Raw genomic sequence first — 72,089 nt, forward strand, 5'->3', positions numbered from 1 at the left:
GATCTACAACATACTATGCTCCTCAAATTGCCTTGCAGCATGCTTTGTGAACTTGCAGATCAGTTATATTCGGACTGTATTTACTATTTACTGTCAAGGTAATAGATTGTCAGTGACTCCACCCACACAGTGTTGAAGGTGAAGTCACTCATGGTCAGTGGGTCAACCATAATATAAACAGCAACAAGCTGCTATACTCATACTGCACTGTAATGCCCCTATCTATCATAGTAGTTACTACATTACTGTACTTACTGTCAAATTGGACAACGTCCTCCTCCTCCTCCTCTTCGCTTGTCAAACTGAACACACTGGCCTCGTGTCTTCTGGTCGTTCTAAAGCTGTGGTGAATCAAGAGGTCTTTACTAATACTAGTACCACTACTAGAACATTCCTCTGACCTGAACTCTTCAGCTGTTGATGTTGTGGTGGAGCGGAACATTGCTTTACGTTGTGTGGTTAAGCCGCCAGTCGAAGGAGTTATTTTTTAAACAAACGAACGACACCGCAAGAGCTACGTACATTATCTAAGTCCACCGGACGCTTTGTCCAGGATTGGTCATCATGCCTCTTGCGTTTCTATATTTTGATATTCTGTGATATAAATAACAGTAAAAGTTAACAGCTTGCCCAATGCCCAGACATGTACTGCGAGTCAAGTGTCCGCCGCCATGTTTCACAGGCACAGACGCAGAGGCACCGTCTGACAATGTTGTTCACATTATGAACATGTACATTAGGATATCAACGAATATATTCTTTAATTTACTTGCACTAAAATCTATAATTTACACAATGTGGTGCGGCGTCCATTATATATACGATTTCCATTTTAGCCATGATAGAAAAAGGAATATATCAACACGTAATTTCTTAGTGTGGTTGGTTATAGATAATCCCTAACTCTCTACTCCGCATTGGCCCAGCGTAGGTCAGGGGGACGGATGATGAAATCATTGAAATGTTTTACAAAATAGAGCATAAACAGCTAGTCTAATTTATTCTTTCAAGAAAAGGTATTTTTATTCATAGTTTCTGAAGTTAGGTCTGCTTTTCTTTAAACAAAGTTGAACCATAGATACATTCAATAAAAAAAACATAATTATAAAAACATAAAAATGTATAATAAACGGTATTAGACTTTTTTTTTTATTAGTTTAGTATATTCCGTTATACTTTATATACGTGCAAAATTGTGCACACAAAAATATTCTTTTTAAAACGGTTAGGTGTCGGACTGTCGGTACAGTTATATAGTAGCCTGGGCTGGCTTCCAATTTCGGGCTTTTGATCCGGTCGGGAGCGGAAGAGCTCCTACGTTTTTCTGTAGTCCAAAACGGACTACACTTTGGCCGGAAACAATGACCGGAAACAGTTTTAACCCGTACTTGCGCATGCGCTAACTACTTGCGCATGCGCTAAACTGGGTTGAAACTGTTTCCGGTCGTTGTTTCCGGCCAAAGTGTAGTCCGTTTTGGACTACAGAAAAACGTAGGAGCTCTTCCGCTCCCGACCGGATCAAACGGCCCGTTTAGTAAACGAAGACCAGGCTTTCTCTCAGGGGAAAGCCTGGTGAGGCGAGGTTAGTTATATAGGCTATGTCCCTTTAAGAGTTTACCCGGCATGCTTTGCGGCCGGTTTTTGTCCCGCAGCCAACTGTCAAGTCGAAGTCAACAAAACACACGTTAAAATGTCTGGTGAGTCTGTTTGTTGGCTTTTCAATGATAACAACAATATGTACCACAAGAATAACAGACATTAGGCAGTTATTCTTGATCCAGTGATCTCGATTTAAACTTTGAGGGGATAATACATGTGTAAGCTAACGTGCTAGCCAGGCAAACTAGCATCGTGACGTCACGGCTATATAAACAAACAGCGCGTGCTTTTCACTCACTCAGTGTTTAGACCGTTGAACAGAGCAGTCGCAAGCTTCATTCTCCTGCCTAAAACTCTCGATTCACGTTTTAAACACTGTGTCAACTGTTGACAACTGCTTTTTAAGCTTTTGTTTCGTTGAACTCTTTGAAGAAGAAGACTTAGCAGTGCGTCTTTCAGGCGTTCACGCGATTTATTCGTATTTTTCCTCGTTTTTGGATACGAACCCTGCACATATCATGGCGAGGAAGGGCAACAGACGTGTTCCAAAGAAGAGAGATGCACTCGGAGAGCTAAATTCCGACTTCAACAAGCTGACAGTGTCGGAGTCAGGCCAACGTGCATCTAGTAGAGGAAAGCAGTGCACGACCAATGTTGTTGACACAGGAGCTAGCAACACTGCAGATGTCCTGGTGCTGAGGAAGGTGAAGGTGTGTACGAGGTCTGCGACGAGGGCCGCCAATAAAGCCATCCTGGAGTCCAGAAGGAATGGAGAGAACAACAAACCTTCAACCGAAACTACTTTGAAGCAGAACCCCAAGGTAGCAGTTGTCAAGGCAGCACAGCCAGTCAGAGTTGAAGCACCTCCTCAGGTCGCTCCCTTAACTGTTCCAGAACAACCTGCACACGTGGACATTGATGCAGGGGACTCAGACATGCCAGAGCTATGCTCTGAATATGTGAAAGACATTTATGCATACCTAATGGATCAAGAGGTGAAGCAGGCTGTAAAACCCTGGTACACGGAGGGCTATGACATAACACCACGCATGCGAGCTCTGCTGATCGACTGGCTCATCATGGTTCATTCCGGCTTCCAGCTGCTGCAGGAGACACTGTATCTCACAGTTGCCATCTTGGACCGTTTTATGCAAGTTCATCCAGTTTCACGAAAGAAGCTCCAGCTTGTTGGTGTCACTGCCATGCTGCTGGCCTCAAAGTATGAGGCGAATAGAAGAGTCGCGCCAAGGGTCAGCCACTTTGCCTACATCACAGACAACGCATTCACGCCTGCTCAGATTAGAAACGCAGAGAGGGAGATGCTGAGGGCCCTCGACTTTGAGCTGGGGCGTGCGCTGCCGGTGGACTTCCTCAGGAGAGCTGCCAAGGTTGCAAACTCTACTATGAAGACGTACACGCTGGCCAAGTATTTGATGGAGTTGACACTGCTTGACTGTGACATGGTTCACTACCTGCCCTCTGAGATCGCTGCTGCCTCCCTCTGCCTCTCCCAGATGCTGCTGGATGGCCAGCCCTGGACTCGCACATCGCAGTACTACAGCACTTACGAAGAGAATCACCTAACGCCCATCATGCAGCACATCTGTAAGAATGTAGTTGCTGCCAACGAGAGGAGAAGAGCGTTCCGGACTGTCTGGAGCAAGTATTCAGGGAGCACCCTGATGAATATCTCCTGCCTTGATGAACTTAAATCCCCTGCAGTGGAGAGCCTGGCTGCCTGGCTGGAATAAATGAAAGATGTCTTAATTTTCTATGAAGATGACTGGTTTTGAATTGCTTGGACTTATGTAGCAAGCTAGCACATTTTTGTAAATATCTCTGTATTTTGTAAATATCTATTTAAATGTTGTAAATATCTATGTAAATAATAATTCATTCTTTAATTCAGTGACTCATTAAAATATAATATATTTTTTGTGTGATTAATAAATAGCGTGTTATTGTATTCTTTGTCTTCTAATGTCTGTTGAGCAAAGGGTTTCAGCAGCTGTGACACTTTCTCTAAATGAAAATGGCGTTAATGTCTGAAGTATCAGTTATCCAAACCTTAGAATTAGGCATACGTCTGAGATTAAATGACAAAATACAAATCCTTTAGGCTGTTTATTACTACAGTTGCTTTCTGTTGTGCTTATTTTGTTTGCCAGACCCATGAAATGGGTAGGCCTACATAAGCAAATGTCTGTCCGGGTTTTCTATATAAAGGGTATATATGATGATGACATGATGATGATATGCCTACAAAAGGCATGATGTCATAAATGATGATGACAGACAGGGGGTCTGGCACAACCAGGTTGACCTGGTCTAGTTTAAATACACTTTACTCAGAGCAGGTCAAAGCTAGCCTTAAAGGTTATTGAATTGGGGCTGACTGTCTGACAAACATAGTATATTTGCCAGAGTTCGGACAATGTTAAAAACATAGAAGCTTGTCTGTTTGGGCCATGGATTGACACATTTAGATTAAATCTAAATGTGTCAATGAATTAGCCAAAAGAAGCCTGTGTTTCAGAGGCTAATTAATTAGTAACTAATTCTGCCCAGTAATTGTAGCGGTTTAAAAGTACAATATTTGCCTCTGAAGTGTAGTGGAGAAGTATAAAGTATCCAATAATGTAAATATCCCAGCAAATTAATAGTACCTCAGAGGCAGACAGAACTTTATTGATCCTACAGGACTGCAGGAGAAATTCAGTAGTATATAGAGTAACAATATGCAAAGATCTATTTCTCCGAACTACTTGGGCACGGTTTCAGGCTGATTTGATATGGCTTACTGAGTCTAGCCAATGACATCATTTGTGCCATGTGAATAAAGATCACATATTATGTGTGATATATATACTCATTCACATATTATATGTGATATATATATACTCCCTATGCAATCTTCTAATAAATACTTCAATCAATCGTCAATCAAGTGCCAACCAAACAACAGGCACTTTTTTATGACATAGCACCTTAAATATACCAATTATGTGTCTTCCACAGAAGACAGACTTGTTCGGGCCCTGACTCCTCAGGAACTCGTGCCAGTTCTGGGTGTTGAGGTGAGTACACTGCACACCACTGGTTCACAAACCTTTTCATGTCAAGGACCCCCTATTTGAAGATAAGACAAGGACCCCCACAAGAGAATAATTGTACAGCTCTATCAGCAGTGTGTTCTGTTGGACCCCCACCAGGAATCCTTGAAGGGGTTAAGCCCGTATCAGAGTCGGGTCTGCGGTGGAAGGTTATCCACCGCGGTGTAGTGCCGTGTAGTCTTTTTGAGCGTTAACGTTGTAGTTTTATGACTCAAAAAGACTACAAGGCACTACACCGCGGTGGATAACCTTCCACCGCGGACCCGACTCTGATACGGGCTTTACAGCCGTGCAGGGGGTCCCCAGGAAAGTTTAACCACTTTAACCTTATAAAACCTTACTTGAAAATCACAGAACTGCAAGCACACAGTGCACTGAAAAGTGTTTATTTCAGAAAAATCCACATAGACATGAGCTACTTTTTTAGATTGTGGGAAATCACTCAACGGTCCTGTGTACCACCCGTTTAAAATATCACAATGCAGGAGGCTGTTGCGTTATTGAAGACGGGCGCTTCCAAAGTTCAATCACCTGCATTGAATTTCTTGTACCATGTACAGTGTACAATATTACTTGAACCGCATAAAGAGAGATACTTTGATGATAGCATGAAGAGATAGCCTTGAGTGTACGAGTTATGGGGGTCCTTGTAAATAAAACTTTGGAGAACCTCTGCACTGGTAGACTCATAATATGCCATAGTGTCATAGTAAACTTAAATATCCTGAAGAAAACCTGGAGACTTGACATTCAGTAATTGGGTCTTATGATGATCAAGAACATTTTAATGGTGTGTAAAACAGAAAATGTAATTTGCAATGGACACATTTATCTGTGTAGGGACATATTGATGACCCGTGCTGAGATGTAATGCATTGTAGATATGCAATTAAAAAAAATAAGGAAAAAGAAAAAAAAAAAAGATCTTGAAAGAAATGTAATAATGTGTAATATACCATTCATCTATGGCTGCCCACAAGAACAGCTTTTTTTTTTTTTTTTTTTTTTTCTGGGCAGATGTTGCCCTTTTCCCTTTGAATCCTTGGATAATGTTTTGGTAATTTGTTAACTTGTTTCTTTCGTCTTCTCAGTCTGAAAAGAAGATTCAAGCGGAGGCTTTCACTAAATCCTTCGTGAGGAACAGCATGCGTACCATGACGCCGCAGCAAGTCAGCGAAATGCTTGAGCGCAAGGCCGTGGTCCTGCAGTTTGCCAGGCCCCAACAGAAGGACAAAAAGAGGACTAGCAAGAAAGCCAAAGGTCTCAACGCCAGAGGGAGCTGAACGTCTTCCAGGTCAAACCTGAGCACCAGAGGTTGGTATGCTCTTGTCCATTTACTGTAGCGCTGCTTTGCCTACTGTGATTATCCAGTTTAACCACTTTAACCCTATAAAACCGTATTTGAAAACCTACAACTACAAGCACACAGTGCACTGAGAAGCAAGGGTCACAAAATGTAAAAAATGTAAAGATTTTGCCACATATATCCCAACCTGTTTATTGTGAGTCCAATCTTATTCATGCCTGGCTGCTTTGCAGAAACTAGGTTAATCTATTCAGTAACCAAGTCTCTTGTTATTAAAGGATCTCCTGGCTTGGATATGGAGCGATACTTGCAACCATCAGAAAGATGAGGCCTGTCACCTAGGAACACTGATGCCATGGAAATGTCGATGCCAGTGGATGTAGAAATGGAGAGTCCGATCGATCGACATGGAGATGAGCGAACGCAGGAGGATGCTGCTATGCCTCCCACAGGTAAGGTTTTACACACGTCTATTTTCCTCCACTAAACCACATACTGTATGGATGCTAAGGTGATGGTGTGAAATCTTAAACCAGCACATGAAATTGCATATTCACTGAGTGTTGCTGCTGATCACTGTTGTGCTCACAGGTCTTTCTCACTTCAGATTTGGCTCGAGTATTCCCACCCCAGTTACCACAGGCTGTCTTTATTGAGGTACACACTTTGATTTTCTATTCTTTGCCAAATCTAGCGCTTAAACACTTAAGCACTACTATGTTCAACGTCTTATTTTCACCTATATTGAAATGCCCCAACAGGAATGCCAGGTTAAACTGTTAACCCACCTACAACTGATGATTGACTCGTATTTCACATTAGCTTTAGGTTCAGTGGAGACTAATTTGACAGTTTTTCTGCTTGTTTCTCAGGCCCAGAATGCTGAATCTGAACTCCTCCTGTTCACCCCCGACCTGACGAACAGGATAAGGCAGAGTGTCTGTCCCAGTGACTTGATGGTCTTCACCCCTCCCAAATAATGGGAGTTCATCTTATCTATTTCTTTTCTCCTGAAATATTCTGATTTTAGTATTTTTTAATCTTTGCTGTACAAAATAAAGAGTTTTGCCATTTAATGTTTTGCAATGGATCTATTTCTAAAACCACCACAACTGTCATTTGGATTCCATAGACGTCATTTCCCTGGAAGCATATCATGCACTGTAAGCTTAGCTTTGACAGGAAAACTAAAGCAATTAAACGTAACAAATACGTCTTCTGTATTTGAGAACGGTGTACATACATCCCAAACGAGACTGCTGGCAATGTCTGAATTCAGAGTTGTATTGGTAAATCCCCTTGTTGGAAGGAATGGCTAGTTCAAATCGTTGAGGAATATGTACAGGTAAATGCAATTCCACTATTTGCTATTTGGGGGTCTTTGGAACTAGTACAGTATTTTCTGGACTATAAGGCGCACCTGACTATAAGGCGCACTGTCAATGAATGGTCTATTTTCAAACTGTTTTCATATATAAGGCGCACCTGACTATAAGGCGCACATAATAGACGCTACCGTTGCGTTATGCATCCAACAGATGGAGCTGTGCTAAAGGGAATGTCAATGAATGATCCATATATAAGGCGCACTGGACTATAAGACGCACTGTAGTTTTTTGAGAAAATTAAAGGCTTTTAAGTGCGCCTTATAGTCCGGAAAATACAGTACATCAACTATTAAATGGATGGTTCTCAACCTATCTGGATTTTAAACTAAGTGTTTGAAGACATTTCATTTCTTCCTTCTGTGTCCGCTGCAAGTAGAAGGTTTTGTTTGCAGGAGAGATGATGACGCTATCGGTGAGTGAGCCACAGAGGATGAATTGACTTCGTCCTCCTGTCCATCGGCTTTCTCCGCTATCTCCTCCCCTTCGTCCTGCTGCCTCTCCTCTACCTCCTTCCACTCTCTCAGCCTGGAACGGGAGAGATCACTTGAAATGAGTCAATTGTTTACAATGGCCTCGGATATAAATATTCTACACATAGTTTGAACCAGACTACCTGGTCTGTTCTAAGACCTTGGCCAGGCCGATGCGTCTCTGAGCCTCCTGGCGTAAGCGCTCCTCCTCCACCTCCCTGCTCAGCAGTCTGCTGTAGTCGTATGCAGGGAAGAAGACCTGGCTGAAGAAGTGGTGCGTCCTTTGAATCCACTGATCCATTTCATCACCATGAGCCTCTGGACCGCCAACACCTATCCTGTTTACTTCCTCCCCAGCACGTTCTGGTTGCATATAGACAGCCTTTTACATTAGCGACTATTTAAAAGTCTAATTTATACTTGGTTGCACAACCATGTAACTTCTTGAAGTTATTTTTGTATTGTAGGACAAAGTATAGATTATACCCATAATATACTTGATAAAAACCATGTTCAGTGTACCTGTGCTGTGTACAACCAGCAACTCTTTCTGGAGAGAGGTTTCCTCATTTTTATGGACTTCTGATGAATATGTGGCAGAATCACTGGCCATCGCTGAGAAAAACAAAACGGTATGAGATTACTGTAAAAACAAGGTGTTTAAGGGTTTGTGGTATTCTTTATGACTAAAATAGATTTGAATCTAAATTCAATCATCTATGCTGATATGCAAGTGTGGTGGTTCAGTTTAATCAAAGACAAGACTGTAAAGCTCTACGTTTACAACACAACTGTACACACTCAGCACAAAGCATAACTAGAATTAAAATGTGTTTCATAGCGGTCTGTACATATTACTCCAAATGCAGCACTATGCATACGGTATGTCATAATGCTTACAGTAAAAGGTATCGGGTGTATATTGAAAAAACAACCTGCGGTCTGAGAGGTGGCTACAGGACTGAGATTCTGCTGGGACTCCATGTACTCAGAAGAGGACAACTGCAGAATGTCTCTGGACCTGGCTGTCTGTATAGAGAAGTACAGTAGGAAATATGTTTTGAACAGATTAATTTCACACAGTGGGATCAATTAAGGTCTGTCTGACTGAGCTGCGACCTGACGGTCGCTTATCTCCCTATTAGGGAGTCTTACTGGTTTAATTTAAATAATGGCAGGCATCTGAAGTGCTAATATAGGTTATGGCTATGCATGAACATCACAATTTCGAAGTGATTATAGTTTTTTATGATTTATATTTTATTGTGCTTTATGAGACTAAGAGTCAAACGACTAAAGACAGAAAAACAATACAAATATCCCACAAGAAAAACCACAGACAATTCTCCACTGATTTGGAACTGACGTTATCAGGAGAGATGGGAGACTTGACTCTAGCTGCAGCCTGCATAATATAAACATCTTCCATGAGACTAGGAAAATGTCCTTCCTTTGGCAGAATTTGCAGTACACACATAACCGGTTCACAAAGTTCCACAACTGAATTAGTGATCAAACCAAAGAGGGTGAAAGGGTTGGTGCTTAGAATTACATTCTAATAGCAAACACAGAGGGGGAGAAAGGTCCTGATGAAATGTGATAGATGTATTTTTGGCCTGAAGGGAGAGCCCCAATGCTTCCTCCATCATTGTGACCTCACCTGTTTGGCCTCTATGTCTGAACAGGGCTGTTGCTGTCTATCTTGACCAATCAGCTGGCTCTTCACTTCAGCACAGGCTAGGAGAGCCTCTAAGAATTCCAGGAATGTAATCTACAAGGAATAAAGAGATAGTTAAAGGTAAAATATGAATGAGCAGGAGCGGGAGATTGACTAGATAGATGTGTAGGCCTACTGACAAATTGTTGTCAAACCATGGCAATTTAATTAGCAGGATATGTTTTCTCATTGTTAGAGCACAAGAGCTCACCTCTAGATCCAGATTGTAATAGGACCAGTCTCCAGTGTTATTATTCTCTGCACTCATGATCTCCAATAGTTTTCCTGTGGTCAGCTTGGCATCAAACAGATCAAAATCCTGGTTTCGGTGAGAAACATTGACTGTATAAAAAAACAACTTAAACATTCTGGTTTAGGATTAATCAATTAACAAATGACAATAGAAATGTGTGGTAGTGGGATGGGGTTTTTTGGTGGCTACATGCAAGGGCCACAGGGTGGCGCCCTACTGCAGTTTAACACATTCCATACCTCCAGCCCTATTTCTCTTTTGGTTAGTGCCTTTCCTACCTAGGAAAGTGTTGGTGTGGAACACCCTGCCCAGAACCTTATTGTCACCACACCAATCCCATATACTGTATAAACTTGACCTACTAACCATGTCCAGCTTTAACAAAAAGTAATTAAAACACACCCAATGAGTGTATTAAAAGGAGAGATCACGCAGAACTCGTTCCAGCCCAGGCACTGGGTGGCAAACTGGAGTTTGGATTGATTAGCAGCAAGAGCCGTTGGCCACCGCGTCCACGTCCATGGACGCGGCCGTGGACGCGTCCATGGACGCGGCCGCGAAAAAAACGGCCGTGGACGCGGCCAGGATGAACAGGTTTTATCTGTACGTAAATGTGGTTTAGGCCGCGTCCACGGACGCAAACGGCCGGCCGTCCCGGCCGTGGACGCGGCCGTGGACGCAGACGGCCGGGGACGCGGCCGTGGACGAGGCCGTGGACGAGGCCGTGGACGAGGCCGTGGACGCAAACGGCCGGCCGTGGACGAGGCCGCGAAAAAAAGGCAGTGAAAAAAAAAAAGGGTGTCTATTGTATGTATTTTTTGATGGAGAATTCAAATATGACCTTCTTTTTTGCATAGGACAACTCTAACCTGCATCAATTGGTATTTTATAATTGCCAATTGTACACTATCCATCTAAAAAACAAATTGGATGTCTATTGTATGTATTTTTTGATGGAGAATTCAAATATTACCTTCTTTTTGGGATAGGACAACTCTAACCGGCATCAATTGGTATTTTATAATTGCGTGTGTTGGATGTCTATTGTATGTATTTTTTTATGGGGAATTCAAATGTTACCTTCTTTTTTAGCTAGGACAACTCTAACCTGCATCAATTGGTGCATCAACCTACTATCTATCTATCTATCTATCTATCTATCTATTTATTTATACTTCACCTTTAGTCCAGAAGAGAGTTCAGCCTCAGGAACTTGCACACATGGAACTGTGTCATGACTGTGTCATGGAGCTAAAACAGAGCTATGTTAAATACTCACAATGACTCTGATGGACCAATCAGGGTGGTGGTGGGGGGAGGGATCAACAATAGACAGAAACTGGATAATGCTTTGTTAACTGTCCCACCTAAGTCCCTGCTAGTCTGAACAAACATCACCTTCCCTCTCATAATACTACTACTACTACTACTACTACTACTACTACTACTACTACTACTACATTTATATAAAGCTGCTCTTGCATTTGAATGCAAGTCTGACACAAGTTAAGGTTAACTTAGGTAGTATTTCATTTTGCTGGCTTTTAGGGTCTGTGTGTGAGTGTGTAGGCTCACAAATTATTATAATTGTCATTAAGTGACTCTATCTATCTATCTATCTATCTATCTATCTATCTATCTATCAATCTATCCATCTATTTATTTATACTTACTGTTTACATTTTCTATAAATATTTATTTCTATATAAAACTCAGTTGTGTGGAGTTATTGTGTGCCTTTTCTTGTAGCTAAAGAGTCCATTTGTTCACTAGACATTAAGTCAAGGTTACTATTTTGAGTTGAAGCTAAGTGTTTTATTGCTTTGTGGTTTAACATGATTTAAAAGGCAAATTCATTGTTATGGTTACTTTAGAAGACTGCTTTTGCATTCATGAGTTAAAAAGAGAGCCAAGCTAATTCAAAGAGTTAAGTTAAAGGAACACAAAACACGACCTAACTCACAGCTGCCATTGGACAGACAGTTACAACATACTCTTATCTTTCACAGAACAGACAATTATCATTTATTTTATCTATTTGAGACTATGTAGCTGCTCTAGGGGAAATAGAGCATTATATCAGCCTATTCAATTGATAATGACCAATGGGTGCCAGTTTCTAAGTAGTTAAAGCATATTAACATAACAATATATGTGGCCTAGACATGGATATTGCCCAATCAACTCGTAATCTACAGAAATGTCCACCACATCACACAGTATAAAACCTAGTAGGCTTAGTGGATTACCTATGTTAAATCATGTCAGGTTAGTTTGGTTCAAGGTTCAAGTATAATAATTTATGAGACAAATATGTAAACAGCACAAATTTACAATCACATCTAGGCTAGAATGATAACATAAAGTCCTGACTACTCCTTGTTATTGTGGTCCTAAATACTACAATGATTAGTTTGGATGCATTGCTTCTATCATGTCCAATTAAAAATAAATACATTACATACATACAGAAATCTGCCTTCTCCTGTATTGTATTAGTGACATTCATTATAAATAGTAAAATAACAGGACAGAGCAAAAAAGGCCTATGTTGTGTCTTTATCTGATCACATGCAATCAGACACTCACACTGCACAGCAATACTTTATTACAGGCTCAAGGCCCACAGGGTAAGAAGACAATACATTACAAAGATAATAATTAAAAAAACAACAACAGAGAGTACATTCACCAAGCCCCACCGGAGCTAAAGAGGCACTCATGCCAGTGTCCTCTAACGGTAGACGTGTACCTGACAGAGCTTTCCCCACATTGGTTACAGATATAAGGTTTCTCTCCGGTGTGAATTTGTTGGTGTATTTTGATATGTTCCAGTCTAGGAAAGCTCTTTCCACACTGGTCACAGCAATAAGGTTTCTTTCCAGTGTGATTTTTCTGGTGTGCTTTGAGATGATGCATATCACTGAACCTTTTCTCACACTGGACACAGCAGTATATGGCTTCTCACCAGTGTGGATTTTCAGGTGTCTTTTCAGAGCCGTCTTCAGAGTGAACCTTTTCCCACATTGGTGACAGCAGTAAGGTCTCTCTCAAGTGTGAATCTTCTTGTGTTGTACGAGGCTAGATTTTACAGTGAAACGTTTGCCACAGTGTTCACAGCAGTAAGGCTTTTCTTCGGTGTGAAATCTCTGGTGTACTTTCAGAGCAGCCATTAAACTGAACTTTTCCCCACATTGGACACAGCTGTATGGTTTCTCTCCTGTGTGAATTCGTTCATGTATTTTGAGATAAGAAAATAGAGTAAAGCTTTTCCCACACTGGTCACAGCAATAGGGCTTCTCTCTAGTGTGAATTCCCTGGTGTTCTTTTAAAATCCCCTTTTGAACAAATCTTTTCCCACACTGGTCACAACAATAAGGTTTCTCTCCAGTATGTGAACGCTTATGATCTTTTAATTGTCCAGACCGAGCTAAATACTTCCCACATTGTTCACAGCTGAATGGCTTCACTCCGGTATGAATTCTCTGGTCTACTTTGAGATAATAAATTGAGCTGAAGGCTTTTTCCACATTGGTCACAACAGCTCACAACAGCACTGTCTTGGTTTAACTGAGGACAGCACAGGACAGGGAGAGAAAACACACACCTGATAAGAGCCAGATTCACACATTGATCAGCATTTAAGTAACATCATCATTATTATTGTTGAGTCTGAAAAGAACAATACAATGTGATAGATCTTTACACATCTGACCCATAACATTATTAGCAATTCACATGGTTACTATAATAGGTGAGTCTTCTAGCTTTTTAAAAATGTAATATTTCATTAATTCTTTCTCTTACTAAGTGGAACATCCCACTTCTTAATTGTATATTATTTGGAAAGGGTTGAGTAGCAAAATGTTTGCCATAAATTCAATGCTGAGTTGCATTTGTTTTCCTACATTTTCCCCTTCAATGTATTATTACAATGTATTTACTATTTCTTACTTAGGTCTACTTAACTTAGTATTTTTACATTATTATATTGATCAACATTAACACATAGTGTGTGTTAGGTTAGGTTAGTTGCAGAGTGTCCACAACTGTCCAGAATACACTGTACATAATTTCAAGACTCCAGACTTCAAGTGAAGATGAAATCTCTAGACGGCACCAGCGGCAATTCTGATGAACGGGTGGAACCCAAAGACCATCAAGATCTCTGTAAGTCACAGACTGAGTAAGTCTCCAGATAAACTCACACACATCAAAGTGTTTAAACATTCCTTTTATCATTCATGACATAATATCATGTTACTGTTACCTACATGCCTTTATATGGGGAGAACCAAGCAACTTTGACCCGGTGATGATTTTGCTTTTAATAGAAAGGAATCCCTTACATTGTTGTATGTTAAATTACTTTCTGATCTGTTTGTGTTCATTATAACAGCCACAGGAAAGATACATTGTTTCAGATTGTTCCAGAGACTGATGACAGACCCTGGATGTAGCTCTGTCAGGTACACGTCTACCATTAGTGGACACTGGCATGAGTGCCTCTTTAGCTCCGGTGGGGCTCGGTGAATGTACTCTCTGTTGTTGTTTTTTTAAATTATTATCTTTGTAATGTATTGTCTTCTTACCCTGTGGGCCTTGAGCCTGTAATAAAGTATTGCTGTGCAGTGTGAGTGTCTGATTGCATGTGATCAGATAAAGACACAACAGAGGCCTTTTTTGCTCTGTCCTGTTATTTTACTATTTATAATGAATGTCACTAATACAATACAGGAGAAGGCAGATTTCTGTATGTATGTAATGTATTTATTTTTAATTGGACATGATAGAAGCAATGCATCCAAACTAATCATTGTAGTATTTAGGACCACAATAACAAGGAGTAGTCAGGACTTTATGTTATCATTCTAGCCGAGATGTGATTGTACATTTGTGCTGTTTACATTTTTGTCTCATAAATTATTATACTTGAACCTTGAACCAAACTAACCTGACATGATTTAACATAGGTGAATCCACTGAGCCTACTAAGTTTTATACTGTGTGATGTGGTGGACATTTCTGTAGATTACGAGTTGATTGGGCAATATCCATGTCTAGGCCACATATATTGTTATGTTAATATGGTTAACTACTTAGAAACTGGCACCCATTGGTCATTATCAATTGAATAGGCTGATATAATGCTCTATTTCCCATAGAGCAGCTACATAGTCTCAAATAGATAAAACAAATGATAATTGTTCTGTGAAAGATAAGAGTAGGCCTATGTTGTAACTGTCTGTCCAATGGCAGCTGTGAGTTAGGTCATGTTTTGTGTTCCTTTAACTTAACTCTTTGAATTAGATTGGCTCTCTTTTTAACTCATGAATGCAAAAGCAGTCTTCTTAAGGTTAAGTAACCATAACAATGAATTTGCCTTTTAAATCATGTTAAACCACAAAGCAATAAAACACTTAGCTTCAACTCAAAATAGTAACCTTGACTTAATGTCTAGTGAACAAATGGACTCTTTAGCTACAAGAAAAGGCACACAATAACTCCACACAACTGAGTTTTATATAGAAATACATATTTATAGAAAATGTAAACAGTAAGTATAAATAGATAGATAGATAGATAGATAGATAGATAGATAGATAGATAGATAGATAGATAGATAGAGTCACTTAATGACAATTATAATAATTTGTGAGCCTATACACTCACACACAGACCCTAAAAGCCAGCAAAATGAAATACTACCTAAGTTAACCTTAACTTGTGTCAGACTTGAATTCAAATGCAAGAGCAGCTTTATATAAATGTAGTAGTAGTAGTGTTATGAGAGGGAATGTGATGTTTGTTCAGACTAGCAGGGACTTAGGTGGGACAGTTAACAAAGCATTATCCAGTTTCTGTCTATTGTTGATCCCTCCCCCCACCACCACCCTGATTGGTCCATCAGAGTCATTGTGAGTATTAACATAGCTCTGTTTTAGCTCCATGACACAGTCATGACACAGTTCCATGTGTGCAAGTTCCTGAGGCTGAACTCTCTTCTGGACTAAAGATGAAGTATAAATAAATAGATGGATAGATAGATGGATAGATAGATAGATAGATAGATAGATAGATAGATAGATAGAAGTTTGATGCACCAATTGATGCAGGTTAAAAAAGAAGGTAACATTTGAATTCCCCATCAAAAAATACATACAATAGACATCCAATTTGTTTTTGAGATGGATAGGGTACAATTGGCAATTATAAAATACCAATTGATGCAGGTTAGAGTTGTCCTATCCCAAAAAGAAGGTAATATTTGAATTCTCCATCAAAAAATACATGCAATAGACATCCAATTTGTTTTTTAGATGGATAGGGTACAATTGGCAATTATAAAATACCAATTGATGCAGGTTAGAGTTGTCCTATGCAAAAAAGAAGGTCATATTTGAATTCTCCATCAAAAAATACATACAATAGACACCTTTTTTTTTCTTTTTCGCTGCCTTTTTTTCGCGGCCTCGTCCATGGACGCGTCCACGGCCGGCCGTTTGCGTCCACGGCCGCGGCCTCGTCCACGGCCTCGTCCACGGCCGCGTCCCCGGCCGTCTGCGTCCACGGCCGCGTCCACGGCCGCGTCCACGGCCGGGACGGCCGGCCGTTTGCGTCCTTGGACGAGGCCTCGCGTCCACGGCCGTTTTTTTCGCGGCCGCGTCCATGGACGCGTCCACGGACGCGTCCATGGACGTGGACGCGGCGGCCAGCGGCTGTCTCTCTTGATTAGATTAGATTAGATAGATGGGATTTCTTTTATGGAAATAACAAAAACAGTTTTTACCCACTGTTTTACACCTGTAAACCTGTAATGTGACAATAAAGTTGACAATAGAAAGATAATCGTTTCGGGGGGGGAAAATGAGATGCGCTGCATTGTTTTCTGATATCTCATATTGTTTACGATGTGCACACACACAATATACTTTTATTGAGATATCTAAAGAGTACTGGACAGGTCTTCGCCCATACTGTACAGCCCAGTCAGAGAGTAGCGTGTGCTCAACTGCTCGACTTTTACTTGTAACTGAGTATATCTACATTACAGTGTTGATACTTTTACTTCCACCACTGCAGAGAGGTAAAAGGGTTACCTTAAACATCCACAGCAGGTGCCGGCAGGTCATGGTGTGGTCAGCTGAGGATGCTGGCTTGAGTACGCTGAAGGCCTGATAGATCTCCCAGCACCTCTCTGTGTAGTTTACAGTGACCACTGCATGAACTGGGTTACTGAACAGGAGGCCTGAATCAGAATCAAAACAAAGGTTGGGATTTAAGGAAGAGTGAGAGTGCAGTTGTATGTGTACAGTGCTACTTATACAGTCATCTGTGTACAGTCATCTGTGTATATAGAAGCTTATGTGGTGGAATGTGAATGATGTGTGCACCTTTTACATTCTTTGCATTAGGAAGGATGTTGTCATTCATCAGCTTGGAAAAGCATGCCACCAAAACACTGTTTGATGACCTGGGACAATGAAAGACACATATGTTAATTTATCCATTTGTAACTCAGATTATAGCAGAATGGAAACAAATGGACCCTGATTTAAATGGAAATCGGTTTACAATATTTGGCTCAGGGAACACGAGTTCTGATCCCATTAAATCCATTTGGTTACATTTATATGCTTTCAGAGTTAAATTGACAGTGTGGACGTTGTATTATTGCCATGTCAGAGTAAGGTTTCAGTACTCACTGTATGTCCTCATGGTACATGTGGTAGGCCAGAACTACCACGCAGCTGATGAATGTGCGTAGAAGCATGGCAGTGAAGGGAGAGTGGACCTCTTCTTCTGGAGGGACTTCCTCTGTAGAACACGCAAACACACACACACACACACACACACACACACACACACACACACACACACACACACACACACACACACACACACACACCGTTAGTTGATGTCTCTACTTTGATAATATTCATATTCTTTCTCCTTTTGCGCCCATTAAACAATTTCTTTTACATATCGTCACTGTCTGGCCAAAACCTCTTAACTCCATTTTTTAGGTTTTAGATTTGTTGGCATAAATCAGGGCTATTGAACACCCTTTACAGCTTGGGACAAAACCTCCTAACTCCACACTTTCTGCAAAACCAGCTAACTCCACCCGATTGGCCGATCATAAATGTGTGCTATTGAACACCCTTTACGTCTGTGTGTTGGTTAAAATAATATTGAATGAAAAGTAGTAAAAAGTAGTAAAACTCCACTTGAACTAATTTTCCCAAAAATGAACATTTTGGAGTTAGGAGGTTTCAGCCCGACAGCAGAGATATAACACTGTATCTACTGTTCTAAACTGTAATAAATTGCGATATACAATCGCACACAATGTATTGAGCAGTAGTATTGTATGAGTGAAACAGGCTAGCGAGGGGTCCCCTCACCTCTGATGAGGCGGTCTACTTGTGCCAGAGTGATGTCATGATGGTGGATGTAGCAGTCTTTCAGCAGACGCCAGAACTGCAGGCGAGAAAGCCGGAAGGTGTTGTCTGGAGACTGAGGGTGGCCAAGGCTGCTGTAGAAGCTGTAGATAGACCTCAGCTCAGAGATGTGTCGAAGGACCACAAACTCCACCTGTTAGTACGCACACACGTTTCTATTACTATACTTGTGAGGACGCGACATTTTAGGATGCCAATTTTATAAAGGTTCTGCCCTTTTTAACCATAATCCTAAAGCGCCGAGTTGAGAAATTATTTGACTGATTGATTTGGGGACAATTATTTAATGATACAGTATATTGATGTGTTGACTACATTCGCAGCTACATTCGCAGCAGGAATACTATATAAAATATAAATTAAATCTGTCAAATCTTGACAGCATACACACATTATCTGTGAAATGTGACCAGACCTGTTTGCGCTCCATATCCCTCTGGCTGCTTGGGACTTTCTCCAGCAGAGGTCCAATATTCAGAGCCACGTCCGGCCCGAGCACCACCGAGTCACTATCTGAGCCCCACAGCCTCCTGGGACATATGCCTACACAACATACAACACACTTATTAATGACACTCAGTAGACTCAGTCAATAGAAGGTCCAATACCTGCACTTCTCTTCATTTATACTTCCAATCACTAGACTTCAATTTCAAGATTGTATTGTCACAGATGATTAATTTGATGTGTAGCAAAGATCTAAAGCATACTACCTACTCCCAATAAAACACATAGCATATAAAACACATTCAATGAACGGAATGGAATGGAAATCAATTTACGGTCTTCAGGGAGGGGAGTATGAGTTCTGATCCCACTCAGGTTGGGTGTTTTTGAACCATCCAAACAGAAGGAAGGGAACTCTGCCATGTGATCATCCACAAACTCCCCTTCAAAAACACGTCCGTTCTTGAATATGAACTTCGCCTGCGACACAAACATTTGAGTGAATCTCCAATTAACTCTATGCTGGGTATTCATTACTCACTGACATCAATAGAAGTGCACAAAATAATGATAGTCAGTTGTCAACTTGCCAATTTTACCTGTCCGTGTTTTTTATTGTGCTTCCATCCTCCTTGGTAGAGGGCCCCGCCGGCGTAGTAGAAGGTGCCAAATCCATGTCTCTGACCTTGAACAAAGTCCCCCCTGTACTCATTTCTCTGGGGGTACTGAGAGCCAGGCTTTCGCTTCAGGAACCAGGTATGTGTGCCTTTCCCATGCTGACAAGACAATAGAACATACTGTAATATTACCAACTACAGGTAAGAGACTGAATCTGTGGACTTGAAGAATAACCAGAAAATATAGAAGGTGGATTTGCACTCTGCCAAAGCAGTAGGCTAGAAAAAAATAAAGAGTAAATAGCTACCAACTAAGTGTCCAACTTAAAGATGCAAGGCAAGCTAATAAAAAGTGATAATAAATAAAGGTCTATCTATCACCTGACCTGGAAAAGTATAACTGTACACAGCAAAATAATTGTAAACAGAGTGTACAAATTGAATCAATTGGAGGCATTCATTATACAATGTCTGAGTTAAATTGTCACTCAGGATTTTGCAGTTTATGATGTTTTTCTTTTTCATACCTGAACACCGTTGTACCAGGTCCCACTGTATTCCTGCTTCAGATGTAGCCACTTCATAGTTCCCTCGCCGTGCCTTTGGTTGTTCTTCCACTGACCCTCATAAAGGTTACCTGACGGGTAGCTGTTAGGAAACAGAAGTCATTATCATGTTTGTGATCATTCTCATTGGAATTCGGAAATTCAAATACTGTATGGGCCTTGTGTAATGTTATATCAAGGACAGTATTCAAACAAAAGCTTTTGACTGCATACCATCTCACTCCCCATCCCTCTATGGTGTTGTGCACCCAGTCTCCGTCAAACCAGGATGTTGCCTCCCGGTTGTAATGGATCCTACCCTAAAATAATAAGCAACAGTTAAACACATTCGCTTTTGCATGAATCCGTTTCAACCTGGTGTTGCTGTTTTGGGCATGTCATTATATTTCATTAAAATTCTTATCTTCTTTAAAAAATAAAATTAAAAAATAGGGCAAATAGGGTTTCAGAATACAGCAGCGCAGAACATACCCATACCTAGTAGGAAGCAAGTATAAATATTTTAATTAAAGCCACATTCCCACTGGTACGATAACAATAAAGATTAGATATGTAATATAATATAACTATATTGTTTACCATTGTATTATTTGTTATAGTCTGTGTGAACTGTGAACACTGCCAGTTTACTTGACAATTTTTAAAACTTTTATAGTTATTATACTGCTCAGTGGCAATGGCCCTTAAGAAAGGGTTAGAGGCCTAGTTGGAAACTCATACCTTGCCATGTCTTTTGCCACGATGCCATGTCCCTCTGAATGTGACATAGGCACCCCTGTGGGTTCCAACCCCATGTCGTATGGCGTTGAACACCTCTCCCTCATAGGTGCTTCCATCCAACCAGGTGTATTTTCCATGGCCCATGGGCACATTAGACACAAACTCCCCCTGTCACATTAGAAATATCAGATCATTGTTTTTTTTTCTTTTCTTGCAAAGTTTGTGAAGTATTATTAACCTAATGGCCATCACTTAATAGGATATACCTCATATGTCACTCCATTTGCCCACGTGTAGACTCCACGCCCATGCATGAGTCCTTCTGAAAACGTACCCTTCAGAATTCAGATATATCAGTTAATATTTGAGCAGACGGGCTCTGCTGATGTTAAGTTATTAATCAAACGTTTATTGTAAGTAGCCTACCTTGTACACATGGCCTCCTTGAAAATATGCAACACCTTCTCCATGAAAACGGTCTTTGCACTTTTCTCCTTCATACCTGTCAGTGTAATATTTAAGTTAATATTTCCAGAGTGCAAGACAAGACTTGCACTTGCATTGCAAGTCATGATTGATACACCTGTCCCTGAGACTAAATTAGCAATTATTCGTTGTAAATAATAGCCTAATAATGTCATTAACTTCATCGTTGAATATTAAATTAATACCGATTCACCTCTTAACAATAATATCAGAAAGGTCAGGAAGTTCATATATTTCTTGCTTTTTCTCCGGCAGCTTGTTTGTTATCAGGTCGACTTGCGAGGTGAACGAGCTTGTCAAATTTGACTGTTGTTCCGACTCCTCCTGTTCGTGTTCGACACCCGATTCCAACACAAAACTGACAGAGCCATCCGACAAGATTTTACTCTCCGTTAACTCGGGTGTAGCAGCTCTATCAACACCCTTTGTTTTCTTCTTTTTATCGCCCTTTGCCATTGAATATTAAAGCGGTTTCAGACTGAGGAATTTCCCAAACAATCGTCTCCATAGCAACGCTACGGGATCTGTCAGAGTTCAAAAAGGTGTACTCTCTGGTGGAAATGGAACATGTCAACATCCTCATACGTTAACGTTTCGCCAGTGTGGGCCTTAACCTTTCTAGATATAGTATATTTAGAGCAGTCGATAGCAAGGTTACACGGAGCAAAAGAAGAAAACATTAATATGTGGTCGGACATTGCAGATAAGCTTAAGGCTATGATTCAAGAAATCACTATATAGTGGTAACAGCCTAGCACAGGCATGCACTATTGTACATTCCGTGTTGGTCCGGGGAAAGGGGGTGGGTGGGTTTTCTTTTCCTTTTCTTGTTTTGCTATTGTTTGTGTTGTTTGTCTGTTATTTGCATTTTTCTTTTGATTAATGTTTTACTTTTTCTTGTTCTGCTCATGTCTATAATTTTGATTCACTCGTTATGGAAAAATAAAAATAATTGATAACAAAAAAAACATTACAAGCAAGCAACCTGAACCTATACAGTAGAAGATGACATTAGTAGGCCTAAGTTAAAATAGCGCACACACACAACACATAAAAAAAGAAAACTTTAATACACAAAGCACAGTGAAAACACACCAGTTTGACAAAACTTGCAGGTCAGCTAAAAGGAGACAGACATAACAGAATGCATTGCGAATTGAAGGGTGTACACTACAGTGATATTTTTGTTCAAATAATTGTTAGCTTTTATAGTTATAATTGCTGTGTAGGCTAGTGTTCGGGTCTCATCTCTTCAGCCCTTCCATAAACAGAAAACAAAATCCAATGAGAGACTTTATCCAATGAGAGAACTATACAGAACACAAAACAAATGAGCTGACATTTAGAATTGATCTTTTTCTCTTTTTTTTTATGCATTCAAACTAGTTGAGAAAAAATGTATTGGAATGATACCTGATATGGTAATTAGCATCTTTATCAAGAATCTGCAAAATGATCCATTTTGAAACAAAAGTGTCACAAATTTGAGGGGGAAAGAAATATGAAGAAAGAATAAAATCTCCTTAACGATCGATTCCGCTATGGTACAAAATGCAGATATGGGCTCAATATGGCATCAGTCAATCCGATATATCAGACTACCTCTGACACAGTGGTTCCTAAATTGACCCATAAAAGTCTGTAACTCTAACAGTGTACAAATGGAACCAAATGAACCCTAATGGGTCCATTTGGTTCCATTTGTACACTGTCGGAGACCTTGAAATTTGAAAGTTTGAGAAACACTGCTCTAACACACACAAACGTTATGTGTCAAGACCATCTGTATCCTCAGTCCTGTGAAATCATGTCTAAATTAGCCAGGTGTCTCATGGTGGGTCTTCCATGCGGGCAGTTCCACGGCTGTTCAATCTCTCCCATATGAACTACCAGCTTCTTCATCTCACTGACACTCAGAGCAGTACCAATCATCACCTGAGGGGGCAGTCAAGCACAAATACCAGACAGGACATTAGGTGGTAAAATTACATTTAATTGTTGAAAAAGAAAAAGCTGCCATTTGTCCCAAAGTGGCTATTTATTTCAAAAAGCTTTAGACCCTGTATGAAACATGTACCGGTATATGAAGACAACGTGACATAGCTCTGTTGACACAATAGCTGTGTACCCCTGTAACTGTATACGTTCCCCATTTTCAACTGTTTTTATTATATTTTGACACTTGCTTTGGCAATGTAATAAACGTATGTTTTCTCACGCCAATAAAGCTTATTTTAATTGAAATATAATTGTGAAAAGTCAAGGATAGACCCCTCGGGGACCCCAAACAAAGTATATACATACAATATGGTTCTTAGAATTCCATTAATAGGAAACCATTTCCTCTACACATGCCTCTCTTAATAAATATGCATTTTCCCTTCATTTAACAAATTCTATGATCAACATGAACTCACCGATTTCCTACAGGACCTGGAGGCAAACATCTGTCTGACGCGAGAGGGCCGACACATGACCCCTGGGCTGTCACTCAACATGAAGATCAGCTCCTCGATGTCCGCCGGGCCAAACGTCCAGTTCTTACTGGTCGGTAGAGACACCAGCTTCACTCTCTGCATCACCTGGGCTGCAAACACAATCAGTAACGTTTCAACCTTCCATTGGAATCACGTCTTAATGTTTCAACCTTCAATTGGAATCACGTCTTAGCAGAAGCATGTCATTTGGGATCTGATCCCAATATAGTTATCGTCGATTTCTGGTGGAAACCTTGTATGTCCAATGTCACTTTTGACTCGAGGAACTTCCAAAAAAATAACCTGTTTTCGCCTTCTGAGCTTGTAGATTGGCTAGGTTTGTTGCTTTCATACAATATTGTCAAATGACAAGGTATACATTGGGCATTAGTGTATATAAAAAAATAAAACATAAAAAGATGAAACATGGACATACAATGTTTCTGCCCGTCAGTGATGTGCTAGCCTCGGAAACCCAGACTTTTATTTTGGCGATAGGAATGTGCTATCACAAAGACTTCAACAGTGTCATATAACAACGAACTTTGGACTACATTCCCCCTTGCCCAATTATGCATACCATCCTCATCAATGATGAACTCAAAGCCATTCTTTCTGAAGATCTCAATGTTCTCCATCAGTACATTCTCACTGACTGCAGTAAGGTGAAGATTCTGAGGCCTGAAAATGGACCAGGATTCAAAGCAAAAACTTACTCAAGGTATCAAAAACAGTGGTAATAACATGGTTTTGTAAAGGAAATGGAATTTCAAACAACCTAATTACTGAAGTGCAAAGACATGGAACATCCGTAGACAGATAAGCCTGCCCTTACGCTATAAGTTTCTGTCCTTGGAGGGCAGTGTGCTGCTGGAGCATCTCAAAGTTGTATTTCTCATCTGTGGCGTGCTGGTCGATCATGAAGAGGTCCGAGTTCAACTTTGTTATGATGAAGCCCAGGTTAAACTGGCCAACGATCTCCATGTCTTTGAACATGTCCTTACTGCAGAAATGAGAGAAAGAAAATTCAGTGATATGATCCATCATCCAGATATGTTATTTTTAACCTGTTCTGCATATAAGGTGATGTCTTAAAAGACGAGCACTAATAGTTGAGGCATTACATTTTGTATGACACGGTTCTATTGTGAAAACAGCAGATCTACATGCTAAAAAAAAGATCGGCTATTTTCATTATTTCTGCCTTTAATATTTGAAAATGTGTTGTTTAATTTGTCATTTCAGAGGTATTAAATGTCCTTAAATTGTCACTTTAGAAATGTGCTATACACTTAAACCATATGTTGGTTTGTTTACTGTTGAGTGAAAAAAACAGTGTTGCACATTAAGTTAATCATTTGGGGACACCCCTGGGCCCACAGGTTGAGAACTACTGGTCTAATCCAACTAATAAGTATCACAGAACAATACTGCAGAAGACGTGAGGGAACCTATGGTCAACACATCAATATCCCACCCAATCTCCTTCTTGAGCTCATCCTCTGCACTCTGGTTCTCTCCGGGACTGATCTTGGCCCTGAAGCGCCTGTACTTCAGACCTTTGTCGGCTGTCCTCTGCTCCTGTAGCCTCTTCAACCTCCCTCTCAACTCGTGGAAAGAGAAATGGATTGGCAGTGTCCTCTTCCTTAAATGCATGGGAGCATCCACACTGGAGACGGCGGAATCCTCAGAAGAGTGTGGGTGAGAAGCGGATCTCTCCTCTACAGGCAGATCCTCTTTCCTGGGTCTTTTGGGACTTGGGGTCTGGCTGGAGTCTTCACTGGAAGAACACGGTTCAGTCCGCGTGTCTTGCTGTTCAGGGACATTCTGAGGCGTGTCCAGGGATTCCTCAATTGTCTCGCATTTGTTGCTAGGTGTGTCAGATGCCAGGTTGGGAGAGTTGAACTCTGAACCCGAACAGGGGCTAGCTGGTGATGCTGTCATTGAACATTCAGGCAAGGTGTCATCTTTTCCTTTGTCTATGTCACTTTGCGGGGTCCTTCCATACCTGAACCCATCTAGTATCGTCCTCCCCACTAGGGATGATTTTGTTACATCTCTGGTGGATTTAACAGGGGATTTTAACGTTGAACTGTGGGCGGAAGTCTTTTCTGAACCCTTAAAGAATGACTGCAGTGTCTTCTGCGTTGGTCCACTGTTTGTAGCTTTGGAAGCACTTGACTTGGTCCCATTGCTGGAAGCGTGATGCATTGAGAAAGCAGCTTTCAGCCCGGCCAGGTTAAGAGATGACTTGGGGCTTTGGAACACCGATTCAGAATCCTCTCCAGGTTCTGACATGTTCTCGTCAGATGGGACCACCTGACATTGTTCAGGTTCAGACCTCGTTTCCACAGGTTTGTGGGCTTCTAAAGAAACAAACAAAAAGTTAGGGCTGTCACAATTATTACATAAATGTCTAATCGCAATTATTTGACATAATCGAGATTATTTTTCATGATCGTTTCCATGTTGAAAAATGTTCATATATTTAAAAAGAAAAGTCAAAAATAGTGGAAATCTACAAGGAGATCTGCAAGCTCACAACGCGTCGCATCGTGACGCGTTGTGAGCTTGTAGATCAGCAATTTCCACTAAGAATGTTATTTTTTAAGTATAAAGTTGTCAAATATGTGAGTAAATTCTTTGTATATTTAAGTTATGTGTCATATCTACCATGTGCAAATTCAAAGCCTAAAAGCCCAACAGAAATGTAATTGTCAACGACAAAAACACAATTAAATCGCTAATCGCAATTATTTGAGTGACAATTAATCATCATGTAAAATGTCATAATCGTGACAGCCTTACAAAAGGTTAAATTTCATTTTTATTAATGCATTCACCAGTCCCCAACATTAACTATAAAGGAAGCAACAATAATACTAATACTATTCTTATCCATGAATTAATAACGCTTAACATTTGTTCTTACTGGTGCTGAGGATGGGTATATGATTGAGGTTGATCTTATTGACTCCAGTCTCATACATGGCGATGAGAGACGTCTTCACAGTGGCCAGTAGGAGTTTCTCCTCCTGGAGAAAGATCTGACGCTTGTCTGGAGTGACGTTCACATCGACACACTCTGGAGAAGCACCACCATAGAACTCATTAAATAAAATTATTATTTCTGAGGATAAAGGATCTGCTTTATTTTTGTGAAAGCACGATAGTTACCCCCATAATGTCCAGCACAAGATCGATATCAAGGTACTTCGTCAAAAATATCATACATAACCTGGTCTAACAAAACTACACATTGTAATTTACATATTTATAAAATAATTCACCATTAGCAATGGAGGGAGATTACAAAAACAACTAAGGTGAGTAAATACAATAGGCATATTTAGGAACAAGTAGTTCCAAAACTATAATGTAATTGTTAAGAGTTTGTTAATGGTTAACGCTAGATTAACAAGTATTAAACCCTTGTCTTTGTGTCTATTTCCCTACTGTTGAGATAAGCTGTTATTTGATTCTGTAGACATCCATGAATTGCGCTAAAATTCTAAACAAAGCTGAGCTCACCATTCAACCTTCAAATTACATAAAAAGGTATTCATGAGTTTGTGAGCATGAGGTGAGCAGGGAAATGCTAGTGAGTGTGAGCAAGTGTGGGTATGTTTTTATGAAGTAATGATGAACACTCTTTTTGCTATGGGTGTATGGCCTTACCTGAGGCAACTGCTATGTTCAAGGCGACGAACGGATACTGATGTCTGTTATACATGTGATATACTTCATTTACAATTTTGATCACCTATGAGAGAGAGAAAAAAAAAAGAGAAAAACTTAAGTTGTGCCCAAAATACAGACTCCCATCGCTTAAAATTCTAACACATTTTTAATTATTACCTTAGTGGGATCACATGGCCGGTTGTTGATGAAAAAGAATTGTCTGTCTGTGGCACTTCTCCCGACACCATGGTCTCCCCGTGACACAAAGCCAGTGATGCTGCAACACATTTATGTGTAAATACTCTTCTTGATCGTAGATCAAGGAAAACAAATGGTATCATGTCGAAGTGAATAAAGGCATGTTTTCACTACAGTTCCGGAATTTTTCCTGCAAAATAATTAGCATAATCATTTTCAACTTGCCGGGAGTTTAGTTTTTTGGGTGTTTTCACATGAGCAAAAATGCTGGCATAGCTATAAAATACCTCGTTTTCACTACAGCATTGTCGCGGTATAAGTCCGTGTTGCCAGACTTTGCGAGAGAAATAAGCAACCAGGTGTACGAAAATAAGCCCCAAAAAGTGATATTATCTAGGCCACACAAGCAATTTAAAACTATAAGCATCGCCACATCAGCTACTTGACAATTACCGATCTAAAAGATCACAACAAATAAAACGCAGCCAGAAACGATCAATATAATAGCAACTTTACGGAAATCAAGACCATAGTCGCTTATAATTAGCAGACATGGCAACCAGTGCGCACCACACTGACTGTCTGGACGCTTGGTCGCTTGCTAAAGCAGCAGCGACTCACGTCTGTTCGTCTCTCCTTTTCTCTCTCACCAATGGATTTAACAAGTTACAAGAAATATTCTTCATGAAACAACACATGTGAACCTTATGTGTCACATAAGGTTCAGAAAGGATCGCTTATGCAACGTGTTGCACATGTGGGATTGTGGGCTTGTTTTTTTTCTTCACGCGTCACCGATGGATGCTGGTCATCCACTCGCTCGCTGCTCACTCAGTAACACACTTTACGACGAGAAACTATTAACTAATGATGCCGCTCTTTGAGTTGGTAGCTTCCAACTTTCATCACAGCATAGGCCAAATGAGCGCATTGCGTCCCAATCAGACAAAAAATAGGCTATAGCACCGTAAAAAGAGTTGGTAAAGATTCCAGCTTTCATCACATTACGAGTGCATCGCGTCCTGTACTCCTGTCTCCAGAGCGGACTTGTATCAAAACCCACACACAGCTTAATTACAAATAGGCTATAGAATAGCCTACAAATAATTTTGAACCATGAATTGATCTAGTATTAAGCTTGCATTTCTCAGCACCGCGGCCGTATCGTATAGGCTGGAGATTGTAGAAAGAAATAGACGTCTGTCTTCTGTGTTTGGCAGGCTTACATAACATTCGAATGCAATATGGATTCTGAAGCTTTCAATCCAAATTAGAATGCTTTAACTGTTAATATTGGCTCTTTGCGTGCACCTGCTTGTCCGAAAAAAGTAAAAATCACGGTATGCCGTTTTCACTGTGGGGAAATGTCTATTCTCCCAGTACTTTCATCGAAAATTACTAGGTATTTTCCCGTCACGTTTGGGACACCAAAACTCACGGAAGACAAAATAAGTGGCCGTTTTCACATGGCGTGAATTTCAAAATTGCCGTAATTTTGGAAAAAACTTCCAGAAGTTTGACTCAGTGAAAACGGGGCTTAATAGAAGTATAGAAGAATAAAACACTACTTGAAATGTTGTTGCATAGACAATAACGTAATTCTCCTGACTTACGTAAAGAGATTTGGGGGTAATTCTGTACCGTTGAGTCCATAGTCTTCCTTAATATTTTCTGCTGGGGGCAGCTGCTGAAAAGGTAGCAGACTCTGTATCTGTAGAAATAAAGGTTTTATATTAATAGAGAGTGGGATGAAGGTTTTCAGGAAAGGAAAACATTGCGAATTCTACAGCTGACATAGGCTACTGTAGATACTAGTGATGAGCACTTGATGATGTGGTCTTGTATTGAGATTTGATTTGCTCTGGAGCCATTCATGCTTACATTGCATTCAATCATGTTACTGTAAGGTATTTTAAGCCAAATGTTGCATGTTACAGGCCAAGTTATCCTCCAACCTGCTTTGGTCCAAATATGGCACCTATGTTGTCCCTCATGTTCTGGCTGCCACTGGTTCCGAGGACTGGGCTGCGTTTTCCTTGCCCAGTCTGGTTGGAACAGGTAATACGCACTCCGGTGGAAATAATACAGTATGACTGGAGTATGTGGATCATTTTAGTGTATTCCTGAAAACAAAAACAAAAAAAACAATATCAGCACAGGATTTTGTCTGTACGGCACACACAGTACAAGTTGGAGACATACTAGTGGGCACACACATGCATGCATAGCATTGCACACACACTATGGCATAATCAAATAATCATACTTTCAAACCCCAATGTAGGAATTCCATTCTAGACGTCACCATTATGCTATTTATCCTAAAGTGACAGCAAAAGATTGCTGCTATTTGTTTCAAAAAGCTTTATACCCTGTATATATCCACAGCTTTCCAACGCCCCATAGTGCATTGCGCAGACATTGTACCGAGCTTCCGGCGCCGCAGCAAAGTGTGATTTACAAGCTCACAACGGCTGCATCTGCGACGCGACGTGAGCTTGTATGTCTGCTGTTAAACCGGAAGTGTGGTCCAAATAATCTCCAGTAAACTCCCGCGGAAAGAGGTGGATATATATAACATGTATAGAACGACAAAATGTGTTTACACAATGCTGTACCCCCTCCAACTGTATATGTTTTTCAAACTTTTTCAACCGTTTTTATTATATTATGACATTTGCTTTGGCAATGTAAACGTACGTTTTCTCATGCCAATAAAAGCTCCTTTGAATTGAATTGAACTGAACGGAATGGAATGGGACAAATCTAACTAACCTTCTTTATGTTGCGCTGGAACTCTTTGTGTCGCACAGGCAGGGTGTAGAAGAGCTGTTGTAGGGTGACAGTGGTGCCCTGCTGTCGAGGGTGGGGACACCGCTGTACCAAGGCACCATTATGGTCAAACACCAGCTTGGTCCCCACCTGAGCTGACTCGTGGCATGTCACCACACTCAGGTCACTGGCATAGAGGGGTTAGTTTGGGGGTGATTAACTTGATCAAATTTGACGTCTGAATATACAGAATGATTATTTTTATTCTGATGTTATATAAAAAGTTTAAACTTCTATGAAATCATTATATACTGTAACTAGGTGGATATAGTCCCCCCAAAAACTAGGCTAATGTACTGTAAACTAATTCTAAAATTGTGAAACAAAATCTTTATTTTTCCACTCATTTAACACAAGACATGTTCCAATTATATTGTTGGTCTTTGTTGGTTTACCTCAGAGCACATAAAGAGCTCAAGGCTTCACCTCTGAAGCCAAACGTTTCCACATGGATGAGGTCAGAGAAATCCCTGATCTTTGATGTGTGATGCTTCAATGCTGAGAGAAAGAGGCGAATGGTTTGTCTTGATCAGAGAGAACAGATTACATTTGGACTAATAATAATGAATGGAATGACACACAGAAATAAAAGGACCGTACCAATGTCAATACATGCCATTGTCTATTTACAGCTCTGGCCATATATAGCATATAACAAAGACCATTTCCTTATTAATTCTTGATATCAGACTGCCAGTATGGTCTTTAAGAAGTACAAGATGGCACTTACTCAATCCTTCAAAGTTGTCCTCCTCTACTCCTCTGCCATTGTCAGTCACTTCCACAAGCTCCGCTCCACAGTCCTTCAACCGGACATCTGGAACATCAGAATAAGACTTATTGGACAGGTAGACTATACATATGTATTAGAATTAGAACTTAATTTTGGAATACGCAGAAGCTTAGAATCAGTATAAAGACATCTAATGCAAGACGGGAAGGATTAAAATGTATGCAGACAAGATGACTGAACTGAAATCAGTATAGCAAATATAATTTAAATTATTCATTTAAAGTCTTAAAAAGCAGATAGACAGACAGACAGACAGACAGACAGACAGACAGACAGAAATTGCTGTATATCCATAGAGTACATACCAACATTGGTGGCCCCTGCATCAATGCTGTTCTCTACCAGCTCTTTGACAGCAGTGGACAGGGTCAGCACCACTTGTCCAGAACAGATTTGATGGACTGACTGTCTGTCAATTGCCTTGATGGCTCCAGCTGACTCAGAACTGCAAGCATAATGTGCAACAATACGTGGTAAGTAAGTAAGTATAGTACAATATGCTATTTGTGCTGCTGAGCGTAATCATGCTGCTCCTGTCTAAGATACTTTGTTACATTACAGTAGTTAACTTACCAAGCATCAGTCATGTTAACACGGAGTGACAATGCTTCAGACTGCTAACTTTGAAACTTAGCAATGCCTTATCAATATTGCATCTTCGTCTAAGGTGTTGGGAAAGGGGCAAGAGGTAAGCGTTAACGTTAACTTGCTGTCATTCATTCACCATGCTGAGCATTTAAAATAGTTGTATTTAATCCTTATGTCTCGTGGTCGTAGCAGTGGAGTAAATAAACATCACAACTTCACAAGAAGTTCAACGCGCGCTACCAGGAACAGCTTCCGGAGGATCAACTTTGCACGGAATATGCGCAGAGCGCAATCGCCTTTTTGTGTGCACAAAAGGGGAAAGGCTCCATACGGAATATACTTAACGAATACAAAATATAATTCCCTGGAGTAATACTATTTGTATATATATGTTTTAAAATTATGGAATGTATTGAATGTATCCCATTACAAAAAATGTATTATAGTAAATGTACCCCCATTGATTCCAGATGGGAATCAATTGGGGTACAATTATTGTGATCAAATTATTGTCTTAGGAAAGCAACAAAAAACTAAAACTATTATTGAAGTCTCCACTGTGTGAGTAATCAATAGAAAAAGTCATTGTGGGAGTGAACTACTCCTTTAATACTTTATGAATGTTGTTATAAGTTGTCTTACATGATTATACAATACATACCATGTTTGCTAGAGAAATAATAATAAAGAACTTTGTATTTGTATATCGTATACAAAACTTGCAGCAAAAAGAGCTTTACAATGAAGAGACCGGTTAAGGCCACAATGTTCATAAAGTATGTTTTTATTTATTTTCTCAACTTCTCTAAATAAAAACATCTTCAACCTCGTGTTGTGAGCTTGTAGATCTACTAGTTTTGATTATTTATTTTTCACACATTGGCTCACATGTGTAGGTATTCTCACAATCCCATGCATAATGATTAGAACACCTTTATAACTTAGATTAGTAACTCATCTCTCATCAAAGTTATGATGAGCCATCATGGGGAGAAAGACCCAAGGCTTCAGCTATGAATGCCAGCCAGCATCAGAAATGTAAGTTTTATAGTTTTACCACTGAAAAAATAGCCGTGCAAATCTATTTACTTTTTCACTGGCCAGAATTGAAAAATATAAATGATTATACTTAGTATAGCCCTTTGACAGGAATGAATACAGTAAGCATCCACAAAATAAAATAAATATTTGGCAGATGCCACTCAAGTCCCATCGTCATTTTAAGAGTGAAGACAACACATAGAAAAAACATGGATGCAATAGGAACCAGCAATCATTATCAAAACATTGTTTTCTTGCGTTTTCTCACCGTTTTCATTGTGCAGATCCAATGAAAACGTTGACAGATCAAACTTAGGTCAGCCTCCATCCCTGGGAGAAAAGAATGCTTACAGATAGCATTTCCAAATTAAAAAAAGATTTCTCTCCCAGTCAAAATGGAAATTGGGCAAGGCTAGACATAGCATGTAATTATTATATACATACATATATGAAATATAAAGAGGTGAGCAGAGGACAAGATGTATTATTACAGTCATACCAAATAGTTAGTCTGCCCTCTAGTGGACTTTGTGGTAAATAATACTGAATTTAAAACATTTGATTGTTTACCAATACAATTCTTTAACCAGTAATGTGTTCTACCATGTTACGCTATACATACGTAGTATGGCGTGCATATTTTCCTTTCTTTTAAGAAAGAAAGTGTGGCCCACTAGTAAGCATTTAATCTATTGAAAATGCAGTAATTCATCTCCACGACCACGCGCAGGTAGATTATTATCGTAACCCACCGGGGGGGAAAAAACAAACAAAAACTAGAACACACCACTGGTTTTAACGTTTTGCAGGTACAGACTCAAAGACAATGGAATTCAAAGAAGCATTTAAATATTTGTTGATGATTTTACAAGAGTAGACATTTTCAGCACAGACTGAAAAGTACAGACTGAAATGTTTGTACTCTTTTCCTCCTGTCAACCCTGTACAATATTTTACAAAAATAATAATACAAAAATAAGAAAACAACTGTAACCATACTCAAGGAGGCAGAGGCTGCAGGCTCTTTTCCTTCCAACAATGTCCATGTCAACTCAACTGCACCTCTGTGTGAAATAGAATTGAGTGAACGACGATCCAACTACCTACCACCAGGCTGCCCTTGAGCAAGGTGCTGAACGCCCTTTAGACATTTGCTTTGGCCAGGCTTGCTTGATGTCAAATAGTGTGCCTACATAATTAACAGATAAAGGAACGGTTAATTATGAGACACCCTTTATTTGACAAAGTTTATCAGGTCTTACTGACAAAACAGGAGGTTATCACCACCATCATGTTGGATGTTTTATCTTTGCTGTTGCTTGTATGTGTAGCTAAGCTAGTGTAATTTTTATTTCTGCCTCTTGGCCAGTTCATTCTTGAAAAAGAGATCATGTCTCAATGTTTTTTACTGGTTAAATAAAGGTTAAATAAAAAATAAAAAAAATCACGTCCATGCTAATTGTCCATACATCCACAATGGTGTGCCTCTTCAGTTGCTTAGTCACATCGTTTTAGGGTTAGGCTTGTAGGATGGTAGCAACTAGCAAGCAATGCTTCGTCACATCACAGGGCAAGACACAATCCACTTTTGTCACATCACAGCCATTACAAGTCAATAGTTCCTTTGATTTTAAACTTCTTGGTTGAGCGTTCACTAGCGCGGTATTCAAACTTGCTGCCATAAATGTGGGAGACAAAGCCCTCGACTTCCACTGCAAACACGCTGTTCCTCTTGGGGATAACTATCACAAAGGGAAGGAGATGAAATGAGTTAGTACCTGTAAGCTAAAACATGAAGCTTCAAGCTTGTAATGAAATAAGACCAACAGTGAGATCACCAGCAGGACAACCTATTGCTTAATGACGGAGCAATGGCGAAAGGTTTCAGCCAGCTATGGGAATGAAACCAAAAAGTAAATAATACTTGATAAGGTGCGACCTGCACTTGGTTTGTGCTTGAACATTTTTGGACATACCAACTGTTGTTTATACGCCGTGGTTGTAGCGATGGCAAAGCATGTGTTGAACCCACAATGCATTTTAAGAGGCTATTTATAGAAACAAAATCTTGTATGTATATAAAATGGTTGCCAAGAGTTACAACAGCAGAGTATATGGGGCTAAAGAAAAAATATAAAAAGGCATGAACAGTCAAAATAAGATGTTCATTAAATTCAGTTTGACCCACCCTTTAGTCTGTCCTCTTTCGTGATGATTTTGAAAACATGCTTGAATTCCTGGACCAGAATCCCTGTTGTACCGACATATGATGGGCATTTGGATCGCACCACTGTGGACAACAAAATGAAAAACAAGAATAAATCATCAATTCATGGTTTGCAACAAGTCACAGGAAGATAACAGTTGCTGATGCATGGTGAGCATACAAGTTCTCACCATCAGTTAAGTTCCAGCATGGCATAGGGTTGCTGCGACTCTGTCTGTTTTATACTAATAAGACAAGTGTATGTTGTCACTATTGGCTAACAAAAAAACTGCCACAGTTGTGCAACAAAGTGACACATTGTAGACTAGCCTTAACTTTAGTGCCAACAGATTTAACATTCCTCAGGTAAAAAAGAAGAAAAGAAAGAGCTAAATCTTACCAGTGAGAATTGCACCATGATAGTCTGCCTTCAAAAGCTTTTGCTGAATTGTCTGTGGATTGCTGTTTAAAAGAGATTAGTTTAAACAATACATGACCGCAAAGAACAGGATCTTTTGTTTGACAAACTTAAAGCTGATAACAATTGAGATGAAAGGAATTTTTAATGACCAACATCAAGTTCTCACCTCCCTGGTTTCAACCCACACAAGCCAATGATGTATTGTTTCCATAGGTCATGAAGAGGTAGGAAAAGTTCATACCTAGAGTTGAGAACATATGATTTACTTATAAAAAGGATATACTGTACATAAAATATATCTTGGCATTCATGCATATACAATAAAATACAAGTTTCCATATGCAACTGAGCTTTTGTGATTTACATGTAATGTACTACTGTAGTTAATGCTGTTAACCAGAGTGCCTTCCAACAGATATGACTCTGAAATAAACTACACTTTCTGGTATGCTGGAACATTACAGGAAATAAATAAAGAAGAACCTTGATCGATCAATCAATTCATTATTAATGCTTGATATGGAAACAAAAGGTAAAGCAATTAAAATGTGTATACTACTTAATAGTATCACATGAAATTGTGTCTCGCAGTTTTTCCCCCCAGAGCTGCGCTCCTGTTGTGTGTAGACAAAAAGGAAGCGGCAGCGACAGAAGTTCAGCCCTGCTGCTAAATACACAATCAAATCCACAGCGTTAATTTAACAATATTATGGGTCCATTTGGTTACATTTGTACACTCTCCAAGTTACAAATGTATGCATTAACAATGATGATTTTACTTTATTTCTACACCATAGTCTACAAGAACTACAAAGACGCAAGCAGGACCAAGACAATCCTAACCCTACATGCAAAGAAAGATAACAGGATTTGTATGTAAGATGTTACGACAGACAGACAACACTACACATTTGTTCAATAAAACATGTTATCGAGAAGGGTGATGATGAATGCATCAAGCTCCTGTAAAGTTGAGAAGTTATAGCAAGACTGGCTACTGCAAAACACTTTTCTATGATCACGATTGTCCTGTAGTCTAGATTAGTCAAGCAATGCAAGGCCTCTGTGCAATATGTTGAAGATTGGGAGCTGAGAAGTACGTGGATGTTGGACAAGCTACTGTATGCATCTGAAGATCATACATACACACAAGACGACCGCTTAAAGATGCCTTACATTTGTGGACATGTTACGAGTAGTATCACTCTTTCACACAGTACACATTCCTTTTCACTTGTATGTGTATTGTAGAAATTACGTCCCAATTTTATTTTAGAATTGTATGCATTCAATATTTATATATGATATTCTGTAGTAGTTAAAACCTAACAAATTAAGTGCTCATTCAGTTTTTGTTGAGCAATATTAGGTTATTTATAAACTTTTATATGAAAGATTGATTAAGCAAAAGGTATTGTCATACCAATTTTAGGCCATATTGCCCAGGCAGCAAGATAATGCTTCTCTCACCCTGGATGATCACAGTAGGCAAAGCAGCGCTACAGTAAATGGGACTAGAGCATATACCAACCTCTGGTGCTCAGGTTTGATCTGGAAGACCTTCAGCTCCCTCTTCTGTCTGGCGTTGAGTCCTTTGACTTTCTTGCTAGTCCTCTTTTTGTCCTTCTGTTGGGGTCTGGCATACTGCAGGACCACGGCCTTGCGCTCAAGCATTTCGCTGACTTGCTGCGGCGTCATGGTACGCATGCTGTTCCTCACAAAGGATTTAGTGAAAGCCTCCGCTTGAATCTTCTTTTCAGACTGAGAAGACGAAAGAAACAAGTTAACAAATTACCTAAATATTATAAAAGGGTTTCAAGAGAAAAGGGCAACATCTGCTCAGATAAAAAAAAAATCATACTAACTGTAATCCATTACACTTCATATTATAAAAACACTAACTTCATATTATAAAAACACTGACTGCTGTCCACCGTCCTTTCCATGAAAAATCCTATACAGTATAATATAAACCTGTTCTTGTGGGCAGCCCCTAGATGAATGGGTATATTCCAAATTATTACATTTCTTTCAAGAGTTTTACTACAAGTTCACAATGCATTACATATCAGCACGGTTCATCATGTCCCTACATGGACAAATATATTTCTGTTTTACACACCATTAAAATGTTCTTTGACATCATAAGACCCAATTGCTGAACTGAATGTCAAGTCTCCAGGTTTTCTTCAGAATATTTAAGACACTGGTTTACTATGACACTATGGCACATCAGTCTACCAGTGCAGAGGTTCTCAAACGTTTAATTTACAAGGACCCCCAAAACTCTGAAAGTGTACAAATGGAACCAAATGCCATTGGTTCCATTTGTACACTATTAAGAGTTACAGAATTGTAATCATAACCTATCTACAGTGGATTTGTATCAAACAAACACTTTGCTGATAGAAAGAGGATAAAAACCTTCAATACAGACTGCAATGTCGGTGAGTTTAACATCTTTAATACAATGAATCAGTTTTTCATTTTTTTTTTCCTGTAACCCCTTCAAGGACCCCTGGGGGGGACGTTATAACCTGTTGGTAACAGGCCCCCGCTTTGAGTGAACAGCAGTGGTTCTCAAAGTGAGGTCCGGGGACCCCCAAGGGTCTTTAAGAGAGTTCCAGTGTGTCCCCTGCTAAATAATAGTTAGGAACCAAATGGACCCTTATGGGTATGTTACGTATGTAATGTAACTCAGTATGTACAAATGGAACCAAATGGACCCTCAGTAGACTCGGAGTTAAATTAATATTAATTTGACAATATGGGGTCCCAGAGATACCATTAGATGGGGGTCCGTAGCCTAATGCAAATCAAAAGGGGGTCCAACAGAACAATTATTCTCCTGTGGGGGTCCTTTTCGTATCTTCAAATAGGGGGTCCTTGACATGAAAGGTTTGTGAACCAGTGGTGTACAGTGTACTCACCTCAACACCCAGAACTGGCACGAGTTCATGAGGAATCAGGGCCCGAACAAGTCTGTCTTCTGTGGAAGACACATATCATTGGTATATTTAAGGTGCTATGTCATAAAAAGTGCCTGTTGTTTAGTTGGCGCTAACGATTGATTGAAGTATTTATTAGAAGATTGCATAGGGAGTATATATATCACATATAATATGTGAATGAGTATATATATCAATATGTGATCTTTATTCACAAGGCACAAATCAGCCTGAAACCGTGCCCAAGTAGTTCAGAGAAATATATCTTTGCATATTGTTACACTATATACACTATATACTGAATTTCTCCTGCAGTCCTGTAGGATCAATAAAGTTCTGTCTGCTTCTGAGGTACTTTTAATTTACTGGGATATTTACATTATTGGATAGTTTATAGTCAAATATTGTACTTTTAAACCACTACAATTACTTGGCAGAATTAGTTACTAATTAATTAGCCTCGGAAACCCAGGCTTCTTTTGGCTATTTAATTGACACATTTAGATTAATACAAATCCCATAGCCCAAACAGACAATCTTCTATGTTTTTAACATTGTCTGAACTCTGGCAAATATACTATGTTTGTCAGACAGTCAGCCCCAATTCAAAAACCTTTAAGGCTAGCTTTGACCTGCTCTGAGTAAAGTGTATATAAAAGAATAAGCACAACAGAAACAATTGTAGTAATAAACAGCCTAAAGGATTTGTATTTTGTCATTTAATCTCAGACGTATGCCTAAGTCTAAGGTTTGGATAACTGATACTTCAGACATTAATGCCATTTTCATTTAGAGAAAAGTGTCGCAGCTGCTGAAACCCTTTGCTCAACAGACATTAGAAGACAAAAAATACAATAACACGCTATTAATCACACAAAAAATATATATTTTAATGAGTCACTGAATTAAAGAATGAATTATTATTTACATAGATCTATTACAACATTTAAATAGATATTTACAAAATACAGAGATATTTACAAAATTCAAATGGATTCAAATTTGCTAGCTTGCTACACAAGTCCATGCAATTCAAAACCAGTCATCTTCATGGAAAAAGAAGACATCTTTCATCTTTTCCAGCCAGGCAGCCAGGCTCTCCACTGCAGGTGATTTCAGTTCATCGAGGCAGGAGATATTCATCAGGGTGCTCCCTGAATACTTGCTCCAGACCGTCCGGAACGCTCTTCTCCTCTCGTTGGCAGCAACTACATTCTTACAGATGTGCTGCATGATGGGCGTTAGGTGATTCTCATCGTAAGTTGTGTAGTACTGTGCTGTGCGAGTCCAGGGCTGGCCATCCAGCAGCATCTGGGAGAGGCAGAGGGAGGCAGCAGCGATCTCAGAGGGCAGGTAGTGAACCATGTCATAGTCAAGCAGTGTCAACTCCATCAGATACTTGGCCAGCGTGTACGTCTTCATAGTAGAGTTTGCAACCTTGGCAGCTCTCCTGAGGAAGTCCACCGGCAGCGCACGCCCCAGCTCAAAGTCGAGGGCCCTCAGCATCTCCCTCTCTGCGTTTCTAATCTGAGCAGGCGTGAATGCGTTGTCTGTGATGGAGACAAAGTGCCTGACCCTTGGCGCGACTCTTCTATTCGCCTCATACTTCGAGGCCAGCAGCATGGCAGTGACACCAACAAGCTGGAGCTTCTTTCGTGAAACCGGATGAACTTTCATGAAACGGTCCAAGATGGCAACTGTGAGATACAGTGTCTCCTGCAGCAGCTGGAAGCCGGAATGAACCATGATGAGCCAGTCGATCAGCAGAGCTCGCATGCGTGGTGTTATGTCATAGCCCTCCGTGTACCAGGGTTTTACAGCCTGCTTCACCTCTTGATCCATTAGGTATGCATAAATGTCTTTCACATATTCAGAGCATAGCTCTGGCATGTCTGAGTCCCCTGCATCAATGTCCACGTGTGCAGGTTGTTCTGGAACAGTTAAGGGAGCAACCTGAGGAGGTGCCTCGACTCTGACTGGCTGTGCTACCTTGACAACTGCTACCTTGGGTTTCTGTTTCAAAGTAGTTTCGGTTGAAGGTTTGTTGTTCTCTCCATTCCTCCTGGACTCCAGGATGGCTTCATTGGCAGCCCTCGTCGCAGACCTCGTACACACCTTCACCTTCCTCAGCACCAGGACCTCTGCAGTGTTGCTAGCTCTTGTGTCTACATTGGTCGTGCACTCATTTCCTCTCCTAGCTGCACGTTGGCCTGACTCCGACACTGTCAGCTTGTTGAAGTCGGAATTTAGCTCTCCGAGTGCATCTCTCTTCTTTGGAGCACGTCTGTTGCCCTTCCTCGCCATGATGTGTGCGGGGTTCGTCTCCAAAAACGAGGAAAAAGACGAATAAATCGCGTGAATGCCTGAAAGACGCTCTGCTTCTTCAAACAGTTCAACGAAACAAAAGCTTAAAAAGCAGTTGTCAACAGTTGACACAGTGTTTAAAACGTGAACGAGAGTATTAGGCAGGAGAATGAAGCTTGCGACTGCTCTGTTCAACGGTCTAAACACTGAGTGAGTGAAAAGCACGCGCTGCTTGTTTATATAGCCGTGACGTCACGATGCTAGTTTGACTGGCTAGCACGTTAGCTTAAACATTTATTATCCCCTCAAAGTTTAAATCGAGATCACTGAATCAAGAATAACTGCCTAATGTCTGTTATTCTTGTGGTACATATTGTTGTTATCATTGAAAAGCCAACAAACAGACTCACCAGACATTTTAACGTGTGTTTTGTTGACTTCGACTTGACAGTTGGCTGCGGCAGTGCGCCTGAGTATGGAAGCGAATAGCTGACGTTATTCAAATGAAATGGCAAATGCGAAAATGAAATTGAAATAACAGAATTGCTTTTTCATTTTCAGGAAATGGACGCATTTTTGGAGACAAAAATTAATGTAAAATGCAATGGTGTTTACATTTTACATATACAGGTGCTCATTCTATGACTAAATTAAAATTATAAATAAAAGATCATTTGAATTTTAATTTAAAAAAATGACAGCTAATTTGTTGACAATATTAAAATGAAAATGCAATTTTGAAAATGATAATGAAATACAGAAATGCTTTTTAATCTTCAGACAATGAAAGCATTTTTTTAGACAAAAATGAATGTATAATGCAATAGCATTTCCATTTAATAAAAGGTCCTTTGATTTAACATTTTCAATAAAGGCCACGCTAAATAATAGACCATATTAAAATGAAAAAGCTACTTTGAAAATGTAATTTAAATAAGGGTAATGCTTTTTATTTTTAAGCTAATAGATGCATCTTTTGAGACACAAATGAATGTATAATGCAATAGCATTTACATTTCATCTCCATGTGTGCTCAATCTATGACAGATTGTAAAAGCAAACGCAAACCACATTGCTATTTCATTTTCAAATTGTCGCCGCTCATACCCTGACAGAATTCAAATGGTCCTTTGGCTAAAGTGATGGCGCAGGAAAGTGACGTCATAGGAGTAATCCTTCAACGCTGCCTGCTTATAACCTTGACGTACCCAAACCGTACAGTAGGTGGCAGTGTACACGTACGGTACTGTCTGCCCGAGCGTCACTCAGTCAGTCAGTAGTGCACTCAGAGTCAGCCAGTCACTCACTCCAGCGAGGAGTGTGGAGAATTAATGGATGGTATCAAAAAATAAACGTTTAATGTTATGCACCGTATTCACGCACAATTCTTACTGCACCATCTTGGTTGCCATCTGCGTTGGAGCAGCAACAAGAACATAAGGACTGTTTACCGCCATACCGTAAGGTAAAGAAGTAATGAACATGTTTAGGTAACGTTAGCTTTTAGCATCAAGCTACGCCACGACGTCTCCTGTATGTTTTGATTGTGACAAAGAGACCCCCGATTGGGACCAGGGCGCTCATGTAGACTGTAGAGAATTCCACAACGTTGTAGTATGTTAACTGTCGGTGGGGAAAGAGAAAGTTAAGTTGTGTTGTTTTTTCAGAATTCCTTAAGATGAAACAATTCGACCCCACTAAGTATGTAAATGTATGTTAGTAAGCCTTGCTGAGCCATGAGGCCCATATAGGAGCCCATCTCCTCTTTCTGTAGCGTGGTGCGTGATATTCATTGATTGATTTATTGAAAGGAAACTATTATAACAGTTCCATGACAGTACAGTTCACTGGTACACGGTCAACTAAAAATAGATCCTAGTAAGCACCCCCTGGACATCTTTTTTAATGTTCGATTCTTGTTTGTATATTTCCAGACATTTAATACCTTTGGCTCTTTCTAACCCTAACCTCAGTAAAACCAGGCATAATCCTAACCACCGTTGGAGTAATCTACACTAAATGTCTAAATGACAAAGATGTTCTACAAGCTCAGAATGAGCCTGTAGATGAACTATTTTCTAGATAGGGATGCTATTTTGTACCCCTAAAAGTATGAAAGTGGTGGGAAGAGAAACTATCACTATGGCACAGTTGTGGAATGTCAGGAAACTTGTACAAGCGTAGCTACACATTTTACCTATCTGCTTGTAGACCTATGCATTGAAATGTGATTATTATGCTTTGTATTTTTACTCTTGTGTTTTTTTTAACAATCAATTTCATAGATTTAATCAAACCGCCTTTCAAATGTTATGGTTGACTTATTTTTATGAATTAAAACCAATTTGAACATGCACATCTCCATACATAATAAAACGCAAAACTCTTTATGTATTTAGTTATTAATATTATTATTATTACCTAAATTAATCAATACCAAGCAATACCACCCACTGGCAGCAGCCAATGTATCCAAACAATATTTGGTGATCTGATTGTATTAAAAAACACCAATCTTGCCAACACTGCAGCTGCAGCTTGAATTGTTGTCCTTCTATCTGTGTTTGTTTGATAACAATCCACATAGACATGCTATCAGCTGAGCTATTCTGGAATTATGTGCAAGGAATTTAAGTGTTGATTCATTTGGAAGCGCTCTTGGTCCTTTGTGGCACCTTTTTCTAAATTGCACATAATAAAGGAGACTGGGATTTTGCGTTACAGAAAACCAGCAACTCAAACAATTAACAGAATAACCTGCACAGAATTTCTTGACAGAAAATCGTTCATAACCCGTTTACGGTGGATTGATATCAAACAAACACTTCGCAGATGGAAGATAATAATTCAAGCTTTCCATACAGCCACAATGTTGGTCAGTTGCAATTTGGCTACTCCATACTACAGGCTACAACATAATTGGGTGGGATGTGATGTACACAATACTTATTGTGGCTTCTATTTCAGGTGAATCTGCTTTTGGGGATGGTGTGAATTCGAAAAGCCATTTATTTTTAATCAAGATGGACAATATGGAGTCTGCATTTGATCTGAAACTTGTTGAGTTTTCAAAATGTGTATTGTTTATTGACTGGAGAGACCGTGAGACCCACGTTAACCCATTCAGGCCGGGAACAAATTTTAGTGTATTGGAGGGGCTTACATACCATACATGTACAGTATGTAGCAACATATTAGTTTTTTTAGGCAAATTTCTGATTTAGGCCTAACTTAGGCCTTATACTTATACTATAGAAAACATTTAAGTCGATCTATTTGTCTCTCTCTCTCTCTCTCTCTCTCTCTCTCTCTCTCTCTTAGAAAACACAGGCAGAACACTTCTTTTCAATGGAGCAGATGATCACAAGATCCCATCTACATCTACTTTTTGAAGAAGGCAATCTGTTGAGGGCAGCTGGACTATCATCAAACCTTTCATTCATGGAGTCCAACAGGACAGGAGCTCAAATTGCCCAGACCAAGACTGAGGTCCAAGGAGGGCAAAAACATTGTATCCACAATTTTCCTCGGGGGTTTACTGGAGACTATCAGGACCAAACTTCCGGGTTTAACAGCAGACATACAAGCTCACGTCGCGTCGCAGATGCAACCCGTTGTGAGCTTGTAAATCGGCGGCGGAAGATCGGTGCAAACGTCTGCGCAATGCACTATGGGGCGTAGGAAAATCGTGGATAGGACAACCAAAGTTCTCAGTGATGTTGTGGTTCAAAGGTCATGGGCATTGGTTTCCACACAGTAAACAGGAGTTGGTTACTAGAGAACTCGCACAGCCTGGCCTGCACACCACACCTCCAGCAAGCACCCCTCAAGGAACCCAGAGGGTCCCTGAACCCCACTTTGAGAACCGATGTCATACAGGCTATACTTCTGTCTTATTCCCATGTGTGTTAAGTACCATGTTTCCAGGAAGTGGCATATCCAGTTCCTGTTCAGTCCTATTGATTGTCTCAGCAGCTGATTTGAATAGTGAGCACAATTGACATCACATTTATGTATGTTTAGTGTTTAGTGTTCAAATTTGCTGCAGCACCAGTGATAGAAAAATGAACCAGAACAGGAAATGGGTGTGCCACCCTATGGGATCCTGGGACTACAGTTGTGCACAGAGTTGTTATTTTGAATATACAAGCTCATAACATTCTCCACATTGAGCTTGTAGATCTGCGATTTTTTTAATCCTTTGTGCAACAATCTTCTATGTTGATGTATAGTTAATTAATCGATTCTCAATCATGTAAGGTCCTGGACTCCTGGTGCTCAATGCAAACCTTTTGTAAACTTATATACAACATGTTAATTAGAAAGTCTAAACACAAATGCTTTTAAAAGTCCACTTCTGAAATATGACCATGTATCCTTCAATTTTCAGAGGTTGAACAGTTAAAAGCCCCCTTTCTCTAGTAATAGATGGTAGGTATATCTCATTATCTCTCATGCTTTCCACTGAAATTACACCAGAGTGAGTTTTACTTTTGGGTTCAGCTGTGCAATTCGGGTGTCGTATTCCCTTTACATGTACTTGACATGGGGACATGGATTGCTGAGGTGGTGGAACTTTGAGATTTTGTCCAGCACGGTAGACAAGAACTGATGTTCACTGAACTCTGCTTCACTTATAATAGAAACAAAGTATCGATTCAGATCAAAGCAATTTTTTGTTCATACAATTAGTTACAATAATTGGCTAATAGTATGCATGTTTTTATTATATCTTCTGTCCTAGTAACTCAGTCGATACATCATTCTGGGTTTTGACTCCCAGGCACCCACAACTCAACATATGAGTAACTACTGTAATGGGAACTGACAAGTTAACATTATGAAACTAACATGCATTCAAGTACTGGGAGCTGACAGTAGGTGTGGTGGTGTTCCACCATCGAGTGCATTGTTAAGGGTGTAAGACACCCCAATTGCACAGCTGAACCCGAAAGTAAAACTCACTTCAATGTACTTTCAGTAGAACGCATTCAATGAGATATACCTAGCCTAGCTGAGCTAGACATCCCCAGCATGTTATAACAGCGGTATCTATACTGCAGTTAGCTGCATTAGTATATAGGCTGGCCCCAGGCTAAGATATACCTACCATCCGGCTTCCAGTACTTGAATGCATGTTAAGTTTCATAATGTTGGTTACCTAAATGTTAAACTACTGTTTCCAAAATTCTGCTGCACAAGTGATAGACCGAGAGGTAATTTGCTTATAATTGTACATTAGAGTCTAATGTATGACGGTCCTGCATTCACGGGACTGAGTCCTGTTGTTGTCGTGCAACTAATTGAAGGTACACAGATTGATATTTGCATACTAGTTCATACATAGACATGACTCGCACGAGTGTTCTGGTAGGGCAGCTGTACAGGATTTGCAGAGCATTGACATCACAAGTAGATGAAGTTGCTTGTTTTGCATACTTTACTTATTAGGTCAATATTAGGTCAGCTGGTGCCCTGTCTTTAAAGGTGATAAAAAGAACTTGCCAGCCCTGGACATCTGTGACTGCCCCAACGTGGAGGTGGTGTCTCTAATTTAAAATACAATCATGAGATTGGATTTTACTTTTACAACAGCATGGTTCCTATGTGGAGTTCAGACTTCAGTGTGATGGCAGCATGTCAACAGCACCAGCTTGGTATGACATCAGGTGTGTGTGCGTGCGTGCGTATCATATGTGTATAATAACGAATTGAAATGTAATTTATCTCATACAATTAAAAATTAATCTAATAGTATGTTTTTATTATCTTATTTTACAACTGTTCGACCCTAATTACTCATTCACCTTGATTTTCATGGTTCTTGGTTTCATTCCCAGGCACTCACAACTCACGAGTAACTAATGGGATCGGATGTAAGAACTATTTTTGGGGTTTTATGGCTTTCACTATACTACCTTTCAAAGACATTGTGTATTCTTTTTTTGTTGTTGAATGTCCATTTACACTTGCAGTCTCATCCAGCCTGAATCATATCTGCGCCACATCCAAATTCGAATCAGATTGCCGCAAAATGCCAGAGAAATGGCAGTTTGACACCCCTGCTTTAAATGATCACATGGAACAAGCCAGATTCCAATCTGGATGTGACACAGATCTGATTCAGGCTGTATTTGGCTGCCAGTGTACTGTAAATTGGGCCATAGTAGACCTGCAGATAACTCTGTTATTAAAGGGAAACCGTTTTTAGAACCTAAATCCGTATGGAAAATAATACGCCCAACAGGTTTGATGCCATTCCATATTTTGTGTCGAAAACAGAATATATAGCACTTGAACAGAAAAGTGTGATTTTTGTTAAATCTGAGAGATTTTGCTTAACAAGATGTAAAGGAAATGTAATGCCAGATGTATGAAAGTGATGGAAAAAATAAATTAAAAAGATTGTTGTGTTATCTCCATTTTGATGTCACTCTTTCTCACCACCTCTTGGACCTACACTCGCATTTAGCCAAAACATTTAAATGTTGATTTGATTTGCTGGTTGATTTGGAGTCAGAGTGTGGATACAAACTGCCAATGAGATACAGTAGTAGCTGTACTTGGTACGTAGAACTGGAAACATTTTCCAGGCATTGAGAGCATTAAATGCTAACACACCACACGAGTGAAAAGACATAAAAGCTCATTGGTTTTATATGCAACAAAGGTTATCGTTTCAGCACAATCACCATACCTATGTGATGTGTTTCACATCACATTTTTGTATAGATCTCTAATTCTGTATAGTGTTTCGTCTGGCTTTTGAGTGAACAGAAAAAAAAGATTAATTTTTCACAGGTTTCATCAAATCAGGAGACCACTCATACAGGAAATGATGACAACATTTGGAACAGTAGAAGGCTGATTAAATGGTAGGTCTAATTCAGGGGTCTTCAACCTTTTCATGCCAAGGACCCCCTAGGTGGAAGAGGGGAGGTAGGGACCCCCACATTTATAAAATTATAGACATTAAACCTTTTCATAGATATAGCTTCATAGACTTGTTTGACAGACCGACCCCCTTGTTGAAGGCTCAATTTAAATTTAAATGAAAAGAGCTATTAGGCCTACCATATTAATATTTAAGCGACATTTCATATTCATAAATACGCATATAGACCCCCAGCTCGGGCAGACCGTACCTGCACTGCAGTCCTGTACGTGTACACACTGCCACCTACTGTACGGTTTGGGTACGTCAAGGTTATAAGCAGGCAGCGTTGAAGGATTACTCCTATGACGTCACTTTCCTGCGCCATCACTTTAGCCAAAGGACCATTTGAATTATGTCAGGGTATGAGCGGCGACAATTTGAAAATGAAATAGCAATGTGGTTTGCGTTTGCTTTTACAATCTGTCATAGATTGAGCACACATGGAGATGAAATGTAAATGCTATTGCATTATACATTCATTTGTGTCTCAAAAGATGCATCTATTAGCTTAAAAATAAAAAGCATTACCCTTATTTAAATTACATTTTCAAAGTAGCTTTTTCATTTTAATATGGTCTATTATTTAGCGTGGCCTTTATTGAAAATGTTAAATCAAAGGACCTTTTATTAAATGGAAATGCTATTGCATTATACATTCATTTTTGTCTAAAAAAATGCTTTCATTGTCTGAAGATTAAAAAGCATTTCTGTATTTCATTATCATTTTCAAAATTGCATTTTCATTTTAATATTGTCAACAAATTAGCTGTCATTTTTTAAAATTAAAATTCAAATGATCTTTTATTTATAATTTTAATTTAGTCATAGAATGAGCACCTGTATATGTAAAATGTAAACACCATTGCATTTTACATTAATTTTTGTCTCCAAAAATGCGTCCATTTCCTGAAAATGAAAAAGCAATTCTGTTATTTCAATTTCATTTTCGCATTTGCCATTTCATTTGAATAACGTCAGCTATTCGCTTCCATACCTGAGAGTGCGGGACAAACACCGGCCGCAAAGCATGCCGGTAAACTCTTAAAGGGACATCGCCTATATAACTATAAACAGTGCAGCTCCGTCCATGTACAGTAACAGTATAATTATAAAATGACAGTGTGTGTGTGTGTGTGTGTTCCCCATTTTCAACAGTTTTTATTTTATTTTTGACATTTCTTTGGCAATATAAACGTATGTTTTCTCATGCAAATAAAGCTAATTTGAATTGAATTAACAACGGCTAGTAGTGAAACATTCAACCACCACAAGGTGGTGCTAGAGTAATTCTATAATTTCCATATTGCTAAACAGGAACCTATTATTGATCAGTGATCCATGCTCATATTAGGCGCACAGTAATTGTGTGCCACTTGATACTTTATGATTATTGTTACAAGTTGTCTTGCATGATTATACATACCATAACCGTATAGTATAATGAATGTGTTTATTATACACTATATCAATAATAATAAATAACTTGGTATTTTATACCACATACAAAACTTGCAGCTAAAAGTGCTTTACAATGAAGAGATGAGAAAACAAAACCGGTTAAGGCCACAATGTTCATGAAGTTGTATTTCTTTATTTCATTTTTTCAATTTCTCTAAATAAAAACATAAAACATCTTTGAAAATTGATCTACCTCCTCGATGAGCTTGTAGATCTACTACGTATGCATTAAAACATATTTGCATATAATTCATCTGCATAAACCTAAAGGTGTATTTTCCTGTTATTGGCGTATGTCATCACATCAGAATTGTATTATTGTCAAGTCATGTTAAAGCAATCATCTCCATAAATCTTGTTGATGTACGGAAGCAAAAGTGCTCCAAATGATGTATTTTAGAGCACTTTGTGCTTTCATAAGTTGACAGAGCTTTATAGAGAAGCACTAGGCACCTGCCCACAGAGCCAAAACTACTAGTAACTGGTGTACTGACCATGGCATTACTGGGCTTAACTGACCAGCCAACTGTCCTGAACCCCATAGAGAATGTGTTGCATTGTCAAGAGGAAGATGAGACACCAGACTCATCCACAGATGAGTTTGAGGCCTCAATCAAGGCAAACCTGGACTTCCAGAACACCACAGGCTGACCACCTTCATGCCACGCCCCATTAATGAAGACATTTGTTCAAAAGTATTCCAGACCAAGTACATTGTGCATAAATTTACATAACCCTTCCGAAGGTTGAGAACCATGGATTTAATAGCTGATGTACTAGTTCCAAGATCCTCAAATAGCAAAGAGTGGAATTGCATTTACCTGTACAGAAGTAAGCAATTTACCCCCAGTGAGGGGGTGATCGGACGAGGCGAACGATTTGACCTATAACCAGCCATTCCTTCCAACAAGGGGATTTACAAATACAACTCTGAATTCAGACATTGCAGTCTCGTTTTGGAATGTAAACCCTTCTCAAATACAGAAGATGCATTTGTTAAGCTGAATTGCTTTAGTTTTCCTGTCATTTGATTGTAAGCCCATTACTTTCTATACCCCTTCATTGATTTAACAAAATAAAATCTCACAACTGAAATATTTAGATTGAGACTTGGTTAGGCCAAGTCCTACTCTGATCTGTGAAAAAAAAGCACGAAGCCCCCCAGTGATAATTAGGATTTCCTGAAAGATCAGGTTCTATTGCTAGTTTGACCACTTCAAAGACAAGAAAATAGGCGATCTACAAAGCTAATCTTACAGTGCAAGATATGCTTCCAGGGAAGTGACGTCTATGGAATCCAACTGAGATCAGTTGTGGTTCATTTAGAAATTAAGATCCATTGCAAAACATTAAATTGCAAAACTCTTTATTTTGTACAGCAAAGATTAAGAGAATAAAATCAGAATATTGAAAAAAAATATAAGATAAATGAGATGAACTCCCATTATTTGGGAGGGGTGAAGACCATCAAGTCACTGGGACAGACACTCTGCCTTATCCTGTCCCTCAGGTTGGAGGTGAACAGGAGGAGGTCAGATTCAGCATTCTGGGCCTGAGAAACAAGCAGAAAAACTGTCAAAATAGTCTCCACTGAACCCAAAGCTATCACACCATTAGGGCTGTCACAATTATTACATAATCATCTTATTGCAATTGAGGTAGTCACAATTACTTTTCAAAATAGTTTCCATGTTGAGAAATGTTAATGGTTTCAAACACTTTCAAAAAGTAGTGGAAATAGCAGATCTACAAGCTCACAACACGCCGCGATTCTTGTAGATCGGCTATTTCCACAGTTGTCAAATATGTCAGCAATTTCTTTGTTTGTATATTTAGGTTGTGTCATAATTGCCATGTGCAACTCCAAAGCCTACAAGCCAAACAGAAATGTAATTGTCGACAACAAAAAATTAAATTGTTAATCACAATAATTTGAGTGACAATTAATCGTCATGTAAAATGTCATAATCGTGACAGCCCTACACACAATGTGAAATATGAGTAGTAGTCGTAGTTGGGTTAAACATTTAACCTGGCTTTCCTATTGGGGCATTTCAATATAGGTGCAAATAAGACGTTGAACAAAGTGGTGCTTAAGTGTTTAAGGGTTAAATTTGACGAAGAATAGAAAATCAAAGTGTGTACCTCAATAAAGGCAGCCTGTGGCAACTGGGGTGGGAATACCCGAGCCAAATCTGAAGTGAGAAAGACTGAGAGTGAGCACAACAGTGATTGACAGCCACACTCAGTGAATATGCAATTTCATGTGCTGGTTTAAGATTACACACCATCACCTTAACATCCATACAGTATGTGGTTCAGTGGAGAAAAACAGACGCGTGTAAAACCTTACCTGTGGGAGGCATAGCGGCATCCTCCTGCGTTCGCTCATCTCCATGTCGAGCGATCGGACTCTCCATTTCTACATCCACTGGCACAGATGTTTCCATGGCATTCCTCGGTGACAGGCTGCATCTTTCTGATGGTTGAAAGTACAGCTCCATATCCAAGCCAGGAGCATCCTTTAATCACAAGAGACTTGGTTACTGAATTGGTTAACTTGCATAGTTTATTTTCAGCTCAATGCATCGCAATAACCAATGCAAAGCAGACAGGCATGAATAAGACTGGATTCGCACAATAAACAGGTTGGAATACACGTCATGATGAACCTCTGTCAAGCATCAACTATACTGCTAAAAATGAAGAACACTTTGAGCCTATCATTTTAGCAGTTCCTCAGCAATATATGCACTGCTCATGAAACCCGCTGACATCAACCTAAATATTATAGCACAACTAACACTGGTCAGTCTCAAGTGCAGTAATGGAATTTTGATAGTTACTGCATTGAGCCAGCATAGAAAGGCAGACAATGTTCACCTCAACAACTGAGCAGTCTGGAGTGTAATTTGTAGACTCCTGGGCTCGGACCACTGTGGGCATAGACAGCACAACAGGCGAAGATGGCATAACAGGGCAGGGAGGCACAGTGAAGCTCAGGTCTGGTTCAGGAGCCTGGCTGGAGGGAGAAGTGGGTATGCAGGGAGCAGGAGAAAGCCTCGGCGAGAGTGGCTTTCCATCGACCTCAGGCTTTTCTTCTCCGTCACCGTCTTGCACTGGAGAAGCAGATTCGGGACTGCTGGCAGCAGGGGAAAGCCTCGGCGAGAGTGGCTTGCTGTCGACCTCAGGCTCTTCTCCGTCACCATCTTGCATGGCAAGTAACCGAGTGCAGGGGGTAACAGGCAGTGTGAGAGCGTGGCGGGAAGGAGTACGTCTACGGTGATCAGGGGAGGAGAGGTTGATCGGAGAGAGGTGGGACATGGCAATAGACTGGCGGGTCAATCTCCCACAGGGAGAAGAAGCCTGTGGTGTCACGGCAGTACTCAGGCGGCTCAATGATCCTGCAGACATAACCAGAGAATGAGCAGAATTAGGCAGTTTTACTGGTTTTCAAACCATTACCATACTGGCAGTAAAAATACATTTCTAACCATGATGCATGATTGTTAGCTAGAGAAAATGCAAACATTAATCTGTATCAGGGAACATTAAAATGAACATTGTTTAGAGCATGACTTGACCTCGATTCAAAAGTTTCCATTTAATCACATGAATCCAGCCCATGCACACAAGGTTCATGTTGCACAGTAAAGATTTCAGTCAGTGGCCTCTCCCCATAATATACAAGAGCACAAAGGGGGTTTTCTTTCCACTCTGCAAGCATTTCTCACCTGTCTGTTTTGCTGGGCTTTCCACCTTAAAGAAGCCACCATTGAAGACCACAGTGCCTGTGACCTGGGCAACTGTTGGGGCTTCAGACACCTGGATGCTGGGGTTGTCCTCAGTTTCACCAGCAGCCTGGGCAGCCTTCTCTGCCTGGGCAGCCTGCTGCTTGGCCTTCATGGCCGCCTTCACAGCAGCCAGTCGAGACTTGGCCTCTGCATTGGTGCCTGCCTTTGGAGCAGCAGCAGGTGGTGGTTTCTGAGGAAAACAAATTGACTCCCAAGTATTAGCAAAAATAACAGGCAACAGAATTGTTTCAAGAAGACTAATAAGGGGCAAATATGCAACAGATACCCCTACAGGCCAAAATAAACATCCCATGCTAAGCAAAAGGAACACATACAAAGAAAAACATATTTGGGAAGTTAGATCCAAAATAAACATAATCCCATGCTAAGCAAAAGGAACACATACAAAGAAAAACATATTTGGCAAGTTAGATTTTTACCTTGACAATCTTCTTCCGACGCGGTGGAGGTTTGTGTTCCTCCACCCAGCATCTGGCCTCAGCCTCCTTGAGGGCATCAAACTTCCTGAACACATCCTCAACCTGAAATATTTAAATAACTTAATGTACTATATAGTACACATTACATTAAGCATTTAACCCTGCCTAAAGATCCATATGGCCCCAAGCTCAAAACATATCACACCATTATTACCCATTAGTTCAGTTACACCATGCCAACATTTTTTAAGAGAATCTGTTCACACACTAGGATGAACTTTAGCCCCTACCTGGAAATATACCATCTCCCAGAAACCCTGCAGGTCGGTGCAGGTGGTGACCTTCTCCCCGCGTCCAAGCTCACAGTCGTCAACCAGTCCCAGAAACTGGCCAAATCGCTCCTTCATGAGCAACCTGGCCTGGCCCACTGCTGTGCGCATACGATCTCTCACTAAACACACGTACAAGAGGGAAGAGTTCAATTGATTAAAACTCTGGATCAGTCTGAATTAAACCTTGCTTCTCCATATTTTGTAAATGAATGCCCTACTTCATACTATAGGCTGTATCGGGTCACAAAAGCAGCAACATTTGTTGATCTAAAAGTACAACCCTGGCCATGTAGAACTGCCAATTTTGAAAAAGTGGTTAAGTGCATCTATAGGTTTTGAATACACTGAACCAATGAAAATTAATTAGAGCCGACTTAAAGGAGCTATAGTCAACTTTTTCTTGAAAAACGGATGCTAAAATAAAAATAATGTTTCGAAAATATTTTATAAAAAAATAAGCTTCATATGCGTTTCAATTAAAAAATGACCACAAAAAGCGTAAAATAATGATAAAATAATCATTTTGGCCCTTTGTTTACATTTACAGGGCCCGTACTTTGTTTACATCCTAGTCTGTAGACTAGGATGTACACCTACAATGAAAAAGTTGACTATAGCTCCTTTAACTACACCACCCATTGAACACGGATTCTTTAGACCAATTTCTGCAGAGTATCAGTATAGAGCATAAACATTCAAAGTTTCCTTCTGACCGCCAGGATATGCAAGATGACAGTCACAATGTGTCCCTCTGGTTCCTGTTGAGGACAACACTTATCTGGTTCCTGTGGGGACACTTACTCTCTTCAGGGATGGAGTCATCATCCACTTTGACCTCCCAGAGCTGACTGAGGCTGGTCAGCCTGTCCGTCTCAGTGGATACCTGGGACCTGATGAACAGAGGCCCAACAATGACAAACTGAACGCAAACACTCCACATAAGTTAAGACTTTGATTCCATTAAATACAACTCATTTTATACAATCACAATCTTGTACACAACTTCATGTCAAATACTTTGACGGTCGTTCTGCATCATTTTCTCACCTGAAGTATGGCACGTCATGCTGGGGCTCCTGGAGGTCGGCCGGAGGCTGAGGAGAGCGACGCGGGGATTTAGGGGGAGACGGTGCGCTCGTCTCAGCCGCAAAGAGAGGAACGGGTGGGAAGTCCAAGTTTGGGCTGGCAGGGGGAAAGCAGAGTAAGAGTAGTGTTCGTCAATACATGGTTTGGGAACTGACTATTTGTCACAGTCCTGCAAGGTCCGCAAAACCCAGTCATGTGACAAGCCATGACTCAAGATAAAACACACAAACCTGGGTCTGAGGAAGGTGTCCGCAGAGCGTGGTGTCAGCGGGTCGAATCTGAATGTGGAGATCCCAGCGGGGGCCTCAAACACAAACCCTTTAGGGGCAAAGGAGGAGGGACCAGCAGTGGTATTGCTGGCAGGGAGGGGGTCAGACGGGTCAGGTTCCGCCACCACCACCTCCCCCATCACCTCATCTTCCCCACTGCGAGTCGATTCCGTGTCCTGCTTCTGGGGCAATTCAACAGAACAACTTTACAAAGACTGCATTTTATCCACACATTTATCAATTCCCATTTATTAGACAATGAAAACACCACATGGACAAATATTTACATACATTATATTCAGCCTTTGGTGCCATAGCCCCCACACTATGCAATGCGCTTCCCACTAAAGTTCTTGTCTTTTAAAGGACAACTTTGTTTTTTTGTTTTTTACAACAAGGGTTCATATTTTAGATTGTAATTATGAGAAAAGAAAAAGTGTGTTAAAATGTTATTCATTTGCTTAGTTCTATTGTTTTATCGGGTTTACCATGCCAAAATGTGGGGCATGCGTACAAGTTGCTAAAATATGTATTTTTAGACACAATAAGCCAGCAGTTTCTTTGGTACGCATGCCCCCAACCACTGAAATAAGAATGTAAAACAATAGAAAGAAGTAAATGAAATAATTTTAACACTCATCTTTTATATTCTTCAATTACAATATAAAATATGAAGTTTATGATTGTTGTAAAAAACTAAAGTTGTCCTTTAAGTCCCATCTTTATACCTTGGCTTTTAGTTTTGTTTTACCGTTTGTTTTAATTTTGTGCGTTTGTCGTTCTGTGTTTTTAGCCTGTTTTCATACAGAGCATTTTGCTGATTTTCTGTGGAGCACTTTGTAAACCTTGGTTGTAAAATGTGCTATATAAATAAGGGGATTGGAGCATCTTATTTTATTCAGTGTAAAGCAACTTTTTGCACTGTCTGCGTGTATGCAATGAAATTGTCACCTCAGACACTGCAGGTACAGCATCAGCTGTCTCCTCAACCACCTCTGGAACAGTCTGGTTAACAACCTCCAGCACTGCTGGTATAGTCTTGTCAACCACTGCTGAATAATTGGAACACAGAAATGTATGTTGTTATCAAGTACAGCAGGGAAATAAAGTTACCAATTAAAAGTGTACTGTGATGTTATGGTATACCTCTCCTTCCTCTGCCAGTAGAGGGTGCTACAGGCTTAGCATTGCCTCTTGTCCTAACTGGAGGATAAACACCATTTTCAAAAATGCTTTGACAATCACCCACATTTTCTATGACAAAAATGCTTATGGCAAAAGGTTTTACTGAAATGCCACAAGACAGCAGAAAGTGTCTGTACCTCCAGCGGGCTTGTCCAAGTTTGAGCTGGTATGGACAGCTGCACGAGCCAATGGCGCTGCTAAAAGAGGAAGACGGATATTAGTGGAATCTTGTCGATGAATACATTTAATATTCAAACAGATAAAAGAACCACAAGGATGAATTAAACAGTAAATTAGCCATTTGTAACAGTACAGGTCCATTTAGTTTGTATTTTTATAATGCATCCTTATAAAGCAAAAATAACTTCAGTCCAAACATGGCTTCATTCTCAAGAGTGCAATTCTCCCTTTTGCAAATCCTGCCCCATTCTGCCCTGTTACTATGATGGGACATTTGACCCTGGGCAGATTGTTTTTATAGTGGCAGTGAATGGGATTTTTTTATTTTTTCATAGCCTCATTACAGCTATATAAAGTACCAAAGGAAAAACATCTAGGTGATATTAATAAAAAGGGAAGACAAGGTACAGTAGTTACATTGCAAAACAGGGGGTTTACCCGAAAATATATGTTTTAATTTGTTTAATCCCAGTGGTACAGAATCCTCTTTGCAGATTCTTTTAGTGGTAGTGGATGGGATTTTTCTTTTCTTCATAGCCTCATTACAGCTATATAAAGTACCAAAAAAAACACATCTACGTGATATTAATAAAAAGGGAAGAAAAAGGTACAGTAATTACATAGCAAAACAGTAGTTTCCCCCCGAAAATAAATGTTTTAATTAGTTTAATCCTCTGGATCAGAGAGAGAATAAAAATAGAAAGAGAAGCACATTGCATCTTGGGTAGGAAGAGGACAAGCCAGATTATAGTTCTCCTCAAAATAGGCTGGCTTTTCGTAATTCTGCCCATTTAAAATATATGTACCCAATCGTGACTCTTAGACCATTGATAAGGTCCATGTGAACTAGTTTGTTGAAGCTTATTCATTACAATGATCGCAAACGCTATGGTCGCGAGCGGCCTGGCCGTGCTCTGCAGTGCGGACAGCCGGTGAAAGACGGCTGCCACTTTCTCCGACTGCAGAACTCCACCCCCGCTTGCAAAAAGTGAATGTATTTTTCTGGTTGGCCAGTCAGGGAGTCTCAGGGACCAATCAGAAGGCTGACAAACGGTGAATTGGTTACCTCTAGGGACAACTTTGCCCCTGGTGGCAGCTTGTTGGACTGTGTTGGCCCTTGTTGTGCGTTGTACAGCTGGTTGGACCACTTTGGCCGGCTGTGGCTGGACAGGAGCAGTTTTGCTCCTGGTCACCCTTCCCATGACAGGCTCCTTTGGCTGCGGGACAAGATGGAGACAAACATACTGTTAAGTAGAAGTCAAAGCTCATGCAAGTTGACATAAAGTACTGGGGTTATGGAGTTACAAGTCACCTGCTGGTCCGGCTTTGTTGAGCCACGTGTGACCCGGGTCTGGGGCACGTTCACCGGTGCCTGGTAGGAATAACTAATGCATTATTCTATTTAACAGTGCAACTAGCATTTTCAGCACGAATTAATAAAAATGTATGGCTTTATAAGCATGATCTCTATGACAAAAATCAGTAGAGACATTTTCCATCTTGAAAAGGTCTGCCTTTAAAGGGCCCCTCACCTCCCGGGGTCTGGCAGCCGGAAGCTGGAGGGGGAAGGTGTCCTTGGGGTGGAATAGGCCAACCTTAAAGACACCCTTACGTTCCTTCTCCCGTTTCTCCTTCTCCTTCTGCAAGAGCTTGTTCTCCTTCCATCTCTTAAGCATCTCCAGTCGTTGTGTGGCAGCAGCGTCTGTGCAGAAAACCATCTGGTCACAAATATCCTTTTTTGAGGGATATATAACCTTGAATTTGACCTAGATACACTGTAGGGTTTTAACTTGCATTGACACAAGCGAGCCTTACCTTTAGCCGACTGCTCAACATTTGGAGCCTTCTCCTTAACATTGGATATGTTGACCGCCATGATAGAGGCCTCCAGTGTCGAGTCCATCTCGGGGACCTGGTCGAGCTGCCGGCGGAGGTTAATGGCACGCTCCCTGTTCTCCTTCTGCGACTGAGACTTCCTCCGGGAAGTCTTCAGCCTGATCATTTCGACACTGGTGTCTCGCTGACGCAGGCGAGCAAACTTTCCAGGTGCCTCCATATTGTGTGGATTCTGGTAGAGTCAGGTTAACAGAAGGTGAAAAATTGATGGTAAAGGCACATCATTTAAAACATCTTGCAGATAGGATTTGTGTACTGTAAATGTGTATTTCAGACTTGTGCTTGTTACAGTTCAAATGGTCTGACTGGTGAGATCCTTTTTTTTTTACTAGCATTACATTACTTCCCACTAAGCAGTAAGCACACCGTCTAAAAGTGGTCTAATAGTGGTTGATTGATTGATTGAAGAATTTATTAGAAGTTTGCAATAGAAAAAAGTACAGTTTCATGACAGTACAAATCACTGGTACAAGGTCAACTAAAAGGAGATCCTAGAAAGCCGAGGCTTATTTCCACAGGAACCACACTTTAAGTATCTCATATAACATTGAAAGACAGACGGATAGAACATAGTACTTTATCTAGGATAATATCAGTTTCAAAAGCATAACATCAAATACAAAAGGCAGAATACAAAGAAAAAGGGGGGGGGGGGGAGCATGGGGGCTTAGTCTATTTACAAGTCACGGGTAGCTGCTGTCTGAAGGTGACTTTTCATACCAATTTTGAAGGAGGCTAGGGATTTGCTCTCCTTTAGGGCTTGTGGAAGGGCGTTCCACATGTTGATGGTATAGCAGGAGAACGAGTTAGCGCCTTGTTTAGTGTTAAATCTACGTTGATGATGATTAGTGGAGCTGCCTCTGGTGTTATGATCGTGAACATCCTTGACCTTTAAGAAGTAGTTTGTCAGGTACATGGGAATCTTGGAGGTGTAGTGTATCTTGTACACCAGGCCCATTGCAAGATGCTGTACTCTGTCAGCTACTTTGAGCCACCCCACGCTTTCGTGGTAATGCTTGGTATAGATTTGAACGTTTTTTAGTTGTCTAAACTTAGACTAGACGACTAATAGACTTCTAATAGTCGTCTAAATGTAGACGGGCTATATTTAGACGACTATTAGAAGTCTATTAGTCGTCTAGTCTAAGTTTAGACAACTACAAAACTTTCAAATCTATACCACTATTAGACCACTTTTAGACGGCGTGCTCAGTGGGTTATTAAGACTAGACTGCTTGGGAAGTTGGGATCGGTTTAAGGCCCCTTGAGAAACTTAGGGAGAACTTTAATTGTTTTAATACTAGCAGCGATTCTCCAGAAACGTTGCAATACGTTGCTAAGTTTAATGTGAACGTGTGTACTGCACTACTCCGTCCGATGTTACCAGTCAAAAACACTGCACAACTACTACATTTAACAAAGTTACAATATTGACGTAAGTTAACCGTTAACGACAAATACCAACCTTGGACCAAGTCTGTCAGAGATTTCTTGGCACCAGGGCCGAGGATATATAGTTACAGTAGTAAAATAAGTTTCTGGCAAACAAACTAAACTAGACACATAACGACGCTTTCCGTGTTGCTAACGGCTAGCAACGCTAACCTTAAACAACAACCACTTTAACAAACGTGGTCACTACTTTACGAAAGCTCTAGTCTAGACCGTAGATTTAGGTTGTTGGAAATGGTTTCAGAGACATCACAGTTGTTGCACAGCACAACACATCTTACCTTGGGACAATAATCTTCTCTTAGTTTGACTTGTTGTTGCTTCCTTCTCCTTCCACGCAGCCGTCTTCCAGGATGGATAATAACATAACAAAGATGGCGGGTTAGATTTGAAACCGTCTACAGAGGCTTTTATTGGCTGCACCATGGGCCGCACGCTGTGTGCTGATAGGCTAAAGAGAGTGACAACACGGAAGTCCAAAACTCACGCGACCACCACAGCTGGTGCCAGTTTATAGTTATTATAACCTACTATGATTATAACCCTATGGTTTATACTGATTGATTGATTAATTGATTGGTTTGATAGAAGACTTTATTAGAGGTGTGCATAGGAAAAGGTCCAGTTTCATGACAGTACAGTTCACTGATACAAGTGAACCTGCAATTGTTTCAAAAATGTTAAGGTTCATCATTATCAGATACATGTAGGCCTACTCAACTTATTACTGGACAATTACTCAAGTTATTGTCCAGTAGGAGTAAATGATCTCGCCCTCTCTCTTATTGTTTATCCCCAAAATGACTGTCCATATAGCTTTTGTAGAAATGATTTGTAAAATAAATATAAATATAAATTCAAATGGGCATGAAAATGTGTTCTCAGGGGCCCACTATTCTGGAATACCTCAAAAATAGGCTACTCAGTCTTTCCAAATGTAATTGAAATATAAATATTCTCTGCTAGGTTATATGCAAATCTTGTTTTCTAAACTACATTCAGCCCCCCTGCCCCAGTTACCAAACTGGAACACAAGCTGAATGGTCTTTTTGTTGGGTTCTCTGTCCCGATTGAATAACATGTATAACCCATCTGAAAATGTATTTTCTGTTTATAAAGAGCTGGAAAGACAGAGACCTAGGGACCACTATTACTGAACTCTACACACCAATGATTACTATCACAATTATTTTAAGAAGCGGAGGCTGCGGAGCATCCTCTCCCAATTCTAGTTGTGTGTGCACATCCGTTAAAGCTGTGTTGAAGGAAGCCGAACAAAAATATGCTTTATTCTTATGTAGCCAATCTGTTCACAAGACCATTAAGAACCTTTTAACCTTGATATCACCAGGCCCGAAAATATTAAAAGGTTTCATTTAGGCAAGAAGGGCTTCAATGATTAGGATAATTATGTGAAAGATTTCTATTTATCTTTGTATCTGTAGGACAGTTGCTTTCAGGCCACTCTCTCTGTCTTTGCCCTTTTTGTTGTGGGTACTTAAGAAACAATGGACATTCTTATTGTGCATGACTTGTCAATCCCCCAATTTTACCAGCGCATCAATGAGATGCTAAATGTGAACATGCAAGGCCAAATCAAACTACGTAGTTAGACTTGAACCAGAAGCACATTTGAAGGTAATACGTTTCCAATTTAAATCTGCTGAGCCCACATGATGTTATGGAAAACTGTGGAAGAGGAAATGTGTATGGCTGTATGCCACCTTCTGGAAACCCAGGACTAGTAATGCACAGTGCCTCTTCTGTCATTAAACAAAATCAGTGATATTCATATTCCACTCCTTTATCCACTCCTCATCAATATACAAGCAGATGTTTCATTCAAGGGTGTTTCTATATCCATATGAAGTAAACCGTGCAGTCAGGGATGCTGCAGGTGTGGCCAGTTCCACAATGACTGAGATGTATAAACCAGAAAGATTTTTGAGGTCCCTTTGTGACTGACTTTGTGCACATTCATTTGACATAGCAAAGAGCTTGCGCCAGTTCACATTTTTCAGATTTTAACAATTCCTATCAGTAATGATTGCTTGGGAATCTGCATAATAAATGGAATTTGCTATAACTACAAAATATTCCACCTTACAGAGGGACACAAGAGAAGATTCAAAAGCAAAAGTGCTGTGGGAGAACACACGTGCACAACTGGTCCTACCCACATGAAGTCACATTTTGCCCAATCCAGCCCGTGACCTAAAATGAGTTCGACACCCCTGACCTTAGAGGGAACATGACCTGCCATTTTCTCAGCTGCGGACTGAGAGGGGGCCCAATCACTGCGTGTGTGACGCAGTTGGTTGGTCAGTCTGTCATCAAGATGGACTGTGCAAAGGTGACCACACACTGACATCAGCCAGCTTAGTTGCAGATGAGGTTCCCACATCATAGCAAAATTGTTAGTGATAAAAGAAGTCTTTGGTCATTCAGTGTGTACACAGTATGAGCGCAGTGTAGTAGGCAACATCAGGGTTCTGGTCCACTCTATGGGCCCAAATCATAGCTGTTCCATGAATTCAGTTTCCCCTCCCTGAGCTCCTCCCAGGTTGAGCACCTCCCTCACTCTCATAATCTTCTCTCTGTGTGGTCCAAGTACTGTATGTCCCCACTTTGGTTGCTGTAGTAAGCTGGGCATGCGGTACACTTGCTGTTGTTTATCGCTAGTGGCCACACGGTCTCACACATTGCGGCTTTTATGGTTTACAACAGCCTCAAAAATAAATGTCCTTTATAATCAGGGTAAAATTAGAATTTCTTAATTTATTTAAAGTTTGGGCAGCTGTTTACAAACCACAATACTTTTGTGACAGGATGGAATCTTATTTCAAAACTATACAAGCTTATTAATCAAATATTAAGAAAACATGTAGGTTTGTGTGTAGGTTTTGGAATCCATTTTGACGGACCATGTCTGGGCGTCTCCATTAAAAAAAAAGAAAAAATGAACAAGTGATGTCACTTACATGACATCATGACAACAGTTAACCAACTCATACCAGGCAATGTATGTACAAGGCAACAAATCAAATTAAGTACATGTACAGTGGAATTCTGATTTTACATTTAATTACAATTTGTATAGGTTAAATAAAAATCTAAAAAAAAGGATGTGAAAAGCTTCAAATTTTTCTCTTTTCTTTTTACAATGCAATTATTGCATTACACTGATGCTGTCATAATACCCTTTGATGCTGACAGTTTTTAGTGTGGTTAAAACAGTCCATGTGTTCCTCCTCTGCTCTTCCAGTCATCTTTCTGAGTCTCTGTCGTCCAGAGAGATCTCTGGAATGGCTGTCAGTCCAAAAAGAATATATTGTTGAACTGTGTTGCACAAAGCCTCTTAACCTCCTCTGTATGGGGGGGGAGAGACAGAAGGGCAGCAATGGTTAGACGTGAGATTATGTATTGGGACAGATGTATTGTGGTGGTAGTGGCACGCAAGTCCACGTTGCTAGATGGATGTCATCTGGTTCATTTTCATTCATGTCTACGTACACTACAGTATGTTGTAATGCAATTACTTGCCACCATATCCCACCATGCTGTATTCAACCGTAATTCAGTCCAGTTGGCATGTTTGTCCCACTGAAGTAAGATGATTTATTTACTTATTTATTTTATCTCTGCTACTGTAATCCCCCTCTTTGATGTGCTTTAAAAAATAACGTATTCCTATCTCTGTGCCATTATCTTAGACCTGTGCCTTCTCAGAAGAAAAGACCAGTTTGTCTCTGCCACTGAAAACCACTGAACAAAGCAAAAGCAAGGCGAGTCGTTCATGTTAGTCGTACCGTTTACTTCAATCAGATTGGCATTCTTCTGGTTCAGGATGACGTACAATTCTCTCTGGTCTGACTTCTTGCCAACTACCCAGTAGTCTGTCATAGCTTTTACAATAATTTCTTCATCTTCATCAACTCTGGGCAGGGATAATAAAAAGTAAAAATAAGTTATCTACATCTTTATACACATATATAAACACAAACATATCTCTCTGTATATACAGTATATACAAACACACACCCTTTATTGGTAGGATTCTCTTTCATACAAAAAGTTACCTGTACATTACTTTTATTGAATCCAACAGGCAAATTAAAAATATCACCTGGCAAAGTCACAATTAATGTCTCCCAAGATCTTCATGAGGTCAGGATGAACAGAGGTGAGCGACACGTTGGCTGTTTTCCTCATGTGGATGGTGCTCTTCTCTGCCAAGTTCATGTGGTTGAAGTAGATGAACTTGAACTGGGGCTCCTTGTCTGGCCTAGGTGGACACAGAAACAAAAGAATATAGTGTTAGCTATGATTTAAATATATAATATCATATTATGTTTATTTAATATACTATATTGGCAGTAATACTCTGGAATGATGAGACAATAGGGAAGAGGCATGATCCATTTATTGATGACTCAATGTCTATTAAAATATGCCTGCCATTGACGGCATGGACACTCTGTACACTACAGTTATGTGGATTGAGACTAATCTCTCTTCTCTCTCTCTGCCTCATGGATATATTGCCGCATACACACATCCGTCTTTCCTGGGGCAACTTTTGTCATTCCAAACACCCAAGTAAAAAAGATTAAGAAAACAAACGTAGCTGTAACTGATAAGTGTGTAGGAGAAAGTGAGAGCATAAAGGCCTCTACAGACAAAGCCGTCTTGTCCTGACTAACTGCGACTACATCGGGAGATCAAATTGGGTGATAGTGGGTGATGTCTCATGTTATATGTTGCTCCAAACACACTACAGCTGACAATCAGCTGATGGCACTGTTCTGCACATTCTGAAACAAAATCTGCACCTGTGTGAAAAGTAACACAATCTACAATTAATGAATGAATAACCTAGATTATAGCCTACCCTACCCCATGCAAAAAATTGTTTTGACGATAATGAAAGCAGCTCTTGGAGTTGTTCAACACACACTTTTACAAGCCAGTTATGTTCCTGTAACACGAGTTTGACTGTGGAAGCCAAGAAAGAGAAAAAAATAATTTGAATAGTCTACCAGTCATAATTCGAGAGGGGCTTGTTTGCTCAGAAGCCCTATACTTGTGAGGACAAATGTCCTCGAAGCCCTAGCCTGCAACAAAGGTGCTGTGTACCGTTGTCCTTGTCCAGTGTTCTATCCCTAGCAATGTGCACATTATTTTGTGATGATTTTAGGGCACAGATGCCAATCGATGGCCCGACAATGGCTTGGTGTGTACCGGATGTGTGTAAGGGTATGACTGTGCATGTATGTGGCAGAGGAACTGGCTACTCGTGTATGAGTGTATGAATGTGTTAATCAGTATCCTGGTTGTATTGTAAATGTGCCACTGTGTGTGTGACAGCGGGTAGACACATTAAACTCAAGCATCCCTCCTGTGTGTGTGACAGTGGGTAGACACATTAAACTCAAGCGTCCCTCCTGTGTGTGTGACAGTGGGTAGACACATTAAACTCAAGCATCCCTCCTGTATCGCCCATCTGAGTTGACTCGACAGTTCCGGCGGCCTTGGTCAGAGGACACGGGCTGGGTGCCAGCAGTGGACTTTTTGGGCCAGCATTACTTATTCACTCTATTCTTCACTCGGATGACTAAAAAGAGGCTCGTCAAACTGTCCAAGCCAAGGAGTCCAGAGTCTTGGGTTACTGGTCAGCGCTTATCTCCAGTTTATCTGTAGGGTTAGCGGAGTACCGTCCAGCGTGCCAGGCTCCCAAGTAACACTGGCCACAACGCTTGTGTTACCCCACAAGTAGTGCGCCTGGGACAATATCCGATGGAGTAACAAGAGTCTCGTCTGACGCTGTCGGCCCTATGTGGGTCAATTCAAAAAGGGATTGAATGCGTGGCGCTGTCAATTGACACTGTCTGTTGGGCATAATCACAGAGGAGGAAGTGCTTAATTGAGATAATAAAAAGAATGATAGTGAGTCTGTCACTGAGTACTATTGGAATATGACACAAAACACTGTCGAGAAAATAAATAAAAACATTTAGATTGTAAAAAGACTACATTGTATTAGGCTACTTAAGCCAGGTATAGGGTTAGGGCTGAGGTCCAACCTGTGCCGTGGGATGATTTGGGGATGAAGAAAACAAATATTTATTAGCATTTATTACGTATCTGTATTGCAGTCAATTCCAGGCCACTCCGTTGCCACTATCTCTCCCTACCACTAGTCTGTAGCCTTTTGCTCCAGCAGCTTGTTGTCTGTACTTAAGAAAGCAATAGACGGCAATTAACCACACACTGTGCGCAACTCGTCAACCCTCAATGTCCGGGGCCTCAACGAGGTGCTTACTGTTGATGTTAACATGCAAGGCTTGTGTAACAAACGTGTCACAGAATACTACAACATTATTCATGCCTTTCAAATTAAAACAGGTCAGGGGGAGATGCAACCGGAGAAACCCATCTAATTGCCCCTATGCGGTATGTGGATGTGTATTAGGTGTTAGTGGCGTAACAGTACAGTATGTTCGGTTCAGTATGGCTGTATACTGTACCGAAAGAGTGGAGGAAAAAAAGGGTTCCCACATCTTAAGCAAGCACGCTTTACACATTCCTTTTCTGCAGGGGGTTGGGTAAGATACATTTATTTTTTCATCTCAACATCCTTAAAATCACTTTACAAGACAGGCAAGCAGCCATGAGTCTCGCAGACAAATAAGTGAGCGCACCTTACACAGCATGCACACTGCATGGAGTGCATGCACAGGGTGCTAGAAAGACAGCACGCTTTAGCCCTAAATCTTGTCAAGTACTCATGTTGCCAACTGAGAAGGAAGACCTAGGATACTACTGTTATAATTAACGTCTCCTGTTTGGGAGCACTTTGGTTTCTCTGTGAGTAATTGATGATTGGATGCATCTTCAAATGCGTTTGATTTGCGCTAGTCAACAGTCAGATAGTAATCACGCCTATAGTTTTCCTTTTATTCAGACTCAGTCTCTCCAGCCCTTTAGTAAACAGAAAATACATGTTCAGTGATCAGGAGAGAGAACTCATACAGGACACGACACAGGGGAAGTGAAAAACAACAAACTGAGCAGACAAAATTGGAATTCAAAAACTGAAGCTGATAAATCATAGTTCTACTGATTATCGGGAGGGAGGGAGGGACAGTGAGGGAGAGAGCCTATTTCACCCGCACAATACCCCGGCCGATACCATTTACAGGAACCTGAAGGTGCTGATCGGCGTGTCGCACGCGACAAGTCGGCGTGTAATATAGCGTGTAATAACTCCAAAAACAAAGGACAATCTGATAAACGCCAAGCTTTAAATGTAAATGAATACAAAATACTAATACTAATATTTTATCCAATAAGAGCTCCAACTAGAGATCTTCTGGCTCTTCTGCCTTCTCGTGAGCCATTGTTTGGCCACATCCTCCTACACACAAACACATCACACTGACACCATGTCGCATAGCGACACGTTTTCAGTGCTATAACACCAACAACGTGAGCATTTTGATGTACTTGTGATGAGACAGAGTCCTGACCAGGGGTGAGATGCCGTGGGCTCGGTTGGGCTCGGCGAGCCCAGACTTATTTAGCTGCACGCGCGCCTAGCCGCCTCACGTGCAAACACGCACACGTCACAAATTTAGAGGGGCACCACTTCTAAAATCCATATCACACCACTGGTCCTGACACTGTTACAGTATGTGGGATTACATTTCTGATTCAGTGGTGGATTGTCCACTTACCCTGATATCCTGCGATTGATGTTGAACTGCTCGCAGATGTCAGATGCCAGCAAGGTGAGCTGTGGCCCCACAAGTCCATCTAGCTCCTCACAGAACTCCCTCGTCAGCTCCACCGAAGCTAGAGAGAGAGGGGGAGGTTGAGATTAGAGGCAAGGAAAGAGTAACAAGTGGGACAAGAAGGAAAGAGCTAGGTGGGAGAGAAACATATGGGTTTTGTGGGATTATGTGTTTTGTATTTTATCAAGTAGAAAATCTCAAAATAGGGCCCTGTGTCGACGTTTATGATATTGAGTTACATTTGATAACGTCTGTGTTTGGAGAAAACAAATATGAATTCTTACTCTTTGGATAAATTTGTACTTTTTCCACTGCCAGTAGATGGTTCAAACCGCAATGGCCTAAATCTATAATAATTTGACTGGTTACTGGCATTAATTCCCACTCACATGGAAGGCCAATGAAAATGTGATTACTTACCGCTGATCATAAAACAAACCGCAGCACTCATTGCCTGAAAAGGAGCAGATTGAACGCAGTTTTAAAGACCGGGGAAGTGTACAGGCTTCATACAGCACAGTATGACATTAAAGACTTAAGACATTAAAGAATTTGGCCTGAAATAGTCAAATGCGTTAGATGATATCAAAGTTGAGTATCTCATTAAGCATCCACAAAAGAGAGAGAGAGAGCAAGAGAGAGACAAACACAGGTTAATTCAAAGTCAGAAGGAGCTTCAGCTCCTAGAGCAGAGGTTCTGTTTGGGTGGGATAACGGACATGACTTTTTATGATTGGTTTGCCGACTTTATTGCTTAGTAAATATGTGAGCATAACCACACACAGCCAAAACTGAAATGACAATAGTCTACCGTTATTTCAAAAACTAAAGAAAGAAAGAAACTAATTTCTAATACTATGCAAGACCCCAAATTACGCAGTTAGAAGGCTATTTTAGACTTTGTTTTAGTGTCTTTAATACTTTCTAGTGGCATTAATACAACGAGGGACACACTTGATAATTTTAATGCTCTGGCATTTTAATAATCCCCTTCCAAAAGAAATAAAATCCTTATCATTAGACAGAGCAGTGAGGCCCTTCAGCGTAATTCTATTCTTGGTGAACAACAGGTCAACTACCTATTCCATGTTTTAACCCATTTAGGCCTAGAATTATTTAATTCTTTAGCTATAGAAAAATAGCAGATCTACAAGTTCACAGCTATTTTTGAAAAAGTTGTGAAAATGTGTGCAAATCTTTGAACATAAATTATGTATTTTTAAAGCGAACGCTTGTATCACAATTTTGCTTCTGGGGGGTCCCTGGAACTAAATATTTTGAGATGGGGGTCCGTGGCCAAATACATGTCATTTTGGGGGTCCTTCACATGAAAAGGTTTGAGAACCGCTGACACAGTAGTCTCTCAAGAACAGACCAACTGAGCTCCAGTTAAGTGAAAAGGACCTTTTCTTTGACGATAGCTTGCCAGATTGCTGACATAGAAACATAGGTTTTTCAAAAAAAATCTTAGAAGGATTCAAAAGACAGACATAGAATCGGGTCAACTTTTTAATTTTCATGATTTTTCAAAAATAGCAGATCTACAAGATCGCAGCGCGGCACTCGGTGCCGCGCTGTGAGCTTGTATATCTTCTATTTTTTGCGACCGTAGGTCGCACTTACTACAGAAAGCTCCACCAGGTGTCCGTGCGTCAGTCCGTCACACGTCACACGTCAGTCCGTCACACGTCACACTTTTGCCCTGCTCATATCTCCGCAACCGTTGCCCCGATCCATGCCAGATTTTGCACACACACTCCTTACCTGCCAAACTAAAACCTCCAAGGACCCCCGGAGCTCCAGGGACCCCCAGGTCCCTGGGGGACCCCCAGATGTAAAAAATTTCCAAATGTGCAAAAATGACCAAATGACCACCCCAACGGGGCTGCTCACGGGGAATTCCCGGGGACCACCGACTCCTTGTGCTCCAGAACGGATGCAAAAGTGGTGGCGCCCCCAGTGGAGGACCCCCTGCCACTGCAGCGCACATAAAATGCCGTAACTTGGGCAAGGAGCGACCGGGAGAGCCGGGGCCGGTACCTATTCGTCCGCCTCGGCGGCGCGGAGACCCCACCCCTCATTTGTCACATGGCCCTCTTCTAGCGCCACCTTCAGGCCGATTTTTGAAAGCACATTTTTGGACACTGCTCCTCCAATTTTTGCCCTAAAATCACGCAAATCGCTACACAGTATGTCTACACTCATGTCATCAACATGGATCCGTCCACATTTTTTGGGGACACTGCTCCCTACTCTTTGTGTATACATGTGACCTACGGTCGCTTATCTCCCGATTAGGGAGTCTTACTGGTCAATAGTTAAAGCATAAAATAATAATACAATATATTATATACAGTGTACCCTGTTCTAAATGGGTTAAAGCATTAAGAAATAAAGCCCCTGGATGAATCAAGAGATTAAACCAACTATGGCCAGGCTGCTACAAACACGAGCGGGGGGGCTTAGCTCGTCGTTAGTCACGCACAAATGTGTCACCTTATAAACGATCAGATGCAGTTCCTCGTAGCTGTCCTCCGTGTTGACAAATATTCGGGGGAATCTGAATTTGGCCTCGGGATCTTTGAGGTTGGATGGCCCTGTGAGAAACCTGGAAAGAAAAAGAAGAAGAAAGAGAGAAAGCGAGAGATAAACTGGTGTGACTTGATGAAAAAAAAAAAAAAAAACACAGACACCTTACTCCAAAAAAAACGGGCAGGCATCAGATGAGATTAAACATTTAAAACATTGACTGAGAGCTAGACCCGCATTACACAACCTGTACTTAGAACATTTTATCCAACTAATTTGAACTGTCATGGAAATAGATTACTGCTCTCCTCATGGACGTCCAACAGATGAGAGCCGTAAGCCCAGCACAAATAGCCAGACAACTATTCCACAAACTCCGAGTGCTGTATAGAGACTGGAAGTCTGGAACTACACCTCCCAAAAGCTGGCATTTCCGTTCCCGAAAATGTATTTTAGAATTTTTGTAATTCCATTTCTGCTAAGCAGCAAGCTATATATATTATCGCCGTTGTCGGGTGTAAACCTTGTATGCCCAAACCGTTCGTTTTTATCATTAAAAAATTAAAACTAGTGAAAACAGCCACGGCCTTGTCTGATGAAGCAGGGCTTTACTAACAAATTTGAAACTTGGAGATACGAGGTTTCTGCCCGACAGTGACGATATGCTTAGATGGTTTTGATTTATATTAGGATACATTTGCGCGACTCTAAAGACGAAGCGGAAGTGGGGAGGAGGCTTCACATCCGCTTTATCGCTTGCTCATGATCAGAGCTTCCATGCTCCAGACTGCATGACGGAGGAAGCATTTGAAAATTGTGGGAGGCAACCGTCCGGCCAAGCGAGACTACATGTCAATCCGTACTTGCTGCATGCACTTCCCTATAATTTGCTGCATCACAGCTACAGTATTCTCTACACAGTGGATACATTAACACTGGGGATTTGACAGTGTATCCTAATTGCCCTTCTGTTATCTTGTTACAGCTGTGCAGGCAGGATCCCTGCACAGGATCTAGGTCAGCAGAAGTCAACTTGCGTCCTCTGACCACCAAAAGAGCTCCAATTTCCCTTTAGTCATGGGTCACATAACACATGATTACAAATGTGATGGGATAGCCTGAACTTGGACGTAGGGCTGTCACGATCGTGACATTTTACTTGCTGACAATTAATTGTCATTTAAATGATTGTGATTAACGACTGCATTGTGTTTTGGTATTGAGCATAGTAAAAGAATTACATTTCTATTTGAGCTTAACAGTAATTGCACAGGGCAGATATGACAAATAACTTAGATATACAAAGAAATAACTACATAATTATACAGTAGATATTTTAGCTATGTCCAAAATATAAAAAATCATAATTGGTATGGTGACTTTATACATCGTCACATACTTGTGTCCTTAAATGACAGTTTCATCACTTTACCCAAATACAGCTCAAGTGGAGTTAAGAGGGTTTTGTATTTTATTCCATTTCTTTCCCCAGTCTGAATTCTAATCAATGATCAATGATGAAAAAACAACCATCTCCAAAGTTGGAGTTAGGTGGCTTAATCAGATGCTTTATTATAATATATATATGCATTCAAGGCACCTCGCAAACACAGGATAGGATGAAATTTCAGGCTGATCTTTTAAAACACAGTTTTGGACACTGCTCCTACAGATCTTGCCCTAGAATCACGCAAATCGGTACACAGTATGTCTACATTTATCTCATCAATATGAATCTGTCCCATATAGCGCCACAAAATCACGCTGCGACCTGGCGGTCGCTTATCTCCCGATTAGGGAGTCTTACTGGTAATATATATATGCATTCAAGGCACCTCGCAAACACAGGATAGGATGAAATACAACATGAAAAAAGACAATAACCATGGATTTTGCCAATGCGAATGAAGCATCACGATTCAGCCGTCTATTGTATCCGATGCACACCGAATCAACCGGTGCAGTCGCATCGGCGCATGTTTATATTGAATCACTGATTGTTCAATCATCTTCTTATGTGTAACCCCGATGTGCTTTAGATAGAACAGATAGAACACTTTGTACCAAAATATGACTGCCTAGGCCAAACCACACAATGACTT

The 72,089-nt window shown here is 40.4% G+C and overlaps 8 protein-coding genes across 8 annotated transcripts in view; 1 reads left to right on the forward strand and 7 right to left on the reverse strand.

Annotated features, from left to right (window-relative positions):
- Nucleotides 1-660, reverse strand: part of eif2ak1 (eukaryotic translation initiation factor 2-alpha kinase 1) — a 14,320-nt gene extending 13,660 nt beyond the window's left edge. The window contains exon 1 of the mRNA XM_080747834.1: nt 256-660. Coding sequence (XP_080603960.1) covers nt 256-442 — 187 coding nt within the window. The 5' untranslated portion in view covers nt 443-660. The remainder of the gene's footprint in view (nt 1-255) is intronic.
- A 1,457-nt stretch (nt 661-2,117) lies between these two features.
- LOC308303138 (G2/mitotic-specific cyclin-B2-like) lies at nt 2,118-5,995 on the forward strand (the record flags this gene model as incomplete). Its single annotated transcript, XM_080747461.1, has 2 exons — nt 2,118-3,251; nt 5,804-5,995. 2 exons carry the CDS (start codon nt 2,118-2,120, stop codon nt 5,993-5,995), a joined length of 1,326 nt encoding a protein of 441 aa, XP_080603587.1.
- Nucleotides 5,996-7,750: 1,755 nt separating this feature from the next.
- On the reverse strand, nt 7,751-21,156 carry rsph10b (radial spoke head 10 homolog B; the record flags this gene model as incomplete). Its single annotated transcript, XM_080747462.1, has 18 exons — nt 21,088-21,156; nt 20,928-20,996; nt 20,662-20,829; nt 20,155-20,240; nt 19,903-20,023; nt 19,358-19,534; nt 19,094-19,238; nt 18,727-18,854; nt 18,255-18,444; nt 17,553-17,664; nt 17,241-17,320; nt 16,947-17,095; nt 9,805-9,912; nt 9,537-9,647; nt 8,812-8,905; nt 8,399-8,491; nt 8,020-8,239; nt 7,751-7,931 (listed from the first exon to the last, which is right to left on the reverse strand). The coding sequence occupies exons 2-18, from the start codon at nt 20,973-20,975 to the stop codon at nt 7,751-7,753; spliced, it is 2,211 nt and encodes a 736-aa protein (XP_080603588.1). The 5' UTR covers nt 20,976-20,996; nt 21,088-21,156.
- Nucleotides 21,157-22,938: 1,782 nt separating this feature from the next.
- pms2 (PMS1 homolog 2, mismatch repair system component) lies at nt 22,939-31,822 on the reverse strand (the record flags this gene model as incomplete). Its single annotated transcript, XM_080747690.1, has 15 exons — nt 31,702-31,822; nt 31,434-31,573; nt 31,066-31,152; nt 30,731-30,833; nt 30,279-30,462; nt 29,459-29,626; nt 29,117-29,214; nt 27,483-27,582; nt 27,303-27,387; nt 26,557-26,709; nt 25,102-25,990; nt 24,460-24,627; nt 24,205-24,305; nt 23,565-23,734; nt 22,939-23,082 (listed from the first exon to the last, which is right to left on the reverse strand). The coding sequence occupies exons 1-15, from the start codon at nt 31,713-31,715 to the stop codon at nt 22,939-22,941; spliced, it is 2,604 nt and encodes an 867-aa protein (XP_080603816.1). The 5' UTR covers nt 31,716-31,822.
- Nucleotides 31,823-34,362: 2,540 nt separating this feature from the next.
- LOC308303238 (ribonuclease P protein subunit p29-like) lies at nt 34,363-41,092 on the reverse strand (the record flags this gene model as incomplete). Its single annotated transcript, XM_080747566.1, has 7 exons — nt 41,047-41,092; nt 38,315-38,373; nt 36,916-37,145; nt 35,551-35,625; nt 35,364-35,425; nt 34,946-35,047; nt 34,363-34,499 (listed from the first exon to the last, which is right to left on the reverse strand). The coding sequence occupies exons 1-7, from the start codon at nt 41,051-41,053 to the stop codon at nt 34,363-34,365; spliced, it is 672 nt and encodes a 223-aa protein (XP_080603692.1). The 5' UTR covers nt 41,054-41,092.
- LOC308303811 (G2/mitotic-specific cyclin-B2-like) lies at nt 39,365-40,636 on the reverse strand (the record flags this gene model as incomplete). The annotated part of the gene is made up of 1 exon (XM_080748310.1): nt 39,365-40,636. The coding sequence occupies one exon, from the start codon at nt 40,634-40,636 to the stop codon at nt 39,365-39,367; it is 1,272 nt and encodes a 423-aa protein (XP_080604436.1).
- Nucleotides 41,093-50,475: 9,383 nt separating the features above from the next.
- On the reverse strand, nt 50,476-60,010 carry dlgap5 (discs, large homolog-associated protein 5; the record flags this gene model as incomplete). Its single annotated transcript, XM_080747464.1, has 18 exons — nt 59,947-60,010; nt 58,133-58,385; nt 57,850-58,019; nt 57,630-57,689; nt 57,384-57,534; nt 56,275-56,334; nt 56,099-56,155; nt 55,904-56,004; nt 54,914-55,134; nt 54,645-54,779; nt 54,399-54,487; nt 53,556-53,716; nt 53,266-53,367; nt 52,766-53,015; nt 51,915-52,435; nt 51,385-51,553; nt 51,177-51,226; nt 50,476-50,583 (listed from the first exon to the last, which is right to left on the reverse strand). The coding sequence occupies exons 2-18, from the start codon at nt 58,371-58,373 to the stop codon at nt 50,476-50,478; spliced, it is 2,646 nt and encodes an 881-aa protein (XP_080603590.1). The 5' UTR covers nt 58,374-58,385; nt 59,947-60,010.
- A 2,488-nt stretch (nt 60,011-62,498) lies between these two features.
- Nucleotides 62,499-72,089, reverse strand: part of ccz1 (CCZ1 homolog, vacuolar protein trafficking and biogenesis associated) — a 27,379-nt gene continuing 17,788 nt past the window's right edge. The window contains exons 12-17 of the mRNA XM_080747026.1: nt 69,955-70,066; nt 67,879-67,912; nt 67,402-67,519; nt 63,792-63,950; nt 63,475-63,602; nt 62,499-63,033 (exon numbers count right to left, since the gene is read on the reverse strand). Coding sequence (XP_080603152.1) covers nt 62,978-63,033; nt 63,475-63,602; nt 63,792-63,950; nt 67,402-67,519; nt 67,879-67,912; nt 69,955-70,066 — 607 coding nt within the window. The 3' untranslated portion in view covers nt 62,499-62,977. The remainder of the gene's footprint in view (nt 63,034-63,474; nt 63,603-63,791; nt 63,951-67,401; nt 67,520-67,878; nt 67,913-69,954; nt 70,067-72,089) is intronic.

This window comes from Nannobrachium achirus (assembly GCF_963921795.1).
Source record: "Nannobrachium achirus genome assembly, chromosome: 18".
In the NCBI taxonomy this organism is placed as follows: domain Eukaryota; kingdom Metazoa; phylum Chordata; class Actinopteri; order Myctophiformes; family Myctophidae; genus Nannobrachium; species Nannobrachium achirus.